Below are 72089 nucleotides of genomic sequence, written 5' to 3' on the forward strand. Positions count from 1 at the left end.
TAGAATAAGATTTACTAAATTTCTATTCACAAGGCACTGGACCAACTACTAGAGAGACAACTAGAGTGTATCTATGTTTCGTAAAATATTGGAAAGGTAGATTTTGCCCACAGGCCTCAAGACTCAAAGGCAAATATCTTTATAAAAGAAATGTTAAACATTTACTAAAAGATTTTAATAAAAACGTACATCTAGTTATACATAACCAAACTGACGAACATTCACCTCCTCTCAAGGTTTAAGGACCAAATCCTTATCACAGACTTTGTAAATGCCTGCTGATCTCATCAGAAAAGACTTCAAGTACTGAGAAGCTGTCCAACTTCTGGTAGTGGATATATGTTTCCTAAACTTCTATTTCTTGCTTGAAAGCTCAAAAATTATCATTGGCAACAATAATTGTCCTTGTTTTCCTGAAAGTGACAGATGCATGTTATTTCTTTTTGAATAAATGTCTATCAAATATGTCTGAATAACCATAGTTTGTCCATCTTTCTTTCAAGTAAAAATAGTGTTCTATGAAAATAAAAATAAAAATATACTAGTTCAGCTTGCAACTCAAGCACAGAAGTGTTTTCCTGGAGACAAATATATGGTACTCTCATATTCAGCACATGTGCTTTGAACATACTTCTTTCTTATTTTTTTCACACAGAATTTAAAAAGTGAACTAGAGCTGGACTCCAATAAAATCAATAGTTTTTACTGCTTTATAGAGAACACTCTTAAGTGGCACTGGCTTTTTACAGTGTGGTACCGCCACCTTGATTCATCCCAAGACACCTGCACTTTTTAAAAAAAAATTTTTAATGTTTTATTTCTTTCTGGGGGGGGGGGGGGGGGAGGGTCAGAGAGAGAGGGAGATACAGAATCTGAAACAGGCTCCAGGCTCTGAGCTGGCTGTCAGCACAGGGCCCGACGCGGGGCTCGAACCCACTAACCATAAGATCATGACCTGAGCTGAGGTCGGAAGCTTAACCGACTGAGTCACCCAGGCGCCCCCAAGACACCTGCACTTTTACCCGCCATGGTTTTTTGCACCACTGGTGCAAAGGTCAACACAGTGAAAGAGGCAAATAAATCTTAGCATTGTCATGAAAATTGCTTTGGCCTGGCCGACTACTGAAAGGGTCTCAGGAACTCCCAGGCGGTTTGAGAAACTGTAGGTGTTAGCGCCTACGGAAATCACAGTCCCCTTTCTCCTCAGTTATTAATACTTGAGGTTTGAGACTTATTTATTATTATAGATTTGATCACTGAGCGCCAAAGAAAATACATGCCAAGACGTCGAACACATCCAGGAGATACACCCTATTGCGTCTGCAGCTCCAAGACTCACAGAAGAAAACAGCTCTTGGGGAGGGGGTACAGGATTCAGACCTTCAGCCCGGCTTGCCGTTGCCAGTGGCAACGATCGTCGCCGGCGGGAGTGCGGCCATCGATTAGTAATGTCTTGCGTCCGTCACAGAAGGTGGGGGTGGGGGCATGGCTGGAGAAGGAAGGTCTCCCTGGACTTGCGGTCGCCGCGTGTTTTCGGTTGCGAGGCGGTTCGCTCGTTCTGCGATCTATTGAGAGTGGCTTCCGACAGCTCCGGGTTGATGTCGGGGAGGGAGGGAAGATGGCAGCCGTGGCGGCGGGCGGCCTGGTGGGAAAGGGGCTCGACATCAGCCTGGCGGCCCTGCAGCGCCACGACCCCTATATCAACCGCATCGTGGACGTGGCCAGCCAGGTGGCTCTGTACACTTTCGGCCATCGGGCCAACGAGTGGGTGCGTGCGGACGCGACGGGGCCGTGCAGGCAGGGCTAGGGTGGGACGGGGTGGGCAGACTCGGGGCTCCAGAACCCGGTGAGGGGCACCAGACGCTGACGCCCTGGAGGTGGATGGAGGTGGATGGTGGTGGATCGCGGCCTGAGGCCGAAGCTGTGGCAATTGGACCCCTGGGCCGGGGGCTTGGGGGGAGAGGGAGGCCGCTCTGAGAAGCTACCTGAAGTTGGGGGAAAGACTTAAATATCTACGATACCCCACGTGGGGAGACCAGACCGATCAGGGACGGGACCCTGAGAGCTGAAGGAAGGAGGGGGCCCTAACGCCTCGAGACCGGAAGACGGATGTACTACGAGAAAGTAAAGCAAGATTTTGTAACAGTAAAACGTGGCTGTAGGGGAGGCAGGGATAGGGGACGGATGGAAAAGACTAGTTCTGGTTCTGGAACATGTCTTAGAGGGGACGAAGAGAAGTGAAACCTTGGTAGAAGTTATGAACTAAGGGAATACACCAAGAAAAGAGCAAGCCACGGGAGATCAAGGACAAAATGGGGCTGGGTCTAACACTTCGAAGGAGGCTGACGCTTTTGGAAAGATCAATACACGACAGCCTACCCAGACCAAAATGAGTTTCAAATTTGAGTCCATTGGGGGCCAACTTATTTAGTGCACCTTTCAAAGCAAAACCCCAGTAAATAGTAGTGGGGTGAAACTTAATTTTCCTCACAATTAGAATGGGGTAGGAGCATTAGACACTTGAGTCCTATTGCAGGAATTACTGCGTGTGATTCTGTAATCCACCCGCTTGAATATAGAGACATGTGATTTTTCTCTTTTCCTCATAATGATTTTTGTCCCAAGTAATCCATCCATTATATAACCATCCATAATATTTAAGTAAGTTAGAAAACAGTATAAGGAACTGGGCCTGGATGAATGGATTTCAGGTGATTTTTAGAAATGTATTCTCCAAGATATTAAAATTCAAGAAAGGAAAACGTGCATATTGAACAAATTCACATATTTTTTAACATTTGCATTCATTTACATAGCCTACTTATCTCTAGTGTGGATCTTAAGCAGGCTGTAATAAAAATTCACCTGAAAATCATTAACAAAAGTAAAAAGATTAAAAAGGAGATCCTAAAATGGGAGAGAAGAGAATCTTTGCCCAAAGTTATTAACTCAGGGAATTTACTGGAATGGAGCAAGGAATTTAGGTCTGTGCTCCTAGTAGTCGAGCAAAAAAGGAAAATGGGAGAACTCGTTAGTATTCATTGTTCTGTAATAGAAAGTATGCCACTTGGTCAGGAGAGAGGTTATTTCTCCCTAATTTTCAGGGGAATTTGTCACCTGGGTCTTTAGATACATACTGGACAACATACTGGACAATTTCATCAGTGACAATTTAGAAAAAATACAAAGCTATTCTACACCTGTATTGCTATTAACTGCTCTATAAAAAAAAATGCCAAAGACATACTGTTAATTCTGTCAAAGTAATTTTGTAGTAGATAAGGATCAGGGATGTATAGTCCTGTGAGCTGACTGGACAGTGGGATTAGAGTCTACAGAATCTTGAGAAATTGTTAACATGTAGAGGAGAGCATTTATCTTGGAAAACAGTTGTCCCCTATAGGCTTCTGACAGGATCTATGTGATAGATACCTGTTAAAATACAGAGGTTTATTAGATAGCCAGTGAAGTCCTTCTAAAGCCTCATCAAAAGGCAGAAGTGTCACAATGCATTATTTATAGGAGTTATGTTTTCCTGCTTCCTGGACTTGTTGCCTTCAGACAGGGCATAATTCATTCAGTAAAAGGTCATTCTTTCAAAGTACTGATCTTCAAGGCTGTGGTAGCCAGAAAAAAGAGACCTAGTTCAGATGCGGACAGTTGCAGAGGGTAAAGAGTTTGTCACCACTGTCTGGGTATATCATCACTTGGCCTCAGGGTGGGAGCCTTTTGAATGTAAACCTAACGAAAGTTTAAAGAACAGTCTTGAGTTTGGAGGTAAAAGTATATGCAAGAAAGCAGATGGGATGTAATGGAGGGGAATTCTTACTACACTGAAATAGATGAAGAATGACTTCAGGCATTCAGAGCAGGAGGTATTGGGGATGAAGGGTAGACAGGAAATGAGGTGCTTGAAGGAAGGATTAAGAAGGGTATGTCATGACTGGGATGGGAATTTTAGAGCTGCTACTACCTCCCATTATTTGGAAAGACTGCTCCCCCAAAATACCTATGTGTCAGTTGGAGAGTATAACCTTATTTATTTTCACGTCAGTCCTCAGAGCAGTGGTTCGTGGGTAGTTTTGACTTTGTTTCTAAGGAACATGTTGCTGGTGTCCGAAGGATGGAGGTGGGGCCTGCTGCTAAATATTCTGCGCACAGGACAAGTCCCTGTGACAAAGATTTATCTGGCCCCAGATGTCGAAAGTGCTGAGCTTGAGAAATTGCTTCAGAGTGACTACTGTCCTCTCATTTCTAGCTAGTGGTTTTCTAAGTTTTCTGTGTATCAAAATCACCTGGAATTTTAAGAAGTGTAACCTGCCAGATCAACATCTCTAGGTTTGAAGTCCAGGCGTTTGCTGTCTGTTAAAAGCTTCACTGGTCCCGTAGGTGCTGCGTGCATGACAGAGACCAGTTTATGAGGATAAACGGAGACCTGCTTTTTCATTATACTGGCATAGATAATCAGTAATACAGAGATTGTTTCAACAATGCCAAATACTGTGCTGAGTCCCAATAATTTGCTAGCTAGCGCTATTTTCCATTTCATTATTTTAAATTTTGAATTGCTTAATTTTTTAATACATGTTAGATTTTATAATGAAGTATAATATTAAATCATTAAATTGTGCTTTTAAAATTTTAGTTAAAATTCCCCAGGACTATAAACTAATGATTTAACATAGAAGTCCTCCTTGTCTGGAGGACCTAAAGAGTATCTAATAAAATCTTGTTCTAGCTATACCCCAGAACCTCAACCCTGGGCTTTGCCCAGAAAAAAAAAAAATCTGGTTACCTTTGGATAACTCTGGAGGGAACAGGAGATGAGCTTTTCAGCCATGATAGATCAGCATTTTCATCAACAAAGTCCCTTTTATCCAGGTGTAACAGAGTATTTAAAATATGTTTTTTTCAAAAAAATATGTTTTTTTAAATCAAGTTCTGAGTGGTATAGATTGGTTATTTGAAACTGAGACATAGAATAATAAACAGTGCCGATGACAATGCTCATGGTGGGTAATGGACACAGTGGATTTTGTTTGGTGCAGACTTGCCTAGTCACAGGTCTGGATCCCAAGGAAAACTCTCCAAAAGCTGTTGCCTGATAATTCACTGAATAGGGAGACCAGAACTGTGGTATTGGGCTGTGGAAGTATGGCCCCTAGCCATTCACAGAGAATTTCTAACTTTTTAATGATCTTTTGCAATTGAAGATGGCCACAAATTCTTTAACACTCAGTCAAGAGGTGAGGTCCATACCCTGAGGGTCCAATGCTAAGTGAAATCAAAGAAAGACATAACCAGTACTATATGATTTCACGTATATGTGGAATAAAAAAAATTGCTCATTATCAGTTGGAGAATAATTTCAGAAGAAACATTCCTTTTATATTTCTGATTCTGGATTTTTCAAAACTAAAATTGGGCGTTAAAGCCTTTTTTAATTTTATAAGCAAAGGTAATTTCTATTACTACTTCATGAAGGAATAAAGGACACAAGTCAAAACCTATTAGCTTTATGTGTGCTGGTCCATAGAAATGTCCTAGTTTGGATCACTAAGGTGAAACAGTCCAAGGTCAAACACTGAAAGACAGGAAAGTGTGTTGACCTTGTAGCAAGAGCCCCTGGCAATACATACAGGCTCTTAGTCTAGTTTCTTCACCAGTACATATCTCAGTTTCAGTTTCTTACAAATGTAATAAATAATACCAAAATTTAATCTTTACAAATTCTTCTCTTTTTTTAAATGTTTGTTTATTTTTAAGAGAAAGAGACAAGAGTGTGAGTGGGGGAGGGACAGAGAGAGAGGGATACAGAATCTGAAGCAGGCTCCATGACCCGAACCAAAGTCGGATGCTTAACTGACTGAGCCATCCAGGTGTCCCAGTCTTTACAAATTATTCTTAAAGGCTCTGTGGACTAGTAAATACTTGCCAACTAAATCAGTTGAACTTTAGGAATGCCCACAAATTTTTAGACTGTTTGGGTAGTATTCATTGTTCTATAGTGGCCATTTTCTCAATGGTTGATATTGTGGCAGGTTAAGTCTTAGCATTTAAAGTGCCCCCAGGATATAGATTTCTCAATAGATAGGAATTGACCATGTTTGTTTACACAAGTAAGGGTAAATAGTAATGTTTCTGCATCTTTTTTTTTTTTTAATTTTGACTCAGTATTTTTCAAAGCACAGTGGCAAAGGACCACATTTGAGAAATAAGGATATTTTTCACAGTACACTGGAGTGATGTATATGTACTTGATAATAAATCCAGTTTAAGGATGAACTCTAATTTTCTTAACAATGTTTATGTATTAGAGAAAAGACTGACTAAAATTATTTTCACTGTTACAAGTTATTTCTAATTGCATATTCTATAATAAGGATTAAAATTCTTGTTAAGTAATTTACTCTTAATATCCATTTGCTCTTAAAAAACAATGTTTGGTGATGTTTGATATAATTTGGGGCATAGTGGCTTTTGTTTTCATGACGCTGGATATAGTTGTGTGCACAGAGAATATGTTACTGAACTAAGGCAGCGGTTTTCACAAAGCCTGCATCAGAGTCACTTGACAGCTTAATAAAAAAGAGAGTGCTAGGCAGCACCCCAGCATCTGATTCAATAGGTCTGGAGTAGGGCCTACTAATTTGCATTTCTAACAAGTTCTCTGGCGATGCTGATACTGCTGGTGTGGGGACCATACTTTAAGACCAACTGAACTAAGGTGACCAAGAAAATTGCTGAAATAGCTCGAGCTTGTAAGAGGAGCATGCTTCCAATGTTTTATGTGCCTTTAAAAAATTATTATTTAGGGCACCTGGCTGGCTCTGTCAGTAGAACATATGACTCTTGTTCTCAGGGTTGCAAGTTCGAGCCCCATGTTGGGTGTGAAGATTATTTAAAAATATATCTTAAACAGGTTATCACTTATTATTATACCCTTGTTCTTAAAGAGTGTATTTCCCCCCAAAACTATAGTGTACTTAAATTTCGAATGATTTTGATAATAGAGATTAATGATAAAATATTAGGTTAAATGGAATGCTGAAACTAAACCATATAAGTAATAGAAGTACCTTTGAAATTCTGAATTATAATCTGATAACTGTTAAAACATTTTTTTAGTATGCACTGTATTGATGAACATTTTCATTAGGGCCTGGGCTCCTGTCTTCAGAGAGATGGACGAGAGCCTTGCCAATGAACTGAAATGACACCTGGTCACTTTCACTTTACCACTTAACCAGTTTCTCTCAGATTTCTTGAGTCCTAGCTTGGCAATGTTTCTAACTTGATTTCAAAGATCCAAACTAGACTCTAAGTATTCCACACCACATTGGTGGTTAATTTGTCTGAAAATGACAGCATTGTTCCACTCTTCTGTGTTGTAGTCAAAGTAGAGTTGTTATTGACAGATCATTTGCTCTCCTAGGTGACAGGATATGGCAAGAGAAAATGAACCCAGAAAATAAAGAGAAGCGTAATGAAATGCAGACACCAGTGATTTCTACAACTTGCCCTATACTCCACTCACAGGGTAGAGGAGAAGGCAGCACATTCTTAATCTCCTCTTTCAAATGAAATCCATGGAGCGTATTTATTTTTGTATTGTTTTAGCCCGAGGTATGTTACCATCCCTGTCTTTGGTGAAAAGAGATAATGACGATTTATTTTGTAAATAACAAAAGGAGAATGGCTGCTTCCTGCTGCCTAAGCTGGGTAATCAGCAGAGCTACCGCCAGGCTGATGACCTGCTTTCCTCCTTATTCTAGGAATAACCCCTCATGTTACATAGATTGGCCTTACTTGAAACAAAATGTTCTCTAGCTTCTGTGAAGGTTACTATTAATGAGAAAATATAAGCATTTTGCTGTTTTTTTTTCTTTTTTTTTTAGGAAAAGACTGATGTGGAAGGAACTTTATTTGTTTACACAAGGTAAGAATATTCTAATTTTATAAAGAAACTGACACTTTGAAAGAATATTTTAACTTTGTTACTTCCCTCTTCCTCAAATGTAGTTTTATTTCAAAGAGAAGTAAAAAACCTGAACCTTAGTTTGAAGTTATGAGTGGATATAAGGAAGAGAATACTGAGTAATACTCAGTAAAGAAATACTGAGATAATACTAAGTAATGTCACTTAAACTCCAGGATAGACAAACTTAAATCTTTTTGTTCTATATAAAATATATGTGTGTGTGTGTGTGTGTGTGTGTGTGTGTGTGTATATATATTTAAGTTTTATTTACTTATGTTGAGAGAGACTGAGACAGCATGAGTGGGGAAGGGGTAGAGAGAGAGGGAGAGAGAGAATCCTGAGCACTGCCTGTGCAGAGCCCATGTAGGACTTGAACTCATGAAATCATGAGATTATAACCTGAGCTGAAATCAGGAGTCAGATACTTAATCGACTGAGCCATCCAGGTGCCCCTTTGTGTTCTTTTTAAAGTAGTATTGAAGTATTTATCCTTTAATTCAAATTAATGGTACAGAGTCCTTTAGTACAATGCATTGGCAAGGAGAGAAGTACACTATTAAGAATATTAGATTATTGAACCACTATTTGGAAAAAGGTTGTATTGGTCACATCACCGCCTACCCACCTTTGACTCTTTAAAGAAGCATGCACCAAAATTAAAGATGTCTTTGAGTCCTCCATTATATAGTTAATAGAATATGTTTCAGGATAGATTTAATAAACTCATGTTTTTTTTGTCATTTGTATCAGAAATTGTTAATATCATATATGCATGCAGAACCATATAGTATGTATATTGTCTTAATAGCTAAATGTCTTGTTCACATAAAATGTCATGGCTAACGCCCATCATTGTCAGTGGGAGAACAAAGATAAAATACAAAGGCCTAATACAAACCCTTTTAGAGCGAAGTGTTTTTTTTTTGTTTTTTTTTTAATATTTATGTCTTAAATATTTATTTTTGAGAGAGAGAGACCGCACGAGCTGGGGAGGGGCAGTGACAGGGGGAAAAGGGACCTAAAACAGGCTCATCACTTACAGCATAGAGCCTGACATGGGGCTCGAACTCACAAACTGTGAGATTATGACCTGAGCCAAAGTTGGACGCTTAACCAACTAAGCTACCCAGGTGCCCCTAGAGCGAACAGTTTCATTGGGGAGATAGAAAATGCACGTATACACAGACACGCACACATGTTTATATTTTTTACATATTCACATTTAAAGCTACCCCTCCAAATAAAAATAAATCCCCATACTGATAGCCTGTCCTCAGCGCCAGTTGATAGGTTATAAGCAATGAGTGGGCTGCTGTGATTCTGGAAGCCTTTATAGAATTAGTGAGTCTCAAATAGGCCTTAGGAATAAGGTAGCACTTGACTTGCATAGAGGAGAGGGAAGGGCTGTCTCAACAGGAAGAATGGCAGAAGCAGAGGCATAGAACTCAACGTGGTGAAGAAACAGTAGGGAAAATGACTTTCGGCTACAGAGTTTTTACTGGTTTATATTAGTTAGGAGACAGTGAGAATGAATAGATTTTGCTGGCTTAGAATGTCAGACTAAGGATTTTGACACTTATTTTCTTAGCAGTAGGGAGTCCGTGAAGGTTTATTACCAGGGAAGTAATAGAGTTCCATCAAAATGTATGGGGAAAGTCAGTGCATTAGCATTATGAAGATGCACTGAATCTAGAAGAAATTGGAGTTAGGACATTGGGCAGATTATTGCAGTAGAGTAACAAGATGATGAGGGAAAGGACTAGACTGGTAGAAGTGGATCTGGAGAAGATTTCTTGAAAGATTGCATGTAAAGAGGGAGTGATGAAAATTTTAAAATAACATGAAGGCTTTGAAAGGGAAGACTGAGAAAATGATGAAACCAGGAGCAAAATGGAAAGATAGGAGGTCGAGAATCTGGGCTGAAGATTATTTTATTTTGAAATAATGATTTTGGAATGATAGCAGAGCTTTCAGGTGGAGATACCTGGTCCCTTAGGATAGCTCAGGGATGGAGATACAGAGTTTGGAGTCATCTGCCTCAGTTTAGTTTGAAGCCATGAGAGAATGAGCGTTCTCTGGACAGGAAAGTGATGAGGGCTAATGGTCAGGTTTTAGGGCCCCAGAGAGACAGAGAAGAGTCAGCCATATAGATAGAAGCAGAATGAGATGCAGGCACAGTGCAGGGGCAGGTGGAGGTGGAGGCCACAGTAGGAGTGGGGGGAAAAAAAGGAATGGATGAGCAAGGCCATTTGAGTAGGTAAGGAGGAGGTTCAGTTTCTTCATAGTTTCAGAAAAGTGAGAGTGCCCAAGAGCCATTGGCTATTTCCGTTTACATTCCAGAGTACCAGAGCATATCACCACGTGAGTTTCTTCAGTAGAGTTTAGATTATTCTTGAAAATTCTGAAGTGTGAAAAGAAAACCAAAAGGTTGAACTCCAACATAGGCCAAGACACGTTCTCATTCATTTTTCACAAGTATTACTCTTTTGAGAAGTGAAAGAACAGATGTATTTATATACATTAATCATTTATTTTAGGGATTTTTAGTAGGGTCTCTTTCTCTCTCTCTCTTTTTTTTTTTTTTTTATTGCAGAAGATTAACATTATACAAGTGTTTTCTCTTTTGTACCCCCCCAGATATGTAGGTTTACATTCTCAAGTATTTCTTAATATACTGAGTCCCAAATGGAGCTGTCAGTTAAACCATTAAGTTGAGAAATAACTCTTTCCCTGTTCCTTAATCTCTTTCCCAAATCTGACTACTCAAGAACATGACCTTCTCCTATCTCTCTCCTCTCCCCCACCGAGGGGGTGCACCAACCGCCCCCTGTCCCCCACCCCCAGATAGCATGTTGAGGTCTTTCCTCAGTAGAGAATGACAGAAAGCTCATAGAAGTCAAAAGAGAGTTTTTAGTATAGGTAATGGAGCTGCTGGTGATAATATTTTGACTTCTGTTATGGATATTGCTTTAGAGCAACTGGCACATTTATCCCCTGAGCCTATTTTATAAATTATGAGATGGCATAGTAACCATACTATTAGAGAGGTGAGGTCCTATTGTGATAATGAAATACTTGAAGAATCAAATTCTGATTCTGTATAAAAACACCTAAAACACTTAAAAATTATTTTTTTATTTCCTCCCATGGCTTGCTTTCTGTAATAGAGAGTTCATAGAGACACTCACTGGTGATTTTTGAACTTGACACTTCCAGATGACCCTCTGCCAGAGATCTCTAGAACTCAGTTTTCATTCTTCCTGAAAATTTAAGTTGAAATGATTGTCATGATTATTTCTAGTATTGATTATACGCCCACCTCCACTTTCCCTCTTTGTAAAATAAGTTGGACGATTGCCTTCCATCAACTTTAAAATTGGAAGTCTCAGAAGAAAATTCTGTAAGTGGTACTGTAGCTTTATTTTACTTCTTTATTAGCATCAAATGGTTACAGTGAAATAAAATTAAAACATAAGCACCGTTTCTTCCTATTGCTCACAACATTTCTGTGGGCTTGTTACCCTGCTGCCCTAGTTTCAAGTAAGTAAATGAATTCTGCTGCTTCGTTCTCAGCGTAGAAGCATTTGGTGTTTCATTTGTCACCAGAAGTTGCACAGTTGGATTACTATATGGCTGTCACCCAAGAGTAGACAAATGTACATGTAGTTAGTAGAGTTCTACTTGGTGTAAAATTTGGGCTCTTTCTGCCTGACAGGGAGTAGGCACTGAAGGTTTATTCAGTGAAATGAAAACTAAAAATCACTAAATGCCACATTTTTATGGGGAAAAACTTTTTTTGGTAGTTTATTTATGAAGCTGTTTGCTTAATTCTATAATGTTTTACTTATACTGAATCTCATTACAACAAGTTCATTGACCAGAGTGAGTGGCATCATTTCTCTAAAGAAATGTTACAACTTCCAATTTCAAACAAATACTAACATTCCCTATGAAAAACTTCTTCATAATGATTATGATGTACACTCTCTGTTAGCTATCAAGATTCTTCATAAGTGTGTCAGTAATTTTAAGTGGTTAATATTTCTGCCATAAAGGAGATTACAACCTAGATAGGAAAATAAGATATCTTCACACATATAGCTTAATAAGTGGGACTTGATTTTGCCAAAGGAACAGCAATGGCAGCCATGCTCTATGTATTACATATGAAGTGGTGCATAAATGGGTACATTAGTACTGTTAGCCAATAGTAAAGAATCACTGCTTTAGGGGCACCTGGGTGACTCAGTCAGTTAAGTGTCCAGCTCGGGTCATGATCTCATAGTCATGGGATTGAATCCCACATTGGGCTCCATGCTGAGCATGGAACCTGCTTGGGATTCTCTCTCCCTCTCTCTCTCTGCTCTTCTCTGTTAGTTCTCTACCTCTCTCTCTGCCTCTCCCTCCTTCCCTCCCTCCTTCTCAAAATAAACAAACACTAAAAACAAACCTTTCTTTAAAAAAAAAAGAATCATTGCTTTATATGTGTACAGTCTGCTTGCACAAAGCTGTATATACGTGCAAAAAGGTTGAGAGAGACATTCAAATACTAGTTCTACTAAAAGTGTACTTTTGTTGAATAACTTGCCTTTTGATATCCTCTCCACCCCTTGTGATTTTTAGGTCTGCTTCTCCAAAGCATGGGTTCACTATTATGAATAGGTTGAACATGGAAAACAGGACAGAACCCATTACTAAAGACCTGGATTTCCAGCTCCAGGACCCTTTCCTTCTCTACAGAAATGCCAGATGTGAGTCTTTCTTAATGTGTTGTGTAGTTTTATTTCTGCAGTTTGGCCAAGTGTTTAAAATTGTGCAGTGGATGTGTTTGTGTTTGTGTTTAGTATTAGCATCATCAGTTAGCTTGGGAAATGCGTGTCCATTTGAGAGGGAATACCTTCTTCCTTGTGAAAGTTTAAATGAAAACAATGTGAATGTGATGATAGAAGTATTTGAACCCTTTCTTTTGCAGCTAGACCACTTTGTAGTGGAACCCATTGGAGATCTGAGGGCTGAGCAGGGCTAGGTGAGGCAGCTACAGTCAGGAGACTGCAGAGGGCCAGACACATAGGTGGTGTACAGATACAGAATTAGTGATTCAGCTAATGGCACTTTCTCCTTGTGTATCACTTCTGACTGAATATCCTGACAGGATGTTTGAGGGAGAGGGCCTGTAGTCTAGAATTGCCATCTTTTGAACACATAGTAAATGAAAAACTAAAGCCCAAAGAATTTTGGTCATTACAGATTTCATAACACTTTGTAATGTTGAACATTACATAACACTTTGTAATATTAGGTAACTAACTGGCCCCTGTCTAATTTGAAATGAGGTAGCGATGGCCTATCTGATAGTCTCTCTCCATTTTACTCTTATATCTTATCTGACCACTTGTGTGGAACTATTGGGCAGCCCAGAGAAAATGATGAAAAATATATGAACTGCAGGAATATCTCTATACACAGAAAATGAGAACATCCTTAAATATAAATTGTATGTGCATGTACGTGCTCTGTGCTTTTGTGTGTAACTTCCCAGAAAGACTTTGCAGTTAGGAAATGTTTTCCATACATTTGCCACCCTGCTTTTAAGGTCAAGGTTCAAGAAGTTGCAGACTGTATACTATTCAGTGTAATTTTAATAATGATTATAATACAAATATTTAATGTTTTAATTTCAGTGAATTGTTTTGAAATATAATATTTTAACTTATAATTATATTCACATATAATTAAGTTGTCACGATAGGTGGTCATCTGTTACTTAGAGGATACAGTTAAATTTTTATGAGAAAAAAAGCCATTAAAACTGTAACATGACTTACCAAAGGTAAGTCCCATGAAGTAAAAATTTAGTATTATAGGGAAAATTTTGTTCTATTTCTTTGGTGGGAGTATAGTTAAGTCAATTGTAGCTTATAGGTATTTGAATTATTTGTGTGCTTACAGTTATATCAGGTTTTATTTTTTTTAGATTATTAGATTCTATGCCAAAGTAATATACAATTCAAATCCTAATAAAATAACCACAAAAATAAACCTAAATGACTTTAGTGATTTATAATAATCCTTTTTGATTACTCTTATTTGGGATAAATACTTGGTCTAGTCAGTATAGATAGTATTTTATTTTAAATTCTTATCATAGTATTATGTATTATATATTATATTATATACTATATCAAAAACATAAAAATAAAAATTCTCTTTAATGTGGTTGATTTAAAAAATAGCTTTCCTAAGTCCCACAGGGTTTATCTGATAGGAAATACTGTTTGGATATAATAAACCTATTAAATCTCGCCGTGGCGAGGGTCGCCCCAAGCTTCAAGCAGCCATGGAGCCCTGGACATGTGGCCAGTCTGAACTGAGCTGTGCTATGAGTGTAAAATATACACTGATTTGCAAAGACTTACTATCATAAAAGACTGTAAAAAAAATCTCATTAATAATTCTATATTGATTTACCTGTTGAAATAATATTTTGAATTATTGGGTTAAATAAAATATACTATTAAAATTAGTTTCACCTGCTTCTTTTAATTTTTTATTTAAAATTACATATGTGGCTCACATTCGTGGTTCACCTTATATTTCCATTGAACAGCACTGTTCTGGCATTTTCATTTATTTTACCATATTTCATAATCACAATTTTGTAAGGTAGACATTTTCACCAGATGAGAAAAGTGAGGCTCAATGAGATGACAGACCTGATAGAAACCCATAAATTCTGCTTTTTAAAAAAATTTTTCTACATCACTTATACTGTTCTCTGTACTATTAAACATAAATGCAAATTGAAGGCAGCCTTTTGAGATGCATAACAAAATATTTCTAATATATTTCCATAAGAGAGAAATGAAATCAGTTGAACAACAAAGAATGGTAGGGAATGGATCTGTTTACCTTTCTGGGTTTATTTGCTTTTTATTTCTCCTTAATATCTGGTACTAACTGCCTTTGCAGCCATAGTCTTTGGTTTTAGTTCATTTGTAAAACCCTTTTCAGTCTCTGACATCAAAGGTTCATGGAAGGGTTTACCCAGGTGCTTTCAGAGTCTCAGATACTTCTCAAATGTTTCTAAATTCAAATACTCTATATAATGATTGCATATAGTTTACATATTCTCTACTATCATTTAGATTGTCCTTTGAACAATGAACCCAGCTTCAGTCAAGAACGGTTTTTAAGACACTGTATCTCCCAAGACCTGTGTAATCAAGAATCTTCTATGTATGTTCTTGGCATTTGTCTTAGCATTTCACTTTGATCTAGGTGTGTCATAGGCCATATTTGGACATTTTAGGAGGTAGAGTTGATTTAGGATTGTGGTGAGTTTTCTCCTTGAGTGTTTTAGATTCACTAAATTAAAAAAAAAAAAAAGTAGTAAATAGGGAGACAGCCCTGTCTTGAATTGGATGAATTTGGAAGAGCAAAATATATAGAAGTAAAAATCTTAAAATTTCTTCACTTAATTAAAAAAACAGATGTTTAATAAAGAAGCAGCTTTGAATTTTGACCAAACATGAAATATGTGATTTTATTACAGTACAGGATTTATAGTTTTTAAACTTGGTTATAATAGAGTTTGACCTATATAAGCTTTAAAAGTAAATAAGATAGCTGTTAATTAAGGACTGAAATTCATTTATTCAACAAACATTTACTGAGCATTTGCTGTCTGCCAGGCACCAAGTCAAGGCTTTAAATGGGTTATTTGACTCGTACAACTTTTTCTTGGAAATGCTGTTATTCCTGTTTAAAATGGAGGAGACTGAGATTAAAGAGATTTAAGTAATTTACCAGGATCCATGACAGTTTTGAGATGGAAATAGCATTTGAACTGAGAAAGCCTAACTTCAAAAGCCCAGGAACAAGCAGTGAAAGCACTAACATATAAATGATGCATTTGAGCAAAGCTTACATTTTAAGAAATACTTAATCTTTTTATTGTACACTTCAAAGTTTAAAAAGCAAGGCTTTTAAAGGCTTTTCAGCTTTTCAAGGCTGAAAGCATCACAATTCCTGACTTCAAGCTGTATTACAAAGCTATGATCATCAAGACAGTATGGTACTGGCACAAAAACAGACACATAGATCAATGGAACAGAATAGAGAATCCAGAAATGGACCCACAAGCATATGACCAACTAATCTTTGACAAAGTAGGAAAGAATATCCAATGGAATACAGATAGTCTCTTCAGCAATGGTGTTGGGAAAACCGGACAGCATCATGCAGAAGAATGAACCTGGACTAATTTCTTATACCATACACAAAAATAAACTCAAAATGGATAAAAGACCTAAATGCAAGACAGGAAGCCATCAAAATCCTGGGGGAGAAGGCAGGCAAAAACCTCTTTGACCTCAGCCTCAGCTGCTTCTTACTCGACAGATCTCTGGAGGCAAGGGAAACAAAAGCAAAAAGGAACAATTGGGACCTCATCAAGATAAAAAGCTTCTGTGCAGCAAAGGAAACAGTCAGCAAAACTAAAGGCAACCAACGGAATGGGAGAAGATATTTGCAAATAACATATCAGATAAAGGGTTAGTGTCCAAAATCTATAAAGAACTTACCAAAACACAACACTCAAAAACCAAATAATCCAGTGAAAAAATGGGTAAAAGACCTGACTTTTCCAAAGAAGACATCCTTATGGCTAACAGAGACATGAAAAAATGCTCAACATTACTCGTCATCAGGGAAATACAAATCAAAACCACAATGAAATACCACCTCACACCTGTCAGAATGGCTAAAATTAACAACTCAGGCAATGACAGATGTTAGTGAGGATGCAGAGAAAGAGGAACCCTTTTGCACTGCTGATGGGTATGCAAACTGATGCAGCCACCCTGTAAAACAGTATGGAGGTTCCTCAAAAAATTAAAAATAGAACTACCCTATGACCCAGCAATTATCCAAAGGTTTAGGTGTGCTGTTTCAAAAGGGGTACATGAACCCCAATGTCTGTATCATCACTATCGACAATAGCCAAAGTATGGAAAGAACCGAAATGTCCATTGACTGATGAATGAATAAAGATATGGTATATATATATATGTATATGCGCATATATATATATCTAGATATATATATATGCGCATATACATATATGCAATGGAATATTACTCGACAACCAAAAAGAATGAAATATTGCCATTTGCAACAATGTGGATGAAACTAGAGTATATTATGCTAAGCGAAGTTAGTCAGAGAAAGACAAATATGACTTCACTCCTATGTGAATTTAAGATACAAAACAGATGAACATAAGGGAAGGGAAGCAAAAATAAAACAGAGTGGGACAACATAAGAGATTCTTAAATACAGAGAACAAACAGAGTTACTGGAGGGGTTTGGGTGGAAGGATGGGCTAAATGCACAAGGGGCATTAAAGAGGACACTTGTTGGGATGAGGACTGGTGTTATATGTAGGGGATGAATCGCTGAGTTCTACTCCTGAGATCATTATTGCACTATACATTAACTAACTTGGACATAAATTGAAAAAAAAAAAAAAAAAAGCTGACAGAGCAGTGAGTGGTAAAATCTAGTCACTGACCTAAAGCCAATACAACAAATCAGATGACCTTCAATGCCTTTTCATTACCATTTCTGAATTGCTTTCTGCTGCTAGAGAAAGAAAAACTTCAGGAAAATAAAATCAGTATTACTATACAAATATGAAAAAAAATAAATGAAAACCAAGGGTTTTTTTTGTTGTTGTTTTCTATTTTGAGAATGAGCAAAAGTGAGTGGGGGAGGGGCAGAGAAAGAGGGAGAGAGAGAATCCCAAGCAGGCTCTGTGCTGAGCCAAAACCAGGAGTCTGATGCTTTAACTGACTGAGCCACCCAGGTGCCCTGAAAGTTTGTTTTTGTTTTTGTTTTAAGTTGAGATTCTCTTGTATCTAAGCTATTAGAGAGGAGAATATCAAATAAAAACTAATGCATCAAAAAGCTGTATTTGGCCATTTCTTTTACATTATAATCCTTTAGCAACCATTTACTGTGTTTTCCATTTTACACCTAAAAAATAATGTATTTTCCCAAATATATCATAGTATCTAAGGTACATTAGAGACAGCACTGGCAGTAGATTTCAGAGTTAGACCAACCTGTTGAATATGTCATTGTCTGTGGTTACAGGATTAGAACAAAATTCTTTTGATCTGCTTGATTTCATTGCAGACATAAGCCTGGAGCTTACAGGAAATGATAAAAGGCAAAATCAAGATATTTATGATCCACATTGTTTTAGAAACTCCTCAATTTTAAAGTGAATTTACCATATTGGGTAGTTTTGTATTCAGAAAGAAATACAGCTCAAATTCTTTATTGATATTTGTAGGATGTGAGAAAAACTGACATAAATAATGGAAAATGGTACACTAAATGAAAATGATAATACATGAACAGTACTCCTCTTTCAAATAGGCCATGTCCTCTCAGTGCTTTTAAACTAATTGGTTGGTAGACTTTGGTTAAACATGGCATGTTGAACACATTCCTATGGTACTCCTAAAACTGTTGAAATAACAATAAAGAAATAAAAAAGATATAAATCCACAAGGGCAGAGGATGCATTTCATGTAAAAGATGGGATAAATAAGAAAGAGGAAGACATGCTATGATAGCTTTATTATTCACAGTTATTAACTTTGCTTCCCTGCAAAAGATTATGGATCTCTGCTCTGTTGGTGTCAGACTTGACTACATGATTTGGTCTCCCCCCCCTATGACCCACCCTCCAGGAGGATATGTAATGACCCCATTGAACTCAAGTATGGCTATATGAATTGCTTGGGCCAGTAAAATCTGGGTAGAAGTGATTTGTGTCACGTCTGAGTAGGTACTTTAAGAACTAGTTCATGATTCACCATGTCTCTTTTCCTTCTGATGACCAGCAATCTTCTAGGCAGAGGCTGCTTTGTCAGCCTGGGTCCTGGAGTGAGGATAATATGTCACAATGGTAAAAGTGACCCATAATGGACATGTAATGTGTACATGAAATAAATCTTTATCATTGTAAGCCATTGAGATTTGGGGGTCATTTGTTACTGAAGCATAATTTGTCCTGCTGTGACTGATATGTAAGCCATCCAGGAAAAAGGGGATCCAAACACTGGATGGAGGTAAAGGAATTCTAAGAACAGTGGTAAAGAGGAATCCCATAAGGACCCCTGTGCAACTAAAGATCAGTCGGTCTAAATTAAAGTATAAGAATAAAGGGTTTCACGAAGGGTGTCCAGGAAAAACTTTACAACTAATACTTTAAATCTATTGATACATTTATAGTTTTATGTTAAGAAAGTTTGGTGATACTGTAGAAACATTGAAAACTGAGAGGGGGAGGAAAAAGTACAACAAAAAGAGGTAATTCTTAATTCCTGGGAAAATATCGTAAAAGAAAAGAAATGTAATTATAGTATACCATATGGCTTTGCAAGTTATAATAATTATAAGCACAGACTATAGAACGGTTTTATATTCATATTGGAAGGATGGGGGAAAATGTGGGTGTTTACATGTAAGAGTGTGTGTATTATAAGAAAACTAATTCGTCAATGAATTTTTAAAAATCAGGAAGTAGTGTATAGACAACATATAGAAAAAGAAATTGAAATGCCACAAGAAAACTTAGATGAGAAATAAACAGAGAGCAGTAATAGTTGTCATGGATATACTTAAGGTTGCTTTGGAGGTGCAGTAATAAGGAATATCATGGCTAAAGAAGAGTTCTGCTATTTGTTATTATAAACCTTATAGTATATGACTTTAAATTATGCACATGTATTATTTTGATAATGATTAATGTTTTTTAAAAAATGGGTATCAGGGGCTGCCTGGGTGGCTCAGTTGGTTAAGTATCCGACTCTTCATTTTGTCTCAGGTCATGATCTCATGGTTCGTGGTTTTGAGCCCTACATTGGGCTCCACACTGACAGCATGGAACATGCATGGGATTCTCTCTCTCCCTCTCTCTGCCCCCTCCTCTGCTCATGCGTGCTCTCTCTCACTCTATCTCAAAATAAATAAATAAAAACTTAAATAAGTTGGATATCAGAATACATTCATAAAAACAATATTTTAGTTGGTTAGATTTCTAAGTCAACTCGCAACTGTCTAGCCCATTGTACACATACTGAAGAATAGCACACTAACATAAATGCACAAATGAAACACAGCACTAGCGTGTATAGCATTATTTCTGTAGGAAAATTCACTCAAGAGCAAAACTTCTGTGTATCCCCACACATATAACTTCCTTAGCTACAGGGCAGAGGACTTCCAGTGTTCATTTGTATTAATGGATTATTTGTAAGGCTGTGTTCATATAAATTTTAGCATGTTTGATAATAGTAAAGTAAACTCAAACTTTCTCAGACTTGCTAAGCCCTAGTTCAGTAGTAGTTCTCTGCTTTCTCTTCCTTTCCCTCCCCACATCCATTCTGGTTCAGGCACTACCTGTTACGTGGGGTTATGTCATAACTCCTTGTAACCAAAGCTTCCAGCACCAGACAAAATATAGCAAGTTCACTATAAGACATCTCTCTCACTATTTAGAACTAAAAGTTCTAAACACAAAAAGCAACTAAGTGAAGATTCTGAAAGTACACAACAGACATATTGGGAAGGGAAATCAAAACTTGAAGAACAACCAGTATGGTGGTGAACTTCTGGATTTTATTCATTCTTTGTCTCCTGATGGTGACTCAAGAGTGGGCCAAATTGCAGAACTATGGACAAGAACAACAAAAACTAGGAGAAACTCCTTTTTAGTTTGAGAACTGGAGAAGTGGACTCCTGTAAGCTACAAAGTGTGAAAAGAATCTCCCTCATTCCCATTTTTTCTCTCTAGCCCTACGCTGAAGCCAGTTGCAGTGCAAAGGTGAACTGCCACTGTGGCAGTGGTGGTGGTGGCATGGTCACCCAAAGATCTCAAGAAACAGCCTGTCTCTGCCACAAGAACTGGAAATTAGGGCCCCTGTGCTCTAAAGACAGGGAGGAATTCCCACTATCTACTTTTATATTTCTTTTGCTTCGCCCTGTGAACATCCCAACCTATACAGACTACCTGTGATAAGCTGAAACTTTTGACAGACATCCTGACTTTATAGCCAGAGGACTGGGGAAAAGGGCCCCTGAGAGCAGGAGAATTGGGGAGATTGTAGAGGAGAAAGCTGAATAAGGAGGTCTCCTAATACTGATAATGAACTGACACACGTTTTGGTCTCACCTCTGTGGTTCAAGTACATGTAACAAAGACAAACATAGCAAAGGCTTTGAGAATTCACCTGCAATATAAACCGTCATCCAACTTTTAGACTAATATCTAAGGAGTACACAGCTTTGAAATGGAACTGACGTAAGAGCCATGGTCCACAAAAGGTAAGACAGAACTTCCTATCTCAACCTAAATGAATTGATCACGTTCTCAAACAAATAAACATTCTCTGAGGGATATTAAGAGTATTTAGAGTCTCACAACATAACCATAATGTTGGACATTTGGTACAATCCAAAATTGCTAATCATGCAAAGAAACAGGAAAATCTGATCAACGCTCAAGGGAAAAGCCAATCAATAGATGCCTACCCTTTGGAATTATAAGACAGTGATTTTAAGATAGTTATTACTATGCTCCATGAGGTAAAACTGAATACTCTTTTTTTTAATGTTTGTTTATTTAGAGAGTAAGCAAGAACATGGTGGTGTGTGGGGCAGGGAGACAGTAGAGAGATAAAATGGGGTAGAGAGACAGTAGAGAGAGAAAATCCCAACCGGGCTCTGCACTGACAGCACAGAGCCTGAAGCTGGGCTTGACCCTGTGAACCATGAGATCATGACCTGAACCAAAATCAAGAGTTGGACACTTAACCTACTGAGCCACCCAGGGGCCCCAAAACTGAATACTCTTAAAAATAATGTAAAGAGAAATTATCAGCAGAGGTAATAGATATAAAAAAGAACCAAATGGGAAATGTGGAACTGAATAATACAGTATTCACTGGATGGTCTTTATAGCAGAATAGAGATGACAGAGAAACAAAGAGTCAGTAACTTCAAAGATAGATCAGTAGAAATCAGCCAACCTGAAGAATATAGAGGAACAGATGGAAACAAAACTGGGCCTCAAACCTGTAGGACAATACCAGAAGGTCTGAACTTGTGTCATTGAAGTACCATGAAAGGAGAAAAAGGCTGCTCTAGAAAAGTTTTTGAAGAAATAATGGCTGAAAACTTTCCAAACTTGGTGAGACACAAATATATGGAGTCAAGAAACTCACTGAACCCCAAACAGGATAATCCCAAAAGAAACTGTGCCTCTTGAACATAACCAAACTGCTGGAAAGCAGACTTTAAAAAAACATGAAAGCAACCAAAGGAAAATGATACATATGGAGGGAATAATGTTTTGAATGACTACAGATTTCTCTTCTGAAATCACAGAGCCTGGAAGACAGTGGGACAACATTTCAAAGTGCTGAAATGAAAGAAATGTCAACTTAAAATTCCAGCCCCAGTGAAAATATCCCCCGAGAATTAATGTGAAATTAAAGACAATCTCAGATAAAGAAAAATTAAAAGAACTTTTTTGTCAGCTAACCTGCTGTAAAATAAATGCTAAAAGAAGTTCTTCAGACTGAAGGGAAATGATACCACAGGGAAAGTTGGAACTGTAAGGTGCCTTAAGCGCCTTAGGAAGAGCAATATATGGAGTAAATATATGGATAAATGAAAGTTACTTTACCTTCCTCAAGATCTTTAAAATGCACAGGATTATTGAAAGCAAAAGTTATAATGTCAGGAAGGGCGCTAATGTATGTGGATGTAATATGTTTGACAACTATAATATAAAGGGGGAGGACAAGGGGACCTATGTAGTTGCAAAGCCTTTCCATTTGCTTGAAGTGGTAAAATGAAAAATGTAGTAGATTGAAAAGTTAGGTGTGTGGATTGTGATTCATAGAGCAGCCACTAAAAAAATACGGTAGAAAGAGATATAGACACCAATAGATAAATTAAAATAGAATACTAAAAACATTTCAAATAATGCTTAAATAGGCAAGAATGGAGGTAACAGCAGAACCGAACAGGAAAGACAAACATGAAACAGAACAGTAATCTAAATCTAACTATATTAAACACATTAAATGTAAGTGACCTAAACATATCAATTAAAAGAGATTGTTCAATTAGACGAAAAATCATGACCCAGCACTATGCTGTTTATTAAAAAAACCCATTTTAAATGTAATAATATAGATAAGTTAAAGGTAAAAGGATAGAGAAAGATATACCAGGCAAATACTAATTAAAAGAAAGATAGAGTGACTGTTTTAATATCATACAAAGTAAACATCAGAACAAAGAAAATTACCAGGGTAAAGATGGACATGACATAATGATAAAACGGTCAGTTTATCCAAAACACATGATAATCGTTAATGTGCACCTAATAACAGAGCTTCCAAATATGTGAAGCAAAAGTAGTAGAAATAAAAGGAGAAATAAAACCTGCAAATAGGGGCACCTGGGTGGCTTAGTCAGTTAAGCGTCCGACTTTCGCTTAGGTCATGATCTCACGGTTCGTGGGTTCGAGCCCCGCGTCGGGCTCTGTGCTGACTGCCAGCTCAGAGCCTGGAGCCTGTTTCAGAGTTTGTGTCTCCCTCTCTCTCTGACCCTCCCCTGCTCACGCTGTCTCTCTCTCTCCTAGAAATAAATAAAACATTAAAAAAATTTTTTTAAAAACCGTGCAAATATACTTGGGAGACATCAGTACTCCACTTTCTATAATTGATAGAACAAATGGGTAGAAAACAGCAAGGATATAGAAACCTGAATAACACTATCAATCACTGTCAGAGAGACAGAGTGTGGGGGGCAGAGAGAGAGAGACACACACAGAATCTAAAGCAGGCTCTAGGCTCTGAGCTTTCAGCACAGAACCTGAAGTGGGGCTCAAACTCACAAATGGTGGGATCGTGATCTGAGCCAAGGTTGGACGCTTAACCCACTGAGCCACCCAGGTGCCCTGAAATTCCTTTTTTTTTAGTATAAGTTGCAGAATTTTAATTTTTCATTTTTTTTGATGTTTATTTATTTTGGAGAGACAGAGAGAGACAGAACAGGAGCAGGAGAGGGGTAGAGAGAGAGAGGTACACAGAATCCAAAGTAGGCTCTAGGCTCTGAGCTATCAGCACAGAGCCCGGCGCAGGGCTCAGACCCATGAAACATGAGATCATGACCTGAGCTGAAGTAGGACGCTTAACTGAGTACCTAGGTGTCCCTAAAAGGAATGAAATTCTGATACATGCTACAACATGGCTGAACCTTTCAGACTTTATTCTAAGTGAAATAAGCCATACACAAAAGGACAAATATTTTATGATTCCACTTGTATGGAGTATCTAAAATAGTTAAATTCATAGTGACAGAAGGTAGAATAGTGGTTACCAGGGGGCTGAAGAGAGGAGGGAATGGAGAGTTAGTGTTTAACAGGTACAGAGTTTTAGTTTGGATGATGAAAAAGTTCTGGAGGTAGATGGTACAGATGGTCGCACAACATCATGAATGTACATACTGCACTGAACTATGTACTTAAATATGGTTAAAATGGTAAGTTTCATGTTACTTATGTTTTACCACAATAAAAAAAATACTAACAAATTGAGCCCAGGAACATATAAAACGGATGATATAACATTAGCCTCATAATTTTCATCTGGCTTATTCCCTCCATGCAAAACCACTGTTAGTAGATTTATCTCCCTAAACCATAAGTCTGATCAAGTCATTTTCCTACTCAAAATCTTAAATGCCTACCAAGTAAACATTTTCACCAGGTGTTTAAACCTTACTGTAGTCAGGTCCCAGTTTACCTGTCTGGCCAAGTCTACCATTATTCTTCTACACTTGTTTTCTGTTCTAACTAAATACAACATATGTTTTCCCAGAAAATATTCTTTAATTTCTTATCTCCATGTTTTTAAACATGTTTCTTATTTTTTCTCCTTGAATTCTCTCCCTCACCCTGACCAATCTCTATCATATAAATTCTACTCATATTTCAAAACCCAAGTGAAACTTGACCTCTCCCTACTGTTTTTATAATTCCTGTGTCTATCTGTGATTTCTTGCTGCAACATATACTTTGATTTTTTTAAGTGCTTATTGAGCACTTGTCTATTGATACTGATTCTGTGCTGGGTTTCAAGAGTTCAATAATGAATAAGACACATCCCTTCCCTCTTAGAGTTTATTATCCTAGCACACAAGATGGACACCTAAATATAAATGTTCAAAATAATATCCTAAATGCTGAGCTGGAAATATGAGCAGGCACGTACTTACTAGTATTTATATTTTACCTTATAAATTTTTGTCTTAGTGTCTCCATTCGCAAGCTCCTACATGGCAAGGTATCTTTCCACTCCCATTAATTCCTGGCATTATGTGTGTACAGTTAAATATTTGCAATGAGTTTTCTTTATCCAAGGCAACCAATAAAGCTTAACCAACAATTTCACAACTATTTCTTCAATCTTTTTTCTTTTGGGGCATTATCCAACAGCCAATAAACAGAAGTTAAAGCTCTCTGTGGTTCCTGGATAGAAACTCAAGATACTAAATAATTTCAGCAGCTTACGTAGGAATTCCTCTGCTCGTCAAGGTTGATTTTATATAGATAGTAGTAACATTTACCTAAAAGTCCCTAGAAATTATTGCAAGTTGTGAGAATTCATGCATTCTCATCTTGAGAAATTTAACAGTTCCAGAAAGAGATATATGATGTGGGAAAATGTTAATTTAATCTTATGTGAGTGTTCTTTATGAAACTTTAACTTTTAAACTACATTTTATAGAATGTTTCCTTCAGGGGTGCCTGGTGGCTCAGTTGGTTGAGTATCCGACTTTGGCTCAGGTCATGATATCATGGTTCGTGAGTTTGAGCCCCGTGTCGGGCTCTGTGCTGACAGCTCAGAGCCTGGAGCCTGCTTCAGATTCTATGTCTCCTTCTCTCTGCCCCTCCCCTGCTCACACTCTGTTTCTCTCTTTCTCTTAAAAATAAATAATCATTATTTTAAAATTTAAAAAAAGTATTTCCTTTAAATTGTTTTATTGAGACATTCTGTTTTGATATTTAAGAAGTTTATTCATGGTAGCTTTTTCTGTCCATGGGTCCTATCCCTGTGCTTTAATAAAGCGCTTTTTTAAAATGTACCAAAAAAAAAGTTTATTCATTACACCAAAGTTATGATACATGAAAATAGGTCATGTTCCTATTTTCTAGTGGCCCTGTTAAATCACTATCACATGGTTTAAACAGTAATGCTTAATAGGGGAACATGTACCCCAATGTTCATAACAGCACTCTCAACAATAGCCAAAACATGGAAAGAGCCTAAGTGTCCGTCAACTAACAAATGGATCAAGAGGATGTGGTTTATCTATACAATGGAATACTACATAGCAATGAGAAAGAATGAAATCTGGCCATGTGTAGCAACATGGATGGACCTTGAGGGTGTTATGCTGAGCAAAATAAGTCAGGCAGAGAAGAACAGATACCATACGTTTGGACGTATAGGAGGATTAGGAGGAACTTAACGGAGGACCATGGGGGAGAAGAAGGGGAAGAACAGTTGGGAAGAGTGAGGGAGGCAAACCATGAGAGACTCTTGAATGCTGAGAACAAACTGAGGGCTGATGGGGGTGGGAGGGAGGGGAAGGGGGGTGATGGGCATGGAGGAGGGCACTTGTGGGGATGAGCACTGGCTGTTATATGGAAATCAACTTGACAATAAACTATTTAAGAAAAAAAATAAACAGTAATGCTTATGCTATAGACACTATCTGAGAATTAAATACGAAATCCTTTTTCCATGTTTGTAGAAGCAGTCAAATCTATAATACTTTATCAACAACAGGTAATATTACCAAACACTAGATTTAAATTGAATCTTGTAAGCATTTACCATAAAAGAAAAAATGATAAGTTGTAACCCATCAAAAAGAAAAATTTTATCAAATAAAAAACTTCTGGGTTTTTTGTTTTGTTTGTTTTGTAGAGAGAGAGCTCATGCACACAAGCAAGCAGGCAAGGGGCCATTGAGAGTAGGGGGCAGCACTACTGTAAGATCATGACCTTAACTGACTGAGCCACCTAGCTACCTTCCCCTTTAAAAACAAAAAACAAAAAACAACCTTCTGTTCTAAAGATACCTTTCTTTTTTTAATTTTTTTTTAATGTTTTATTTATTTCTAGGAGAGAGAGAGAGAGAGAGAGAGAGAGAGACAGCGTGAGCAGGGGGGCAGAGAGAGAGGGAGTCACAGACTCTGAAACAGGCTCCAGGCTCGGAGCTGGCAGTCAGCACAGAGCCCGACGCGGGGCTCGAACCCACGAACCGCGAGATCATGACCCAAGCGAAAGTCGGACGCTTAACCGACTAAGCCACCCAGGCGCCCCTAAAGATAACTTTTTTAAAAAAAGTTTTTCTTTATTTATTTTGAGAGACAGAGGGGGAAGAGAGAGAAAGAGAGAGAGAATGGGGGAGGGGCAGAGAGAGGGAGAGAGACAGAATCCCAAGCAGAGGCTAACAGCACAGTGCCCAATGCGGGGTTCAGTCCCACAAACCAGGAGATCATGACCTGAGCCGAAATCAAGAGTCAGACACTTAGCCAACTGATCCACCCAGGTGCTCCCTAAAGATACTTTTCAGAAAATGAAAAGGCCAGCCACAGACTGGGAAAAAATATTCTCACTGCATATATCTGACATAGTACTTATATCCAGAATATGTAAATAACTCTGAGAATTCAGTGATAGGAAGAAAAGAACCCGATTTAAAAATTGGTAAAATATTTAACAGATATTTTGCCAAAGGAGTTCTATAAGTAGCCAATAAAGAGATGCTCAACAGTAATCATCAGAAACTTCTAAGTAATTATCTTGTAGCAATAGCTAATTGCTTTTTATTGCTGCATAGTATTCCATAGCATCAGAATATTGCAGTCTATTAATTCTTCTGTTGATGGGTATCTAAATTATTTCTAGTTTTAAACTGTTGTGAATAAAGTTGCCATGAACATTCTGGACCATGGTTTTCAAGCACTTAATTGTTTTGAGTTTTTACCAACCACTTACATACAGTATAGAGGTTTGTTTAGCTTTAATAGACACTGCTGAACAGTTTTCTAAAGTTGCATGCCTATTTATTCTCTTTCCAATAATGTATAAGAGTTCCAATTGCTTCATATCCTTGTCAGCACTTGATATTGTTCCTTTTAACTTGAGCTATTCTGGGAGTTCTGGAGTGATATCATTGTGGTTTTAATCTGCATTTTGCCATAACTAACTGTGTTGAGTACTTTTTCATATGTTTATCGCATTTTGGATGGATATACAAATTGAAACTAGCATGAGAATACCACATAACTTAGTAGAATGGCTAAAATTCTAAAACTGATATTACCCAAGTGTTAATAAGAATGTGGAACAGTCAGGGGTGCTTGGGTGGTCCCTTCGGTTAAGAGTCTGATGTCAGCTCAGGTCATGATCTTGCAGTTTGTGAGTTAGAGCCCTGTGGCAGGCTCTGTGCTGACAGCTCAGAGCCTGGAGCCTCCTTCAGATTCTATCTCCCTCTCTCTCTCTCTGTCCCTCTCCTACTTGTGCTCTATCTCTCAAAACTAAATAAGCATTTAAAAAAATTTTTTTTAAAAAGAATGTGGGAACATCGGAAGCTGTCATACATTGCTGGTGGGAGGGTAATATTGTCAACCATTGTGGAGAATGATTTGGCAATTTCTTATAAACTTAAACATAATTGTCATATGATCCAATAAGTTCCATTCATAAGTATTTACTTAAAAGAAACGAAAACATATTGTTCACACAAAAACTTTTACACAAATGTTCATAGCAATTTTATTTATAATAGCCAAAAAAATAAATCTAGAAATAACCCAAATTTCCATTCATCAGTAAATAAGTGGACAAGTCAATTTGGTATATCCATATAAGGGAATTTACTTATCAATAAAAAGGAATGAACTACCGATTGGTTCAGTAACACAGATGAATTTCAAAAGCATCCTGAGGAAAAGAAGCCATCTACAAAATACAAAAGAGTATATTATATGCTGTATGATCCTATTCATATGAAGTCTAAGAACAGGCAAAACTTATCTATTGTGATAGAAGTTAGAAAATGATTTCATCTGCTGGGGTTGGTGGTAGAAATGCTATAGGTTTTGACTAAAAAGAATGATCACAGTGTTTTATATCTTGTTTGGGGTGGCTGATTACCTGAGAGTGTATTATTGCCAAAACTCATCAAACAAAACACTTTAAGTTCTATGCCTTTTATCATATATAATGTAGGGGCACCTGGGTGGCTCAGTTGGTTAAATGTCTGACGTTGGCTCAAGTCATGATCTCACACAGTTCATAGGTTCAAGCACTCCCATCGGGCTCTGTGCTGACAGCTTGGAGGCTAGAGCCTGCTTTGGATTCTGTGTCTCCTTTTCTAGAGAGAAAAGGAAGCAGCCCCTTCCCTGCTCTCTCTCCCTCAAAAATAAATAAACATTTTTTAAAAAGTAGAAACAATTGAATCTTATAAAAGAAGCCTTTAAATAAATGAATACTTAAATATAATTGGTTACCTTTCTTTTTTATCCTGGCATTTATTAACCACCATTTCATCTAATCTTGATCTCTTCTTCTAAATTGATTAGAGTGCTAAACTAACTCTTCTCCAATTTGTATCTTGGCTTCATCAACCTGGTATAACTCTTTATTCTAAAACACATCTTCAGGATTTCAAAACAAAATGACACCAAAGCTTTCATGTTATTTGACCTCAACTGAAACTTTTAAGTAATTTGAGGTAATGGAAATAGTTTAATTTGCGTTTGTAGTTTCTAGGTTGTTAGGAAGGCTATGCCCCCTTTCCTCTGGCTTGTTCCATCTACTTCCTCCACAGGGCCAAAGAAGAAAGGTTTCTTTTTGCTGAATATATGAAAACCTGCACAACTTGATCTTTTTTCCTGAGTGGAAGGAATTAGCTTTCCATTTCCCTTTTCAGTGTCAGTTTTTTAAAGTCAGTTTTCTGGCCAAGAGAAGCTATAGCATCTGTTTTGCAGTCCTTTTCCTAGAAAAAACATATGTAGTAAAAATATATACATATATAGTAAATAATTCGTGTATAGTAAGCAATTAATACAGTTTTTCTTGATGGCCATTAGAAAACATATTATGAAATATAAGCTTTAATTTTTTCCAAAGCTCCAGTTGAAATATACCTGGGCATAGTCATAATAAGTAAGAGGAGTAAGAAAACAAAGATAGACCAGATTCATTTTGTGAAATGCTTTCTCTTCCACTATTCTGCCATTAATTGGTTGATTATTGATTATCTAAGCCATTGAGAAGACAGTGGTATGAGTAATAGATTACTGAGGACAGAGACTTCATCTTAATATTTTGTGTTCTGTGGTACCAAATAAACACAGGAAATGAACAGATCTAGATAAGCAATAGACACGTACAAGGCACTTAAAGTAATTCCCAAATCATTTATATCATTTCTAGAATTGTTATATATGGATATATGTCTGATGTTTTTATCCGGCTTTGAAGACGTTCTGCTTGAGGTGATTCAGAAAGCGCCACAATGTTGCCCACTTTTCCTGAATTCCTCGCTGTTGGCCATTTCATGGTAGAGATTGAAAATCCCACCTCTCAAGCTAATGTAGAGCAGTAACAGAAGCTGAACTGTGTGATTCAGGATCCTTGCTGTGGCTGAGGATGCAGAGTCTGGTTTTTGAAGCCCTCTCTTAGACTTCAGGCCACATGGAGGAGGAAAAGTTCTTACAACTTAACAAATTTTAAGACCTTCAGACTTTATCATCTGTGTTCTTAACCTTAGGATCAGTTCAGGCAATTATTACAACACCAATATGAAAGGTTAAAAGTGAACTCTGTGTAAATTTATTACTAAGAAAATGAAAGTCACATTATCTGCCCCAGATAATGGAGAGTTATTTTTCCATTCTAAGGTATTTACTGGTATATTGGTCCTCAAATAGTAGTTCTTAACCTTCTATGAGTCACAAATCCCTTTGAGAATCTAATGAATTTTCTTCCTCCCTGCCCTCACAACATATTTTTAATTGTCTGCCATGTACCAGGCATTGTTCTGGGAGTCTATGGTTTGTACTTCCCTACCTCCAAAAATGTCTTTTTTGCATATAAACACATCATTTTGCATACAACATTAGGGATTTTATTGAACCCCTAAAGCCTTCTACAGTCAAGAAACATCTTTAAAGTAATTATATGGCTAAAAATACTTGACATTCTAGTTAGGTAGAATCTTAGTATTTGCAGGAGTAAGAAAAGAATGTACTATTAAGGATCTGTCCAGTGATACAAGATACTTAAAGTACACTCATTCAAATCATATGCAGTATGGAATGGGAGACAAGGAATTTGACATTTCGTATGCAATTAGAATAGGCAACTGATATAGTCTTGCTCTTTTACTGCACATGAGAAGGGTGGTTGGTTGCACTAGATAACCAAGAATTCCTCCTACCAGCTGGAAGTCTGGGCTTCTTAGTGAGAAAGAAAGAAGGCCACCAAAATGTAAAACTTACAATGTGGTCACTGATTCTTACTCTCTGTCTGTAAGCCTCCTTTACCATTCTAACTGAAAAATTGATTTATTTATTATGCACTGTTGCTCAGAAAGCTAATGTGTTTTAATATATGGTTAAGGGTTATACATCTACTGTGACTTGAGTGATGAAACTTGTCACTCTGACCTTAACCCAGAATCACTCTTGTTCTGTCAATGCTTAGTTCATGGTGAAAGGAAAAGATCTAAACTCTAGAGGAGACTATTAATCTAAAGAACTGGCATCCTATCAGTTAAAGGAGGATCTGAAAAGCCTCACATAAAGCAAAATTTCACCTTTGAGCCACGTAGTGTGTCTAGGTTTCATGTTTTTGTTTTTTACTGTGTTGAGTTGTGATACCTGGTGGCTCCTTGGAACACACACACAAGCTGGGGAAACAATACTTCTCTTCATCCTGACCACCCAATTTATGCAGCCTCCAGACTTCCATTATTATTACTTTATTTTCAGGAGACTCCCTGGATATAGGACAGTCACATGAATTTAATGGGAATCTATATGCATATCTAAAATCTGACTTAACAATCTGGCACACTTAGAGGAGGAATCCATGTGGCAAAGGTGATACACATATACTATGTGAGAATGAAATTAAAGTGAAGTCATTTTTATTTTACCCTGAACCAAAAACACTTTTAAGATTCTCAACTTTACCAACGAAACATCTGCATAGTGATGCTATTTGGATTCATGCACTACACTTGTGGCTTGGAGAGAGACTGTATTTTATATTTTGTTTTTGAGAGCCCAGTTTGGCATGAGAGAAGTCTAAATCTTGGCAGAAAAAAAACTGGATTCCAAAACATTTTCTGAAATGCTTAATGTGTGAAGCATCTTTTATTTTCCCTATCCTAACACAGTGCTTTGCATGTAGTAGTGTTCATTATGGCTACACTGAGTGTTCATATCTATTCTTTTTTAGTCTATTTTTTCTGTTACTGACTTTTGTCCAAAAATCACTTAGAAAACAGTTTCAAATAATCAATTTGAAGCTATTAGATTAATTTACTTCTTAACCCACAGAAGGAAAAGTTAGATATTTTCATGTTCTTAGGGGTTTTGGAGAAAGAAAACAATTTTAGCTAAGAATTATCCTATATACAGCCTTAGAGATCTAATTTAATTTAAGTAGCACCAAAACATGATTCAATGTTTATAACATAAAGGGCTTTGGGAAAAGTGGTATCTCCTATATCCATAATCATAGATTGAGGTCAAATTGGAAAAAGAACAGAAACCTTGGCTCACTTTCCTTCAGTCAAGAAGTATTTGGGGGCACCTGGATAGCACAGTCGATTAAACGTCTGACTTCAGCTCAGATCCAGATCTCACTGTTCGTGGGTTCAAGCCCCGCATTGGGCTCTGTGTTGACAGCTCAGAGCCTGGAGCCTGCTTCAGATTCTGTCTCTCTCTCTCTCAAAAATAAACATTAAAAATTAAAAAAAAATTTTTTTAAAGAAGTAGCTTTTGGCTCCTTGCTAGGCCATCGCTATATAAAATCGTAGAAATTTTTTATTGATGATATATTTAATAGGGCATTTTCAGCAAAGTTATTCCTATAATTATCAAACACTTGGTTAAATAAGTCAAATGTGAGGAAGTCTGCTTTTCTTTGGAACAAGCTTTGACCTGTAGACCTACTCTTTTATGTTTAGGTTAAACATGTATTTTTCACAAACTACAATTGTATGAGATAAGACTTATTTTGCTATGTTGAGATTCACTTAAGAGAGTGCATTTTCTGGGGTGCCTGGGTGGCTCAGTCGGGTGAGCGTCCGACTTCGGCTCAGTTCATGATCTTACGGTTAGTGGGTTCGAGCCCTGCGTTGGGCTCTGTGCTGACAGCTAGCTCAGAGCCTGGAGCCTGCTTCAGATTCTGTGTCTCCCTCTCTCTCTGACCCTCCCCTGCTCACACTGTCTCTCTCTCTCAGAAACAAATAAAAACATTAAAAAATTAAAAAAAAATAAAAGACAGAGTGCATTTTCAGTGTGTCGCTGGAATAACTGACATTGCATATAAATTTTAAGTTTTTAAGATAATTTAGATACTTGTATATATAAGCTTCAGATTACTATTGTCAGACATGACTGGAATTTGAATTCTTTTTTCTGCTAGATCGAAGTACTATTAGCTGTACTCTGAAGATAAATGTATGTGATTTTGCAGATTAATTGTATTCTTTGAGCTCCTAGTTGCCAGGGCCTGACACGTATTCAGTCAGGAAGACTGGTATATGGTAGAATTGTTGTAATAATAAATACACATGAAATGAATACATTAGTGCCTACAAAGTGCTGGGTCAATAGAAATATACAATCTGAGGGAGCTCATCCCCTAATGACAAAATCCCATCAAGATTGCTAATGTCAAAGATTACCAAATGTGTGAAACTAAATAAAGTGTAGTTAGAAGAAGTAAAGGGGAAATCTTAGGAGAATTTCCATGCTCTGTAATCCCTGGTAGAAGTTGTGGTCATTGAATACAGAGGATCTAGTACATCTAGCCTTGATGTTAATTAGCCCAGAATAGCGATATCTATTGGTAGTATAAGACCTTGAAGTCTGATGTCAGTTCAACTCAGCAAATATTTGTTGACTGTCTACCACATGCTAGTCTTATGCTGGGTGTATTAACAATGTCCTACCCTTCAGGAGTTCATAGTTTAGTGGAGGAAACAGTTGTATAAATAATTATGACATGTGCTCTATTTTTTCTTTTTTTGGTACAAGGGTGTACAAAAAAACTATGGGAGCAACAGAAAAGTTGAGATTATTTATCTCCAAAGGAATGAGAAAAACTCATAGTTCTGAAGACAACTATAAGATCAGAGAGGGGGAAAGACACTTTAGGGAACCCATGTTTGTTATATGTGGTCTAGGAGATTTTGAAATTAATCAGCAGGATTATGAACAAAAAGAAAATATAGGGATGCCTGGGTGGTTCAGTTGGTTAAGTGTCCAACTCTTGATTTCAGCTCAGTTCATGATTTCGTAGTTGGTGAAATCGAATTCCATGTCAGCTGTGTGCTGTCAGTGTGGAGCCTGCTTAGGTTTTTCTCTCTCCCTCTCTCTCTGTCCCTCCCCTGCTTATGTGTGCACAAATGAGCTCTTTCTCTCTCAAAATAAATAAAATTTAATATATATATAAATAATATATGTATAAATTTAAATGCCAAAAACCCCCAGAATAAGTAATTCCTATTTATATTTATTATTACCATTGACTTTTCCTGCTTCCTAATTTTTTAATGTTTATTTACTTTGTTAAATCTCTTAGATTGAAGGAACTTTACCCTGAAATAAATAAAATTAGGAAATTAGTATATCATGAAAAAGATTCCATCTGGTCTTTCATGAACTTGAGGCTAGTAGCAGACCTCAAGATTTTTATTTGGGGAGGATAATGACCTCTGTGGAGATTAGGGAGGCCTAATAATATAATATGCATTTGTTATAAATAAAAACTTTTTAAAAGATAAATCCATCCTTTTCTTTTGAAATAATAAATGCTAGTTTATAGTTGGAGATACATATTAACTTAATCCAAATTAGTATAATGCTTCAGTTGAGAGATTGTTTTTGTGGTTGTTGTTTGTGGCATTAACTTTATAATGAGGTTAACGTATTTAGAAAAAAGAAGGTTGTTTTTACTTCACAATATTTATGTTTTCTACTGTTTCTCCCAAAATGTTCATGAGTATTAGTCACCCATAAAATAGAAACTGCTTCTCATCTACTGTGAACCTTCCAGTATTTTGAGATCATGGGATCACTGATTTGTGAGGTGTAGTAAAACTATGTCATATGAAAAGAACCAGACCAGGGGCCAAAGATAACACTGCTATGTAGACTCTCTGTGGCCAGTGAAGATTCTGTTTTACAAGATTGTGTCCGTGTTTGGTCAGCAGAGCTGAGAGAGAAGGTGAATGAAAGAACACTACTTTAAAGGCATTGGAGAACATGATGAAGGAAAACATTTTTAGTACAGAGCATTCCAAATGGGGTAGAAGTACAGAGTCAGCGTAGAGCAGCCAAATGTAGCTTGCGTTTCCCATCTGTGGCTGCTAGTACACGGGCAGTATGATTGCTGCCCTAGCATTCATTGCCATAAAAATATGGGCAATACTAGAAATCTCAGATTCCTCTTTATTTTCTCCCTCACCCTTCCTTTCTTCCTTCCTTCCACACTCATTTCCTCCCTCCCTTCCATTTTCCTTTTTTCCTTTTTGAGAGTCCATATCAAACTTGGTTAAAAAAAAGTCTAATTCTCATCTCTTAAAACCAAGCCTACACCTCAGTCAAACATAAAAATTGTTTCAATCTTTATTTACTTCATTTGTAAGGTGGGGGAGGAGCATATTTTAGAGAAAACAGATTGAACCGGTAAAAATGACTTTGGCCAAGTCATTTTGCCTTGTTAGACCACATATTTCTCATTAGTGAAATAGATTGTTGAACTGCATACTTGTTAGCTGTCTTCCAGCTCTAAAACTTCATGATTCTAACTTTCTAATTTTTCACTACTTTGTGATCTTTCAAGGGGTAGGAGCTATGTGTGCATGCTTAGCACCAAATACCAATAACAAGTCATTATTAATGTGGCCAATCTTACAGAAAGATTAAATAGGTACCATAAATCAGGAAATATGATATTTGAGCAAAGTCTCAAACACAAGCGTTTACATTAAATGTATGATTAGATGTTGGTCCTTACATTGGGTTATTATTCCACTCATTTGGGAAAGACTTGGTAAAAGGAATAGGGTTTGAAGGAATTTTAAATTTTGGTTTATCCTTAACTGCACAGAAGAGATTTATGTAATTTACACTGCCACATTTCCATAGCTTTCCTAGTCAAAAAAGAGAATTTAAATGCCTTCTTTGCTGCATTCTAAGAGGTATATATCCCTATGCTTTTGAATGAAATTATTATTAAAGAGAGAGAGAAAGTGGGGCTCCTGGTGACTCAGTCGGTTATGCGTCCAACTTCAGCTTAAGTTATGATCTCACAATTTGTGGGTTTGAGCCCTGTATCGGGCTCTGTGCTGACAGGGAGCCTGGAGCCTGCTTCAGATTCTGTGTCTCCCTTTCTCTCTCATGCTCGTGCTCTGCCTCTCTGTCTCTCTCTGTCTCTCTCTCTCTCTCAAAAATAAATATTTAAAAAAAATTTAAAGAGAAAGAGAAGAGAGCATTACCAGATCAGCTATCCTTCTCATGCCTATTTAAACTTTACCTATGTAATTATAAATTATCTACTTCCTGACTGTATGGGAATATACCTTATTTTTGAAGTTGCACAAATATTAGCATGAATCCTTGTTAAAAGATTGCACACTACCATTCATGATTCAGAGTTGAAAAACTCTGTTTTAGGGTAAAATATGCAACAAATAATAAATGGCTTAAAAGAACAGACTGTATAGAAATATTTATTAGGAACATAAAGCAGACGAGGTAAATCTCCAAAGAACATCCAGAATGAACTCATGCTCCATGCTAATATGAATCCCTGAGTTCTAAATGAATGTGCATTTAAGGACCTTTGATATTGCCTCTAATGACCTCTTAACTAGTCTCTTAAATTTTTATCAGCTTTCGATTTTTCTGCTCAAGAAATTTAAAAAGAAGAAAATACCATTATCAGATACAATCAGCTTGCTCTCTCTGTCATCTGTGTGTACCTACATATTCAGACATGAAATCTAACGGGGGAATTTTTGCTTTCCTTAATCTTGCATGTGGAATTAAAAGGAAAGCGGAAGATAGTTGCTTAGATAGATAAGTGAAGGCAATATTACATTGCCTGTTTCTTCAAACACTGTTTGTTTGTTTTTTCAATTGAGAATTTCCAAAGCATGAGATAGACCAGGACAGTACAGTTTTGGGCAAAATTTCACAACTGTGCTATTGAAAGTCCTGTATTAAATATGAGGAAGATTGCCAAAAAGATGAGTCCTTACGTCACACATTCTAGATGTCATTAGAATATTTTAGAGCAAATTTCAACATGTTCTTTCTATCCTTTACTCCACTTGTGGGTTTCTTACCTCCAGGAGGGATGTAGAAACAGTTGAGTTGAGCTTCATGCACCAAAGTGCCCTTAAACTTCACCTCTGACTCGGCAGAAGGGTGCTTGGGAAGCGGCTGGTATGCAGGCGCAGCGGGCTGAACAAAGGCTCGAAACATGGTGGACGTCCAGATGTGGACTCATAGGTCAATTTTTTAAAACAAATTTCCTCCTCGTGAGTTTTTCTCCTTGGAATTTCTTAAATCCCAGAAGTCATTCCCACGGTGACATTTCAGTGTTCTACAAGTTTACATGGCTATCACCTCGCTGCAAATTTAGGTTCCGGTGATGACTTTATAAGTTTTAGAATTTGAGAAATCACAGCTTCTTTTTTGGTTCTTTTCAACCTAGTGTTTTCTTTCTTGCCTGTTGTACTCACTGCCTACATCAGGATGTAGGCCTCTCCCCCAGTGGCTCTACAGGAAAACTGGGATTGAAATGTGAAGTTAATGGTTTCTGTCAGCCTGTCAGCTCATCACCTCCCCGAGGCATGATGATCTCTGGTTTTTATATATCAGCACGAGCTGCTTTGATATACCCTCTTGTGTGGAAGAACGATAGTTTTGTCCAGGGGCTGGGAGACCTTGGGCCTAAGAGGCAGAAAACTTCGGTTGGAATGTGCGCATTCATGTAACCGCTGGCCCTTCCTGGCGGAATGCAACTCAAGTTGCAAAGCTATTTTAAGGAGAAAAAACTTAGGCCCAGTTCTACATTTTATCTCGTACTGCCCTTCAGTAGCCAGGACTGTCGGTCAATCTGGCTTTTTCTCCACCGATGAGTTAAATTTTACGTTCAAAGTAAGTATTAACTGGGATGAAGAGTGATATTTCAAATATGATTGATCCCATTTCAATTTTGAAGTACCATTGTTTTAGAGATAAACGGTCAGGTGAAGAAACCTTCACCATGTCTTAAATAGTCATTACAGACCTGGGCTTGCCTTCATTCTGCTTTGGCATCTGAAAGATGTTTTCATAGCATTTTTCCTCCCTAAATCTACATTTCAGTTACCTCATGGTAATGACATTGTCAGACTGCTTTTCTGATTGTATCAACAGTTTCCTTGGCATCTCACTCTTATGAAAACCTAATTCCTTATGTCAAATGCCACAAATGCCATCAAACAAAAAAAAATGACACTCAAAACATTTCTACTAATACATTCTACAGATGAGACACAAATGGCTGGTTTTTCTCTGCCACTGGTCCCGGAGCTTCTTAGTTGTGCTGTGTTTTTTTTCTCCCCTGCTAACACCTTTCTCTTTTGATAGTTTTGGAAAACCCAGTCTCCAAGAAAAGGAAGGTTTCACTGTAATCAAAAAATAGAGCAGGCTCCTAGTTTTATAACTATGATTAAAACTGCCACAATACACAAATGTATCCAGATTTATTGTCATTGAATGTCAGGGACCCAATGCACTTTTGCTTACAAGGACACAAGGTTCGATGAGTGAGTGTGTAGGAATCTGTGTAGGCGATCAGAATAGGCCATTAGTGTGGATGGACCTGCAAAGAATTTTGAGTGAAAGCTTTAAGATACACACACATTTAATGATCTTGAGATGAAAGAATTTCTTTTCAATATTAAGGCTCTCTCAGCACATAGGCTTCAGAATTCAGCTGTTCTTTTTTCAAAAGATTATCAATGTATTCAAGAGAAATATGTGTATATATTTCTAAGAGGATAAAATGGTCGTGTTCAGGAAAATGCTGGAGGGTTTTTTCCATTTTTTTTTTCCCTCTTCACATGTAGGTAAGATAAAGATTCCTGGCACACTAATCATATAAAGAATTTAAAACCCCATTGCCACCTTTTGGCGAGTCAGTAATTCAGATTTATAGGGTCCCTTTTTAAAATACCTGCTTAAAATAGCACTGAAGAGACATTTCCTGAAGCTTTGTTATCTGAATCATTACTGACAAGAAGCAGGAATCCCACACTTAGGCATTGGTCAGGCGAGTGGAGAAAAGAAGTTGTTAAAATATCAACTGTTTAAATGACCAAATAATATTCATATAATTAAATGTTTTGAATTTTAAATTTTAAAGGTTTTCTTTAAAAAATATATTTTGTTATTTTTCATTGCTGCTATTTTCAATGAAGTTTATTTAAATGTATCTGTATTTAATGCATCATTTATATGATTAATACCACCAGATCTTCAACTAGATCTTTATAAATGTACTTTGGAACTGTTTAGCCTTTGCTATAAAAATGATGTAAATAGACACATACTAAAGTATACAGTTTATTTAAAAATTGTTAGCACCTACGTTTTACTACATTTTTCTTTCATTACTAAATGATTAAGTCGTACTCACATCTCATGTTTTAACAGTTGTTAAGTTTTCTCTACATACTGAAGTCAGAGATTCATTATTGAATTTTATTTTTTCCTGCACTCTTTCCTAACTTACAGCTTACAAAGCCAGTTTTTCGGTTAACATATTCCTAAGAGAAGGCATGAGAGAGGTTTCTAGGCCTAATTTGTGCATCAGGTTTCTGAATACTTAAAACTAAAGATGGAATACATATATAAATGTGCAGATGGAGACTAGAGACAATGACGTTTCAAAGCCAGGAGTTTAGAAATTTTTACTTCATCTTCAGTCTGTATTCATTCATTTAAGAAGCATTTGCCAAATGCCCATTATGGTCAGATGCTATATTGCTAAGGACAACATACTTTAGGTGGGGGTATATGTATATGTGTCTCTGTACGCATAGGACCACTACAGATTTCTCCATGGGCTTAGAAAATTCTAATAATAGGTTTTCAAGCTTAAACTCCAGTGATTGGTTTCATTTATTCCTAAGTATGTATTTTCTTCAAGATGAAAAGGGAATTTCTTTCCCTTTTGTAGTTTTGAAAATGCTCATAATATGTTTGTGTTTTTTGCAGTGTCCATTTATGGGATTTGGTTTTATGATAAGGAAGAATGCCAAAGAATTGCAGAGCTTATGAAAAAGTAGGTGCTGAAAGGCTGAGTATTTTTCAGTACTTGATGCTTTTGTTTGTGTTTCCCAGTGTGACTGCACTGTACTCTTAACAGAATATCTCTCTCACAGCAATCCTTTCCGCACGTTAGGAAAACATTTACTATTACTTAGGTGAAAAATAGACATGTTTTTACATTTTCACTAGGTAAGATTCCTCATGTAGAACAGTTCACCTCATTTTTTTTTGCGTGTGTGAAATGTAGATAATATGAATGTTCCAGATGATAGTTTTCTTCAGTATTTTCCTCATTTGTAAATTAGCAGGTTTTTTCTTTGAAAAGTTATCAGTATAGCTGTCAGTAAAAAGGAACATTCAGAGCCATTTTAAAGGCCACCACACGTTCTCTAAGACCTTCCACTTCCTTCCCACCCTAAAAGCTTTCCTTTAACTGTATACCCACAGTTATAGAAGCTCAGAATTTCCTCACATCTCAAATGCTGTGAGTACGTAGACTTTATTTTCAATCCTGTTGGAAATACCTAGGTAAATATTAGTTTAGTGATCAGTAGGCAGTCTCTCTTTCGTTGTTGCTAGTCTCTTTCTCTTTTAATCTCTTGATACATTGTGGTTTGTCCCGGCTGCATTTTGGGAAACTTAAATTACTATCTTGACTTTCCCACTCCTGGCTCTCCTGACTACACTGAAAGGCAGGCCCAGGTAAGCACGCTGTCTGCTCTGTGATTGGTCACTGTGAGGCAGTTCTTGCCCTGCTTTATGGGGATGGTTTAGAGCCTCCTAATGAACTAAGCTTCCCACACATGCCAGACCGCAGCCAGTGACCGGACTCCGCCGAGCACACAGTATGGCTGCTGCCCGTGTGGATCTGACAAAGCATCTCCATCTGTAAAAGAACCATTTTCCAATTTTAAACCTTGAGGCAAGGAAACGACTAAAAAGTGACCCCCAGAAATGAAATGTGGGGGACACTTTTTTATAAATAGATTTCTGAAACTCTAGCTTGTGATAGCTAATTGTAGGTAACCAGCTCAAGTTGCAGATGGTGATTAAGTGTGCTCAAACTGGTATTTACCACCATAACAACTAGTTCCTAACACATTCTTGTTATTGTAAACTGTGCAGTGGATAATAATAGCAGGATTTTATATAGATTAAAAAATACCCTGTGGCTCAGCCAAGAGACCATGTTAAAATTGTTAGCATTCTGCAGTAATTACTTAACAGCTGGGGCAGGAAATTGATTGTTGACTAGCAATAAGCAGCTGATATGTGTGGCTTCCGAGCCCTTCCTCAGTTAGAATTAAATCTCCCAGTAAATTCTCAGATCTCTTTCACCATAAACGACAGGGCAATTATAAAAATTTGAGCTGAAAGTCAAAGCACACTAAAGGAAAAAGTATTTTTCTCAATGTCACCTAGCACCACATAGGAGCAATCTGGCCTCCCTTCTATATTGTTTTCAGGAAAACAGAAGACACTCTTCATTGCTTTGTTTATTTGTTTGTTTGTTTGTTTGTTTTAATACCCCCTCTTCCAGAATGGAATCTTCACAGTTTATAAACTGCCAGAGGACTACAGGATTTGAGTTGCTGGAATCAATCAATTTTGCTTTGACTTCAAGGCATATTGAAACAAGGGGGAAAAAAATCTCGATTTGCCATCCATTTGCTCAGTGTTTGAGAACTCCGAATTGGGTTTCCTCAGCAATTAATGAGTCCTTTCAGATGCTCTAAATGAGGAGTTGGCAAACTTTTTCTGGAAAAAAAAACAGTATTTTTGGCTTTGCAAGGCCATTGTTCTCTGTCACATCTACTCAACTCTGCACTTATCATGTAAAAGCAGCCGTAAATAAACAAGTGAGTGTGTCCATTTGTAACTTTCTTTATAAAAGCAGGTGATGGGCCGGATTTGGCCTGCAGGACATAGTTTGCCCACCCGTACTCTGGATTCATTTATATACTCAGTGTACTCAGGACCTCCATTCTTATTTTTCTTCTTTCAATTCCTAAGCAGTCTTACTTCTCCTATGATTACAAGACAAAAACAACGGGGTGAGAATTGGATGGTTTTAAAAGCCATTTGTGTTGAATTTGTTTTTCGTGTGTGGATTCTCCCCTCTTATTTTTCTAGCCTAACTCAGTATGAGCAGTTGAAAGCCCATCAGGGAGCTGGAGCAGGAAACTCCCCAATGATCCTCAATTCAGGAGAGGGCAAGGAAGTAGATATCTTACGAATGCTCACCAAGGCCAAAGATGAATACACCAAGGTGAGTTTTTGTCTTCCCTTGTGAAACATACGTAAATCCTATAGTGGTGATATGCTTGTTGAGAAAGGCTTAGTGCTATTCCTTCCACCAAACAAAACTGTATGATAAGTTAAGTCTTTATTTGCTTTCAGCAGGCTAAAGAAGACTGTTTGTTTTAATTGGATTAAAAGGTAGCCTAAGAAATCAGCAGGCTTCATATATACAAATAGTACCCAATCAGAAGGTTTACTAGAAGGCTCCATTCACAGTAGCAACTATTAATATAACATTCTTGGGAATAAAGGTAACAAGGAATGGGAAAAACATGTAGGAAGCAAACTTTTAAACATTCCTAAAAGGCATAAAGATAGACTTGAAAAAATGGAAATACATGTCCTGGTCTTGGATCAGAAGATAAAATTTAAAGCTCTCACCTCTGTTTAATCTATGAATTTAAGATGAGTCCTAAACAAAAAGTCCAGTTTATTTTCTCCTTTTCTGAAGCCAGACATGTTGATTGTAAAGTTCATGGGGAGGAATATACAGGAAGAAGAGCAGGGAAAACCCTGACAAAGAGGAGCACTGTTGGGAGAGAAGGGGCAGCAAGCTCTACTGTCTGATACCAAGGCATTAATGCCTAAGCACATAAAACACTGTGGCCTTGATGGTGACAACGCGTAAACAGCCAGAGAGACCAATGGGACAGGTGAGAAAGTCCAAAATGACACCCCATTAGAATGTCATTTAAGATGAAGATAAAGATTAAAATCTCAAATAAACTGTTTGAGTGGATATTTAAATAAATGATATGGGAACAAATGGTAGCCATTTGGAAAAATACAAAATTGGATTTGTCCCTTATACCAGGATAAATTCCAAATTATTAGAAATTTAAATAAAACCATTCAAGTACTAGAAGAAAATTTGTATAGGTTTCTTTGTAATCTGGAAAGAGGAAATCTACCTAACTACATCTTAAAACCCAAAAGCAATTAATTCAACTATATAAAAATCAAAAAATATATGTTTTGTCTGGTTTAAAAAACGCAAAGTGAGAAGATATATAAAACTGAGAAATATTTATATTTAAGCAGGAGGAAGAGGGTTAATTTCCCTACTTTATTAACCACTACTATAAAAATTGAGAAGTAAAAGATTGACACTCTCTAGAAACAGGAAAAAAGAAAATTAAGGAAAAAAGACAATTAAAACCTAGGATTTGGAAACTTGCTGAAATAAATGTACATAACATTATCATATTATGATATAACTTTTGAAAAGAAATTAGAGTGACTTCAGAGACCCATATTTGGACCCTTACTGCATTATATTTGAAGGACATAAGGACGCTTAGTGCATTATATTTGAAGGACAAAAAGAATTGCAAAGAAATTATAAACTTCATTCATTGGTTTTATTGTTAATAATAATATTGGCATTGTAATTTTTTAGCTGTGCTGGATATAATAAATGAGTATGTTTATGTGGTCAGAACAAAACCTTTAGTGTAAGAGAAAAATATTAAGTTAAGCCATATAATGTTAAATTTTAAGTAGAAGTGTGAGAATTAGTTCATATTTAGTTTCTTAAATATGTAGTTACTAACTTTTTCCCTGAAGAGACCTCAAGATAAGTAACAACCCAGTAGCAATAAGCACCCCTGGTCCCCAGATTATTGTTTTCTAAATACTGTTTCTAAATACTGGCTCTTTAAGAAATTCCCAATTCCAATATCCCAGGTCTGGGATAGGAAAATCAAACAAATAGGGTCATGTGAAAGGGGCACAGAAGTCGGACCACTGACCAAAACATCAAATTCTAACATCAACAAGAATGACTACAATGGATTGAAACACATTGTATATATATAATCTGTGTGTTTGTGGCGATGAGTGAGCAAGCAGACCAAAAATATAAAACAAAACAAAAAATAGTTATTGGCTCTTCTTGGAGGTACTAGTACACCAACTCCTTCCTCTGATAATTGGTAGTTTATGGGAAGGAATTAAGTATTTACCCTGCCTGCCCAACAGGGACCAATTTTCAGAGTAACTACACAATCCTGGTTTATGAGGGAAAGTTCTTCTTAACCAAGAATCAACTATTAAATGTAGATGAAGTGATAGAACTTAAAATCACCATAGTAAAATAAGTGATTCAACAATTGTCATTAGTAATGTTAATATTATGAAAAAGGTTGATGGAAACTTGACCATGGAAAGATCAATGTGCCACCATCTGAATCCACTGGATCAGCACTGTTAAAAGTCAGATAACCAGACATCACGTGCCTCCTTATGTGATACAAGGTGAAACACATAGCACCACCTCGAAATGTTCTTACATTTCATTAGATCATGAATCTAAGTCTTGAGCTTTCTTAAACTTTCTAGTTTACAGAAAATGAAAGGGAAGAGAGGGGGAGGGCAGGTAGAAAACAAATGACACTACAAGGAAACTCAGAAAAATCCTGAAGGAGGGGGAATAGTAAAGGACAATGGACTGAGTTTCTTCAGCATGACTTTGACTTGATGGTTGACCTAACCTTGATTGTTAGACTGTGAGCTACTTGAGTACAAAGAACATCCTTCATTTATCTTCATAACCACACTCTCTTCAGAGCTCCCAGCTCATAGATGCTAAATAAATGATTATTGAAGGAATGAATGCATAGGAATATGAATCTGAATTAACCATGGTTTCTTTATACTTTTCTTTATCCTTTGATTGGAGGGCCTGGACAGAGGATCCTTTAAAATGCCAGATTCAGTCAGTAAAAACTATTTCTGTATTAGTTTTGTGTTTTGCTTAATTCTTTAACAGCCATTAAAAGATATCCTAATGACTTGGCATCTGTCAATTCATTATACTTTACAAATTGCACTATGTTAGGCACAGCAAAGATTAGTCTTAAAGGGTGACATTTTTGCCCTCTGGGAACTTAGGTTCTGTGAGGACAGCTTAACAATGGCCAATAAATAATAAATGCAAATATTGAACAAAAATTATTTTCTTTCTTCTCCCTCCCTCCTCTCAACACACACACATACCCATACACACACACACACACACACACACACACACACACATTCACATACACAAACACATATATTGTGTTATTTTTCTTTAATGATGTTTTGACATCTTAAGTCTTCTGGTTGGGGACACAGTCCTCCTTCCTGGGCTAGCCAATCCTTAGAACTAGCAAAGGGCCCAGCCAGAGGATGCCTTTGACATGAACACGAAACCAGTCCAGAGCCACCCCTCCTGGATCTGGCCCCAGCACCCCAGGAGGCAATATTCCTCTGCCTTAATCATCTCAGGGCCAGGTCAGGCTAGTAGGGACCACCCCTGTAGTTTAGAACGTAGAGCAGTTATCCTAACCAGCCGGTCTTGAAGTGCAGAAACCCCAGCAGAGGCTCTAGTCCTGCCCCTTTGCTACTGCTTTCTGCTCCCTGCCCACCCTAAGCTGCCCCGCGGGGCCCTGCAAGGTGTCCTGTGCTTCCTGTTTCTAGGACCTTTGAGTGTAATTTTGTTTCCTGAGCCTCTCCAGCATCTCGTCTTGTAGCTGCACCAGACTGTCTCATAAAAGAATACAGAACACATCCAGAAACCCTCATACATGTTTTTGGAGATGTCATGTAGGCCATCTCTTTATACCACACCTTCAACCTGCAGTGTCTCCCCCTTTGCCCTTCAGAATTGACATATCCTTCAAGGCCCAGTTAAAATTTCACTTTTACGTGGAATTTTCCCAGATCTCCCAGATTAATTATTCTTTCCACTGAACTCAGCAGTCTGTTACTCTTTAGAACCTATTTTGTTCTTTCTTGTTACCTTTAAGTCCACTTCTTCCACTATAAACTTGTTGAGGTCAGGGGCACCTGGATGGCTCAGTCTGACTTCAGCTCAGGTCATGATCTCACAGACTGTGAGTTTGAATGCTACATCGGGCTCTGTGCTTGATAGCTCAAAGCCTGGAGCCTGCTTCAGATTCTTTGTCCCTCACTTGCTCTTCTCTCCTGCTCATGCTCTCTCTCTCAAGAATTTTTAAAACATTAAAAAAAATAATAATAAGTAAATAAATAATATACTTGTTGAGGTCAAAACAGTGTGCTGTTCATCAATATGCCCCCCAGATTGGTTGTTATAATGTTGACATGAGGTGCAGATGTTTAATCAGCGTACAAACTTGCTTTTCTCTAAACTCAAATACATGTTATATGCATAATGTTCATTGCTCCAACTGTGTGATAAACAGAAGAAATTATTCCTTCTGCCATTAACAGCCAATGATGTAACCCAGGAGCACCTACACTATCACATTACTTCTCTGGTCTAAATTCTTCCTGGTTTCTTGGTGCCTAGTATATGAACCTTTGGGCTCTTCAGAGATTACATAACATAGCCCCAGTTTGTTCTTTTAACCTCACTACCTTCTCCTTCCAGTGCCCCTCACGAATATTTGAAACTCTTACCAAACAGAGTAACGGTGTCGCTTCCTGCAAGTGTCTTCATGCCTTCTTCCCATGCTGTCCCCTCTCCTTCTTTACCTGTCATCACATGATGAGCTCTTCACGGCCCATTTCAAATGATCTTTGTCTACCCTGTTATTTCTGATCTACATAACCAGATGTATATGCTGCTCTGTGAACTTCTGTTGCATTGTGTAAACCTGCTATGTATTTGCCTGTGTTTGTGTTACCTCCTGTCCCACACACAGACATTTCAGAACATGTGGAGATCATGAGTAAAATGGCTCTGAGGTACAGGAAAGGGGGAACACAGAAAGAGGCAAAAGAGAAAGAAAACAAGATTTCCCTCGGACTTCTTATGTGAGGAAGTGGCTCTCCCATCACCGGGAGTATTCAGGAAGAAACCGTGTGATTACATGCCAGGATACTGGAAAAGAATCTCACTTCTCTGGGTAGGGATTAAACTCAATGATTTCTGGGATGCTTCCCAACTTTAAAATTCTTCAGTTTATGAAAACCCCAAAAAGTAAGAGAAAGAAAACTTTTGAGCTAGAGGTACATGATGTTGGTAAAGTGAAGCCTACTGACATCAGATGCAACTGTTTACATGAAGTTAAAAAAATAATTTAAAAACCTTATTTTGGCCAACATTTTATGTTTTATCCCCCTAAGCAACAACCTTCTGTGAATCTGCTGTAAAGTAGCAAGATGTTAATTTGAGTTTCATCTCCTTTTACCTCCTAATAGACTTCTAGTTGATATGCAGATGAGCAATACAGTAAAACCACCAATGCTCCATAAGATAAAAAAACAGGGCCAGAAAGGATCCTTGTCTGGATAATTAAGTTCTGAGTGTGTAGAAATGGACTTTGTTGTGTTTTGTGGTTTAAGGCAAGAATTAATAGTTCTCTTTTAATATATTGTGACTTATTTATAAAATTAAAGAAATTACTAAGTGTCTTTTGATGTTCAATGAGGAAATTCAAAAAAGTAGAAAAGGGAAATAAAATATATCCATAATCCTATAACCCCAAGATGTCTACTTTTAACGTAGACATCAGTATATTTTCTTCCAGATTTCTCTCTTGGCATGGGTACATATGTTTGTGTGTTTGTGTGTGAGAAAATGAGATCATGTGACATCGTTTTTAAAGCTTTAAAGAAGTGCCTCAGGATCTCTATGGAGAATCCATTATGCACTTTTTCCAGCTCTGTGTTTTTTCAAAGTATCTTAGAGTTATTTGGGTCGAGAGAAGCATAGAAAATTAAACAGCTGGAAAATGAGCTACGAACTATTGAGGCAGATGATGTTTAATTCTGAGCAATTTGATAGAGAGCAATTTTTACATGAAGGCAAGGCTTCAGTGATAGATAGATAGTGACACAGAAGACAGCTTGTAGCAGTTTTAGTTAGAAAGGCTATCCAGGGCTTATGCATAGCAAGAAAGAGAGCAGCTTCTCGGCCAGTGCAGATATGTATATAGCAAAGGTGGGGGGGAAATCTGTTTTTCTTTCTTTGAAATTCAAGGTCCCTGAACAGAGAGAATGAAAAAGTACAGACAGTCATTCAGTGAAAGTAATCTGAGCATTCTCTTTCTTTTACATAGCAAGCAGAAGTTCTAGGCTTTCATGCTAACATTTTGTAAGTGACTCTATCTCAGGCTGTATTCTTGTCTTGTGTTGATTATTGCCTTGGAAAGCCAGGCCAGTTGGTCCATGCAGCCACCAGCATTCACCTAAGAATTAGAAATAACATTTTCTGACTCATAAAGGGATTTCACCTCCCAATTAATCTAGTGCCAAATATCCAAATTAGTGATAGGATTCTTGGAAGGAAATGATAAGTCCTTTGTACAATTAACTTTACAAATCCAAGTGAACATGGTGGTAATTGACCCCATACTTCTACATCCTTGAATTAGAAAATACAACCCAATAACTGTAAAACACCTAAAGTTCTTGAGGGATGAGATTGTGTTTATAGCTCGTTCCATGTCAGGGACAGTGTGAGATATTTTCTGGCCTGAGGCCTTGACAGTTGAAACTAGAAATGCTGTAGAGAGTATAGAATAGAAGGTAGTGGTTTTATATTCAGTTTTATTTGGTGTTTCAACAAGGTAGATACTGACATCATTGCTGTATTCTTGGTGTTATAAATCCTACTGTGTTAGCAATTGCATGGTTGGTTAGATTAATGTATGATAATGATTCAGTATTTGAAATGATGAGTCTTGTCTCTTGTCTCTTTCTGTGTGAAATTCTAATTTGTAGTGAGTGGCTCAGAACACTCAGATTTGAATTATTCTGTTTATGTAAAAAGTCATTTATTAAATAAAGATGATGTTAGTAATTTTTAAATCAATGGTTTGAATCAGCTTTGCTTTTTGGTTTGTAGACCAAAAAGGTTAGTTGCTTTGATGATGCAACTCTCCAGTTTTAAGTCAACTGCTAACGGGTGAATAAACAATACAGTTATCCAGACATGGCATTTAAAGAATTGTTTCTGGGGCACCTGGGTGGCTCAGTTAAGCATCCAACTTCAGCTCAAGTCATGATCTCACGGTTCATGGGTTTGAGCCCCGCATTGAGCTCTGTGCTGACAGCTCAGAGCCTGGAGCCTGCTTCGGATTCTGTGTCTCCCTTTCTCTCTGCCCCTCTCTGGCTCACACTCTGTCTCTCTCTCTCTCTCAAAAATAAACATTAAAAATTTAAAAAATAATAGTAAAGAATTGTTTCTCTCACTTTATTATTGAAAAGCATTAGACTTTCTCTCCATTTCTTTTGACAGAGAGTGAGTAAGAGTGTGCATGCATGCACATAAATGGGGGAGGAACAGAGGGAGAGAGAAAGAGAGAGAAAATCTTAAGCAGGCTCCATGTTCAGTGCAGAACCTGACTTAGGGCTCAATCTCATAATGACCTGGGCTGAAATCAAGAGTCAAACGCTCAACCAACTGGGCCACCTAGGCTCTCCTAGACTCTGTATCTTTAAACTATTGCTTCTTAAGCATATCCATAGCCTTTCAAATATCCAGTTATCTCAGAGTCTCCAGGTCTTGTGGGCTGATGCTGTTGGTAATATTTTTAGGGCATTGAAATTGTACAATGAAGAAAAATTAAATTGGAATTTGATTTATACTCAAAAATAGCTTATATCAGAGGAGATAAAGTAATTTTCCTTTCTGCATTAAAATTTATCAAAAAATAGTCAGCCACCAATTAGATAAAATAAAGAGCAAGACGTTATGTTCTTTTAAAAAGATTAAAGCTTCTTTTACACCAAAAATAAGGTTCTTTTTTCCATTTCAGTGTAAAACCTGTTCTGAGCCAAAACAGATAACCAGTTCATCTGCTATCTATGACAACCCCAATCTCATCAAACCAATTCCAGTGAAGCCCAGTGAAAACCAGCAGCAGCGCATACCTCGGCCCAGCCAGGTACAAAGTCCTGTGCTTTTCGTTTGCCATGTCTCTCTAGAATTCTTTTTTTTTAATGTTATTTTTTTAATTTTTTTTATTTCTGAGAGAGAGAGGGATAGTGTGAGCAAGGGAGGGTCAGAGAGAGAGGGAGACACAGAATCGGAAGCAGGCTCCAGGCTCTGAGCTAGCTGTCAGCACAGAGCCCAACGCGGGGCTCAAACCCATGAACCGTGAGATCATGACCTGAGCCGAAGTCAGACACTTAACCAACTGAGCCACCCCGGCGCCCCAATGTCTCCCTAGAATTCTTAAAGAACTTTGACCCAGAGTATAGTCAAGGGAGAGCCCGGTACTGTTCAAAGGTGCTTGAAGGTAAACCCAAGAAAGAGAGAATTCAAATTCAAGATTTTTAAAAAATTATTATTAATGTATTCTTCCTAGAAGCAGGTTGAAATTTTTAATTTTGGCATTTACCATACTCTGTGCTCGTCTCTATGGACTTGAACTCCTTAGATAATGTGTTTTTAAAAAAACAGCAAACTCATAATGTCAGAGCTGACAGGAATGCTACCTGGCAGGCCCTTGTTCTCCTGAGGTAGGTGCTTGGCTTCCCAGAGCTACGGAGGGAAGGACACTAAGGCAGCAAGTCAGTCAGACATTTCTGAGCGCTTCCACCATACTGGGTGTGGCGTGGCGCACTGAGCATGGAGCTGGATTCCTGTTATGAGGAAGGGTGTACAGTCCTCTGTAGACCTGATGACTTCTCATGGCATCTGCATCTAAATATATAAAGACGATAGCATATTTTGTACATGTATTTTTCAGAATAGTGCCGCATTAACAAAACTGCTAATCTGGAAGTCCCATTATTGATTATAAATGTAATGTGGCTATTTCTGTTTCCTCTGGAGATTCCTCATTAAAGGTTTGATTGGTTTTTTTTTTTTAAGGAATTCTTTTAAGTCAATTTTGAAAATGAAGATAGAGCCAAAAGACATAAAGACTGGCTAAATGAAAGGCTCATGTTGATTTTTTTTTAAATAATTATCTTTTAGCTTTCTTTTATTTTTGTTTGCCTTCCATGGAAAAAAATTTTAATAGAGAAACTGGAATATGTTGACTTTAGAATGAAGCTCATGTTTCCTTAGCCCAACAACACAGAAAACAGCAGAAGGAGCAGGAGGTGATACAGAGCAGGAAGGAGGTAGCTTTGTGACTGATCGGGCCAGGGCACGTCGTATGCATGCACATGATGATTGTTTTAAAAGCTACTGGTATATGGTTGAAAGGGTCAAGTTAGATTAGATGACTTACGTTTCTTTCCATTCCTAAATTTCTAATTCTACAAAAATCCTCACATTTCTGTGCGTTCCTCAGCATCTTCTTGTACTCTGCAGGGTTAGGCGGACTTCCTGTTGAAGAGATTATTTCCCCTTTAGTATATATAACTTTGTACCATAGTGGTCCCCAGTCTGTGAACCCCAGACCCATCAAGGGCCTATTTTATCAACAGATGCTAGAATATAACCACTATCTCAGGTGTGGTAGAGAAGAATACTGTGAAAAATTTTGACCTTAAAAGGAAGTCTTAGATTTCTAAAATTAACTATAATTATAGTTTTTTCATCCTTTCTAATTGATCCTATGTAAATAGAAGAAATCATCAGTGAGGTTAGTTATGTTTCATAGCCCCTCTATATAACCAAATTGTCTCTGGACCCATTTTCAGACTTTTTTTTTTTTTTTTTTAAAGATCTTAGACCCCGAACCACAACACTTGTCCTTGACAGCTCTCTTTGGGAAGCAGGACAAATCTACATGTCAGGAAACTGTGGGGTCCCCACAGACCATCCATCAGCAGCAGCAGCAGCAGCAGGAGAAACTTCCGGTCAGGCAGGGGGTTGTACGCTCACTCTCCTATGAGGAACCCAGAAGACACTCACCCCCCTTCGAGAAGCAGCTCTGTCCGGCCATTCAGAAACTCATGGTGAGGAGCGCAGACCTCCACCCACTGTCAGAACTGCCTGAGAGCCGGCCCTGCAAAAATGGCAACACCTGTTCTGCCGGTGAGGGTTTTCTGGGGCCTGTCCAGCCGGTGTCTCCCCACAGCACCGGGACTTCCTGTCGTGTACAAAGTGCTTCCAGAACTCAGAACCTGTTGGAGAAGCTTCAGAGCGCCCCAAGGCCAGTGAACAAGTATGAGCCTGGTACATCAGCACCTGCGGGCTCAGCTACCCCAAACCTCAGCACCGCTCTCCCTGCTGCCGGTGCTGGAGCTCCAGTAAGGGGGCTGGTGCAGCCACAGGTAGGGTACTTCAATGGCGCCCTTCCACATCAGACACCAGGACATCCGGCTCATGGAAAAGAGCAGTCCACACACCCAAGACCAATGCTCCCCCTCTCTGGCAATCAGGCGAGTGGCTCTGGAGTAATCTCCCCTCAGGAGTTACTGAAAAAGCTTCAGATTGTACAGCAAGAGCAGCAGCTGCACGCGTCCGGCCGGCCGGCCTTGGCAGCGAAGTTCCCCGTGGTGACCCAGAGCTCTAGGACAGGGAAGGCCTTGGAGTCCTGGATGGACAAGACCCCCAGCACGGAAAAGCAGACCCCTCTCTTTCAGGTGCGTGTCTCGGGGGTGGGGGCGTGCGGGCGGTACTGCTGCACTGCGGTGAAACCTGGCATCAGCCTCTGTGCTCTCGGGGACATTTCTGTGCAGAGCAGGGCGCCGAGCACCACATCTGTGCACCTTATTATCACCATAACTTGCCGCCTGGAGAGAACATTCTTTCTTCACTTGGCCATCTGGGGGCTTCCCGCCTGTTAGAGACACTTTCTTTGTACAGTTAAATCTTCACAGCATCATAGGCCCAACACAAGCACGTGAACACAGGAAACAGCACGGACGTGTAGAGAACCCCCTAATCTTTGACCATGGGCTCTTACTGCCTGCTCTGAAATCCTGTGAGATGCCAGACATTCGACCTTTTCTGATTATTTTAACATCATTACTGTTTATGTGTGTATTCAGTAAATACCTCTGAGCACTTACTGCACGCCAGGCACCGTGCTCCCTGTGGGGACGTACCTGCGGGCGTGTGACAAGTGACAAGGTGCACAGACTCACTGCCTCAGGGGTGCAGGCTGGTTTTATTTCTTTCGCCAGTATAGCTTAAAGAAGACCAAGAGAGGAGTGAGTGTGCCATCTAACCCCCCCACCACACATACACACACACAAAGTGCCAGACGGGGGGTGCGAGGGGGGAGGGGACACTTTAAGAAATACTCTGTCCTTCAAGGAAGGCAGTTCTCTAAGTTGATCAGTAACTTGGAGTGGTGAGAAAACCACAGCTGTTTCATCGCCTGTGAGTAACATCTGGAGACCTCTGATTTTTTTTTTCCCGTTTGGATTGGCACAAATTAACTGAGAAGACATGGGGTTTAAAAGTTAGGACATTCTCCCTGTTCATTACAGATGTCAGCGCTGGTCTATTTGTCCTGCTTTGGCAAGTAGCTGACACGATTCCTCAAAGGTCCTTCACGTTTTTGAAAACAAAGATCATAGCACCTAAGTCTTTGTATATGTGAGAGCCTGAGCCAAAGTGTTGGTGATTATTTATGACAGTCTCACAGAAGCGATTGTTACCCACTGCCCGCCTCATTTCAGTGCCATAGTGTCCTGTCTCTTTCATACCTGCTTTTTTCTTTTGGTGGTTTAGATGGGACGCCAGAAAAGTTGGTGCTAATAGTGGGACATCAGCTTCGGTGGGCACAGTTCTCAGTTCTCTTCAGCGCCCGCATGTGTGGAGAGCTGATCACGACAGTGTGCGTCTGTCAGCCCACACTGCATTCTCCCTGAGGGCGCCGGGACCACACTGCGGGTGGTTTCTGTTCCAGCTCCTCGCCTCGCCATGGCAGATAGGGACAGTTAAAGGAAAACAACCTGCCTTCCGCCAAGCTTCTTTCTGCCCAAAAAGATACTGAGGGAGTGATTATAAAAAATCACAGCAGCTTCTAGACTGCTGGCCTTAATGCCCCCTTCTCATGAAGGCTGACAGTAGCATTCTTTTTTCTCACCTGCCTTAGAAATGAATGAGAGACAGCTGTAGGAGTCAGTCGGACAAGGAACCAAATGTCACTTGCATAACTGGAGAAGCTGTTGGAAAACTTGGTTTTAGGTGTTCAGCCAAGTGAGATCTACCTACTCACTTGGACAGACAAGCCCCCAGCTGTGCGGAGCACCACGAGCCCCCCCCCCCCCCGAACTGAGCTGGATGCTCTCCGCAAGTGGGCAGATCCGATCAGAGAGGGACCTAGGAGGGCTGAACCTAATGACCATGTCTCCTTCCTAGTGAGAAGTCAGCGAGCAGTGTCGAGAGAGGCCGGGAAGGTTCCTCCACGTGGAGAAATCAGGAGCAGAAATGTGTGTGTGCCCCTAGCAAGTGTAACAATTCACGTGGGTTACTGGACCTTTAGGTCAGAGTGGTGGTCAGTTAGCCCCGAGGAAGAGGCCTGCAGTCCTCAAGGCAGGCTGCCACGTGATGGTGGTAAACTGCAAAAAATATTACGCGGAGGATGAGCTTCGTATGCAGTGGGAACAGCAGTCACAGCGGCAGACTGCCAGCGCTGCCTAGTAATGACAAAGTAAAATACGTGGCAAGCTGAGCAGGAATCAGTCTCCTGCGGGCTCCTCCACCTAGTGGACTTGTGAGCAATTAATACTGAAACTCATGTATACCCACTCTTGCAAGCAAGGGGGCCTCCTTATCTGTCTACCTTCCTTTTCAACGGGTTGCTGCTTACTACTGCCCCCTCTGTGTATTTGCCATGAGCAGGCCATCTCACCTCCGCGCGTCCCTACTACAGTGGCTCCTTCTCTGCTCATGTCCCCCATGGTGTTCACACAACCCACCTGTGCCCCGCCAAAGGAGAGGGATGGTGGGCTCCTGCCCCTGGGAAGCCAAGAACCAGCTGCCACCTCCACCAGCCTCTTCCTGCCTCTGCAGACCCCGGAGCCCCCCGCCATCACCAGCAGCCCACTCACCAAGCTCCAGCTTCAGGAAGCACTGCTGTACCTCATTCAGGTAGGAGAGCCATGTCGTCTCTCTTCTTCCCTTTCCCAACACTGCCGACCTGTTGGTTATTGCTTTGAGATAAAGACTCAGCTAATGCCTACTTAGTACTCCTCAAGAAAAAAAGGACCATGTAACAATTCAACCTAAAGACCCCAGTGGCCTCTGTGCTCGGTTAGCTGGATGAGGTTCCGAATACTGGCTGTGGCTTTGGGTGTCTCAGGCCATCAAGGATTTTGTAATATTGACTGAGTCCTCCAAGCTGTCACCTGCCAGAAAAGAAAGAAACGTATACCGTGTAATTAAGCAGCCACTGGGAGGATCATAGGTGCTGGCCAGTGCCCAGACTGCTCACCGTGGGGAAATGGAGGTGAGAGCCATCTTGAGCAAGTTACAACATTTAGAGGAAGGTTCATGCAGACTGTTGAAGAAGGAGGAAACATGTAGGGAAGCAAGAAGTGGCTGTGACTACTAAGGGCATATTTTACAAATAATTCTGAAACCTGCTGAAGGGTCAGGATGGAAGGGGAGGGGACTTCTTGGTCAGCCATGTGTCTTACTTGGCTTGTGAGATAACAACAACATAACAGCTGCCATGTGTAGAGAGCTCTGCGTTGGGCACTGTCTTAAATGCTTCACTTATATTAATTCATTTAATCCTTCTGCAACAACCCTATTTTAGAGACAAGGAAACTGAGGCTAAGTGACAGGGCTGCGGCCACAGCTGGGAAATCACGGAGCTAGGATTCAACCCCAGTCTGGCTGCAGAGTGCTCCTTCCCGCTGCGCTGGGCTGGGGCTGTGGTACTAACAGGACTGCAAGGGCTGGGCGTCCGGAGGCCATTCAGCAGTCTGCCTGGTGAAGCACACCAAAAATACATGCCAGGCCTTGAAAAGTGGAACACTTACCACACAGACTTCAGACACCTCAGTTATCGTAGTTAGGTGTCTTTTAGATAGTCTTTAAGAAAACTTGTGTGGTACTTTGCCTAAGCTTTGGCAGACTTTCAGAGAGCCAGCCAGCACTCTGCAGTTGTCCCATCCTAGTTAAGAAGACTGTGGTCTCTATTATTAAAAATATTGTTGAAAAGTCACATATTTTGGAGGGAAGGGAAGGAGTGAGGGCTAGCAATCTGCGTCCCGAGTGTGAAAGCAGGAGAGCAGCCCACTAAAGATCAGCAACAAATGAGTGGGCCCCACTAATCTGTAAACAAGTATCAGGGTAAAAGTATTTCCCACCTTTTCAAGCCACTCATGATAAGTTCGTGAGGACTTAGGACATCTATAAACTTCTTTTTTTATGAGCAATGAAGAAAAAACATTTAAATTGAAAAGTTTCACATTTTTTTCGGGTTCATTCCACTTAGAAAACACTGTTCCAAAGATCTTTGAACAGGAGCCAAGACTCCAAAAGTCTAGAGCAGGCCCGGTATGTTGCTAGGTAGAAAATTATGTTCCGTCCACTCTCTGCATACACTTTACCTTTCCCCATATTGTAGACATATCTTCCTGATGGACTCTTGGAAGTCACTCACGCAGACTGTTTTTAGTCTTCGCTCGTTGGTAGGGACTTCGTGGCTACTTTGTAGGAAAAACAGGGAGAACATCGCTCTTTCACTGCATGAGAATAACACTAACTCTGTGCGTGGGGTGCCAAGAGGGAATGAAGGGGGAATGTGAAATGTGGGTGAATTGCTAAAGCTTTAAAGGATTTGAGTGGGAGGGAGAAGTCTCTAGAATTAAAAACAAAGAGCACCACTGATTAGACCCATGATTTTCCTCCCTCAGCCCTTAGCCAGGCAGAGGAGCCCAGAGACTGCCAGTCTAACTGCTGCCCACTCGCCCAGACCAAAACTTTCCATAACTAATGGGAGAATTATGCTAGTTTTGATGCTATAAATGAAACATGTTGCAAGTAAATCTTCCCTGATGCCGAAACAGAGTGTATACCTCGTGGGAGACTTGGAGAACCTTTAAGAAGCCCCAGAACTCTCCTTAACCAAACCTTGAGAACCACTGACCTGGATTATTGCCTCCCACTCCAGCCTTCTGTTAGGACCTGTATCTTTTCCCACAACAGGCCCAGGCTTTTCTTAGTGACCCTCATCCCATACCGCCATGTGGCTGGGCTGCCCATCTGTGCTGTGGGCAGTGAGACTTGCTACTTCTCAGACCGACTGTTGGACACCAGCAACTGACTCTGTCAGGCCTTGCCTCCGGTCCCACTTAACCCTCACATGTATGGTGAAAAACCATCAGCCGTTGGAGCAGACAGGCAGAGAGGAGCGTCTTAGTGTCAGAATGCCAGTTCAACTCCGAGACAGAGAGAGGAAGCCTTTGGTTCCTGCCAGCCAAATCATATTCCCTTGGGTCTTTTGATTTTGTTTTCCAGAACGATGATAACTTCTTGAATATAATCTACGAAGCTTATCTCTTCAGCATGACACAAGCAGCCATGAAAAAGACGATGTGAAAGCAAAACATTCTCAGACTGATTTTCAAGGTCCTGTGGCTCAAGATTCTTTCACATCAATGGTGTTACCCTAAATGTTTCCGCCTTTTTTTAAAGTATGTACGATATGAAGTAAAACGTTTCAGAATTTTTTTCAGTCAAGCTCTTTTTTTAATCACATCCTTCAGTACACCTGGTACTAAGAATTGAGTGGATAGAAGTCTTTTGCTCATATCACACAGTAAATTCCAAGCTTAAATTATTTTTTCCTTGCAGGTATGGGGCCACTTCTACAAGAATCAGTCTCTCAGTAGGAAGGGCTGTTCTGGAAACTTGGTTTCTTTGTTATTAATAGCTCTGGTTCTTTGATCGCAGGGGAGTGCTGAGCTCCTTGTGCCGGAGCGCATGCCAGCCACCAGGTGGCAGTGTCACCCCACAGACTAGCCTATGCGGACCAACCCTAGCCTTTGGAGGTAATGGTTTTCTTTTACCAGACAAAATAAACCTTTCATTTGTAAAAATCCAGTTGGCATGTTTTCCCTGGGGCTTTTGAAGGGAAATTATTTCTAAGGGTATTTATAGCTATTTTCTTGAGCAGAGTTGTTCTAGGAGTCCACACATGGCCCAGATTTCCAGTAACACTTCGTTTATCCCAGCTCCTGTTTGTTATTTCTTTTGGACCCAATCAGCAGAATTATGCCTGCCTATGCTTCCAACTGAACATTTTGTCATTTTTAGCAAAACATTCTGAGAGGAAGGCCACAGAAGATTTTAAAGCTTTTTCTTGGCCTCTAAAGAGAGGTGGTAGGTTGTTTAGGGACATTATGATAGGGATTCTTCAAGCTACATAGCAGATTGATTTTTATGTTCACAGAGATGAGGAGCTTAATCTTGGAAGGAGCCTGAAGAGCACTTGCCAAGTTGTTAAGGCCCAAAAGTGTCAGTATGGGAATTAGTCTCTGCTGGGTATTAGTAATAAATAAAGCTTTGCATTCCTATAGCCCTTTTTATTCTTAGATCATAAAAAAATCTCTAGAATACTGTGTGGAAGACAGAGTTTATTCTCATTTTATAGGTCATATAGGAGGCACGGGAAAAAATAGGTTTCCTGAGAGCTTCTGGTGCCAAGACTTGGGCTTTAAGCTGGGGACCTTCACGCAGGCACACCACCAGTGGTGTTCTTGGGAATGCCACCTCCCTGCGCCTGCAGGAGGGAGCTTTTTCTTCTGAGGAGAAAAGGTGGGCAGGAAAGGAACTGACTCTTCTTACCCCTTGTGATGTGCCATTCACTGGGCTGAGGAGTCTGCTGTTACCCTCCTATGTTTAGGAAGGGATAATTTCTTTCGTTTTTTTTTTTAACATCTCCTACAATATCTAACACGGATGTAAACCCATGTGGTGTTCTAACAAAATACTTGAAGTTAACAATTGCGTGCATAATACCTCCATATTCTTATAAGGAGAATGGGGCAAGGGGAGAGACACACATGATCTATTATCCCCAAATCGGCGATTGTGCTCACTTCTGCAACACACATACTAAAATTGGAACAAAATCAATGATACACTTGCCAAGCTTTTCTTGAAAAGTCTCTTCAATTTAATTACATGTTTCGAGTTGTTTCTCTAACTAGAGAGAAATGAATTCCGTCTTAAATGTTTTAATATATCTGGGGGTAGAAAATGGATAATTTCTGAAATATTTATTTTTTTAACCTCAGCATTGAATAAATAGAATAGAAATATCCATTGCAGCACCTAATGTGAAAAGACGCACACTTCTATGTGCCAGAAGAAAGGACCTGAGCCCAGCAGGGTCAGACCTGCGCTGTAGGCTTCACTTGGGACTTTTTAGGTCAACGCCACAGTGATCTGTTTTGAAAAGTAATAAATTCTCCATCCTTTACTGGAATGAATCACTTTAAAAGTGACAGGCCCAATTCATTTAGACCAAAGACTAAGTCACCCTTTTAAAGGACAGTTGGTGATTGAGTGCTTATTTCTTCTATATGGCAAAACAGAGGAGACCTTCTTTGTACAGGGAGCTTTCTCTAGAGAGCCCAAGAAATAGCTAAAAAACGTTATCTAAGGTACCCCAGATTAGATTTCATATATAAATTAATGTTTCTTTTTCCCGCTCTCACCCTAAATCCAGAGACCATCACCAGTGTCACTCCTAGGTGCCGCTGGCCCCCGGGCAGAGTTTTCAGCTAGTTGAATTCCAGATGTAGCCCTGAGATAATTATTCCTAAAGCCAGTGTTCTCCAACGCAACGGATTTCAAGCTTGCAGAAGTTTCGGAAGTCAGTTCTGCGTGGTGCAGACTTCATCAGGCATTGCTTTCAGTGTCTGCACAAGTGAGCTTCTCAGAGATGCTGTCTTTGCTTGTAAGATGAACCCACCACACAGAGTGAACCACCACACAGAGTGGGATGTAAAACCCACCACACAGAGTTCTTAGATGGGGGCAGTTTGTGGAACATGTTTCCTCTGTGCTGTGCACTCTATGAGTTCCTTCCTACCCCCTCTGTACTGTTTGTTGTGTCCCAGTCTTCTGGCCACTGGATGAGACCTGCAGCTGCTGGAGTGAACCTCACTTGCCATCATTTGTCATCCACTGTAACCTGAGTGTTAAGACTCAGGTTACACTTACTAACCACTGTAAGTCTTATACTGACGCATTTCTGTGGTCACTTTACTATGCCCTCTTCTCCCCTTCATCTTTTTGTCAATAAAATGAAAAAGGTAACACTTACCCCTTCCTTCCAAAGGAGATCACATGAGCTCTTTAAGACAAAGAGACCACACACACAAAGTGTGACCCGAGATCGTATTGTTACTGTCCCTGCATTTATGGGTAAAGCACCATTTCACTTGTAAAGCCAGAAAAGACAGTGCTGTTAATACAATTTATAGTTCCTGAACTTCTTCTGAAAAGACACATTGCTTAGTCTCCCCATTTAGAAGCCCAGGCATGGAGGTAATTGCAGAATGAGAGAAACATTTGTCAGCATCTTTAAGAATTTTCTAGTATTCATACCCAGTTCTGCTGATACCGACAACTGGCTTCTTCCAGCCCTTTCCAGAGGAAAGTCCCAGGGCAAAAACTTCCCAGGCACTTTCCTGAAGGCACACATTGTTTGCATCTAGTAAGTTCATTCTTCTCTCAAACACTGTCAGGCAGCATACATTACTCACGTCCTGGCAGACAGGACTCATTGCTTCCTGTTGAACAAAGAGAGTGCAAATGAGAGAAGAAAGTGCCTGTCCTCCTGAAGACACCCCAGAGATTGGATAGCATTAGCCATCTTCCATTCTCTTGGGTGTTAAAGAGGAAAGCAAGAGTTGACACATGTTAGAGCCCATCTCTCTGGGTCCGTAACACTAAAAGTGGGAGGTGTCCCATCAAAGACCAAGACTCTAAATACCAGGCTTCACCTGGATTCAACCATATGTAAGTACAAAGGCAGGGATGGAGAGGAACTCAATTGAACCGTGAAGACAGTTCTTTGTTCTGCTGGGCAGGACAGGATGGGGCTGGGCTGGGGTGGAGGTAGATGGTGCGGTGTTAAGAGTGATGTCTTCGGAATCGATGGACAAATTGGCAGCTCCCTCCTTCTAGCCATAGAGAAGCCTTCCTCCCCTTGTCCCCCGCCCCAGCTCCTGCTCTATTCAGACATGTGGCTCCTTCTCCCTTTTCAAAGCAGTCTGCTTGCTTCCTAAGCTTTGGAACATTGAGCCATCTTTAAGGCTAAATTTATCGTTTGCAGCCAGCAGGTTGTAGCAACACTTCAACATGTAAAGTTGCCTGGCTGCACAGATTGGTGGGTCTCCCCCAGAATTTTGCTGAATACTTGATTTCAGGTTTCAAGTGCTTGGCATCCCCCTCCCTCTTATAATTAGGATAGTGAGAGAGGCAGTTACAAATACTTGGTATATTTAACTCAACCTCGAGTATCTAGATAGATATTCACCAAATCGAGTTATGAGTAATGCCTTCCAGCAACTTCAAGCCTTGAGAAAAGTACACAAATAAAAACTGCGTGTGTCGACTGTGGTCTTAAAACACCAGCGGGGAGGTGGGAAGCATAGAGCCACAGTGCCTCTGAGCCAGCTAGCACAGCCCAAACCATGCAGCCAGGTTTCTTGGACGGGTTAACAAAGGGCACAACAGGAAGGAAGTAAAGACAGTGCTAAATAGGCAAGACAAAGGGTGGGAGACCCAACGGTTCTAGGCCAAAACCTAAGACTTTCCCTACAAGTCTAAAGACCAAGACAAAAAGGACAAACTACTTAGGTGAAAATCCAGGTAGGACATCCTGCCGCGGCTGGCAGGAGCTGAAACAGACACTCAAGAGAGGTGGTGGGTGTTCCCAGCATCACTAACAGCAACCATAAGGCCACTGGCCTGGAAGACTGCATATTGTCAGTGGCCCCATGACAGGTCCCATCCAGCTGTGTCCACACAGGATTCTGTGGAAGACTTAAGCAGTGAAAGAAGCTCCAGTTGCTCCAAGAGATTTGTTCTCGCTTCCTACCACCAGGCTGATGGGTAATGCCAACTATGTCCTTTCTCAGCACAGCTAGAGCCGACACAATCAACTTAAGGGCTCAAAAGACCAAGATGGCAGTCCCAACATGTAGGCTGCCATGAGCATCTTATTCCACATGCCAAAGTGCAAAGAACATATACTTAGAGCCAAACAGTTCTGGATTCGAATCCCACCACCTCCTGTCTCTTCTCCAACCAAGACAGTAACAGGGGGGGAAATTATTTTCTGTGTGTTTATCATGGGAACATAGAAGTTGTCACTTTGGGTCAGAGCCATGTATGCTCCACAGTGGCGTTTCGTTTTTGACAGCAGCCCCAGGGAATGCAGCAAGGGAGGACCTTGCTCTTCAGTCCCATCAGCCTCAAAGGTTAGGTGTGTCCCAGCTTGTCTTTGTTGCCATTTATGGCTCCGTCATAGATCTGTCCAGAATTCTTTTTGATGCTTTCATATTTCCTGCCTATAGCACTTCCCCAGGGTTACGATTCCTTAAGTTCTATTCCCTGCTGTGTGCATAGTAGCTCACCCAGCGTGCCCAGAGGCTGAGAAACTGTGGCTTGACAGAAAATCCATAAATATCAGACCCTGATGGGATGAGGGGCTCTGTTCTGCAGTGAAATGCCCAGCCTGTGTGTGAATGTCCATAACCCGCCAGATGCTTCTCTCATCCCCAGGCCAAACACAATAACGTCGGCTAAAAAGACAGCTACTCCTAATTTTGGATTCCTGAAAAATGCTCATCCTCCCCAGTGCTTTCCCTTTCCTCTTAGAGGAATATGCCTCGTTCCGGTTCATATATCCAAAAAGCATGTCTACCTTTTCCCACCCTTTGGAAATGAGCTGCCCTTCCTTAAACTCTCTTCCACATACCAAGTTTGGGCTACTTCATTCATGCATGCTTGCATTCATTCCCTCACTTGGTAAACATGTGCTGAGCTCTCTGTGTGGGGAGACATAAAGGCAAATAAGAACTAATCCTGCCCCAAGGATCTCACAGTCCAGGTTGGAGGGAGACTAACTGTAAGACGTGGTAAGGGCAGTAATTGACAGGCGTGGGATATTACAGCACACCTAAAACAGACAAGAGGTGGAGAGAAGGCTTCCAGGAAGAGGACGCCTGAGCCGATTCACAAAGGACAGGTACGGGTGGACAAAATGGGGGGAGGCGGGTGTTCAAGGCAAACAAAGACGGTGTAAGATAGAAAGGCAAGAAGCAACAATGGTGTGTGTAGCTGGATGGGAAGGAGGGCTCTAGAACACAAGCCACGTGGTGTTAATGAATTTAAATGAAGAGCTAGAGGGAAGCAGGAGATGTGGCTGGAGAATGGCCAGACCAGACTCTGCGGATCACAGGGAACCTGGGAGATTCAGGCAAGAAGGGCCATGGTCAGATCCCTGGCAGCTGAGGAGAGGGCGAATGCAGGGAAGATGAGCAACAGGGACACTGTGGGGAGGAGTAGAGGCCCACGTGGAGGAGGATGACCTGGTCCGAGGCAGGGGCAGCTGAGGCTGTTTGAAAAAGAAGGGACAGTGACAAGAAATTTAGGAAGCAAAATCGGTTAAGCCTTAGTAGTAACTAAGAAGATTCATCCCTCATCTGTGGATAGTAGAGAAGAAATCAGGTTTGTGGCTTGGTTGACTAGATTGATAATAATGAGATTAGATGAGGAAATGCTGGCTAGAGATAATGATAATAATAATAACAGATCACACCTATTAAGTTTTTCATATGTACCAGTCACTTTTCTCAGTAATTAGTACAGTATTTCATTTGTCCCTCACCGAAATCCTGCAAAGCGTCCCCCAAAATATGGCCGAGGAAACTAAAATTCAAAGTTCACTTCTTAATTGGACCATTTTACTAAATCATTCAGAGGCAGAGCCGTCCTTCCACACGGGCCCAAGCTCAACGGGATGGGGAGCAGGAGGTGGGATGGCCATGTTGGCGGGCTAGCCGAGGCTTGGGGAAAGGAGAACACACAGCAAGTACGTCCCCAAACCCAGACTCCCCCCTGCGGCTGATGACAGTGGGGCAGGGCCAGTCACAGGAATGAGGGAGTCTGGGCCCCATGGGCCCAGACTGATGACCTCCCAGGGTCTGACCCCGAATTCTGTGAGTGTGCGGCTCTGTTGTGTCCCAGTGTGTCAGCAAAGGACCCCTCAGCCTCCTTACCGTCTGTGGCTCTCAGCAAAGTCTGTCCTCACAGCCTCCCACCTCTCGTCAGTGTTTCCCAGGTGGCCCCTCAGGATCCCTGGGAGGCTCTCCACCCACTCCGGCTGTCGCCCCCTGGGGAGAACCTGAGAGAAGCAGCAGTGACTTTGAACTGGAACCCACAAATATCCACCTGGTTTAGTGTATTGAAGAGGGATGGTGAGGGGACCATTCCCCTCTTCTCCCCCCCACCCAGGCCCAGCTGCCCCATGGGAACGCCAACAGCCAGGGCAACAGAGGAAAGAATGAGGCCCAGGAAACCTGGGTTCTAGTTCATGCTTTGCTGTTAACCTGCTACATGACTTTTCCCCTCTCTGCATGTCACTTTCTCTTCCTTATAAAATGAGATGATTCGACTTGATAGAAAATGATGCCTCACATGTTAGGAGCTCTCCGCAGTTCCAGACTCAGCAACCCTGTGAAGTAGATATTGGGACAATGCTAAGTAAGCGGGGACTGCCTCCCATCTGTGCACTTTGAGGGAACTTTCTCTGACTCAGGTGCTGTGGTACTCTCTTTGTTCCATCACACTCCACTCCAGTAGGAGGAAAGGAAAGAATGGTGTCTCCATAACAGCACCACTTCTGCTGAAGCCGACAGAACCCCAAGGAGGGATTTTGTGGTGAACAGAGGGCCTTTCAGGCCTAAAGGGCAAGAATTCTACAGCTTCAAGTTCTCTCTCTTCTTTTTCTTTTTTAATATTTTATTTTATTTTTGAGATAGAGAGTGGGAACAAGCTCCCAGACATGAGTGGGGAAGGGGCAGAGAGAGAGGGAGACAGGATCCGAAGTGAGCTCTGCACTCACAGCAGAGAATCTCATGTGGGGCTCAAACTCACGAACCAACTGTGAAATCATGACCTGAGCTGAAGTGGGATGTTCCCTGGCTCCCCGCCTCTTTCTAGTGTTACCCAGCTGTCAGCAATAAGGTCAAACTGTGTCATCCAAACTAGGATATTTCTGGGCATGAACTATTAATAATTACATCAAACTATGAGCATAAACTTGCACCATTCTGAGCAAATGGTCTCCACACATCCTCTCCCAGATATTGCCTGGTTCAGCCATCCAGTTAGCATGAGCCTTAGACCAAGCCTAAAAGAAGTCAGAGTGCACACAGCAGTCCTAAAGTCAGGAAGCCATGTTCCGGGCCTGGCTCTGTCACTAATCTGCCACGTGTAACTAAAGCCAGGTTATGTCAATGCTCCAAGCCCCAGCTTCCTCTGACAAATGAAGGGTTTGAACTAAACGTGGTTGCCTCCAGCCTCAGCATCCTTTTTGGTTAAGATGAAAGTTCAGAGGAGGTCACTGGTCCTGAGTATAAAGTGGGTCCCACTTTCCCTGCCTCCACTACCACCTGGAGACAGGTCCCCTCCATGCCCAGGATTAGGAGGCTCTGGGGTATGGAGGGATGGCTTTACAGTCCCATTTCAGCTCTGCCATTGATCAGATCTGAAGCATTGGGCAAATTATGTATCTTTTCTAAGCATCCCTTCAAGAACCCCGTGGCAGGTCCTGCTTGCTTCTCTCAAATGTACTCTGTGACCTTGACAAAAGGCACTCACTGATTATAAAATGTGAGCATGAGAAAGGCTCTTGTGATCATAATCCGACCCTTTCATTTTACTGATGAAGACAGGGCCCAGAGACAAGTTTTGACCTACCCAAGGATGTACGGCCAGTTAATGGCCAAGCCAGGACCAAACCCTTGGCTTCTCCTCGGCAGCTGCCTCCTTTGCCTCTTCCCCAGCACAGCACAGCTCTCTCCTCCCCCCTAAGGGACTCCGGCATTCGTCAACCTTTAGAAGTCTGTGTTTATTTATAAAGCTGCTGCTTTCCTTCCAGCATCTGAGAGCATTTTACAGGCATTAATTAAGGAAGGTTCACAGCAAGCCCAGGAGGGAAGGAAGGGTTGGGGGTGGGGGGGATTCTTTAAAGGACCAGTTTCTCCTGCTGGGCGCCTCTCCCTATTTTTCTTTAACTTCTCACTCTCCTCAGTACACACACGCACACACACACGTGTGTGTGCACCCATACATATGCATATACACGTGTGTGCACCCATGCATACATACACATGTATGTACACAGTCATGTATAAACACAAGCAGGCATATATATGCATGCACACATGTGCACGCACACACATGCGCGTGCGCGCACACACAGACCAGCCATTCCCAGCAGCCTCCTAGCATCCCCCATAGCAAACCTCTGCCGACTCCATCCTGACTGCATCTCTGATGACTCTCTGAGCCTCTTCCCTTGTGACTTCACCCTACCAGCAGTGCTTGGAGGATGCTCTACAGTCAGAGTCACTTCACCCCACACGACATTCACCCCTCACCCCTCTTCTTCCCCAAATCCACTCCTAAATGTTGCGCACACTTCAGCTCATCTCCCACGTTGTGCAGAAATAGTCCTTTCCCCCCTCCCATTATGGTGGGAGGGGTTCATAGGGGAAGGCCAAGACTCTTTGGTGTTGGTGGTAGGGCCGCTGCACTTGGTTCCAAAGTATCACCGACTGCGGAGCTCCTACAGCAGAAGGGTGTTGTTTACGGTCTAGATGACAGAAGTCAGACCAAGGGTGTCAACCCAGCTGATTCCTTACAACCTGAGGGCCATGAGAGGAAATCTGTTCCATGCCTTCAGCTTATCTCCTGGGGGGTTGCTAGCGAGCGTTGGCATTCCTTGGCATATAGAAGCATCACCCTGAGCTCTGCCTTCATCTGTGGTGTTCTCTCTGTGTGCATGTCTGCCTCTGAGTTTTCACTTTCCATAAGGACATCAGTCACATTGAATTAGAGGCCCACCCTCATCCAGTATGACCCTGTCTTAACCAATCACATCTGCAATGACCCTATTTACAAATAAGGTCACATTCTGAGGTACCAGGGGTTACGGCTTGAACATAGGAATTTGAGGAACACACAGTTCAACTCAAAACAACGACATCACTGAAAACACAGGTCCTCCTAGGCTAATCAGTGTCTGTCACTGGTGGCCTGAGTGATTCACATGAGAAATGTTCCTATTCAGACACCAAGATTATAACCTACTGGCCAGTGGCTGAGCCTCCTTACCTGGAGGACGCAAACATTGCTCTACAAGAGTTTCTTCAAACTCGCCTTGGTGAATATGTACTAATTGCTCAACACCCAGTTCAGGTTTAGTCTGATTTAACTGCCACAGAGGACACTAAATGTGAGAAGCTTTAACCCTGAGTGACCAGAGTAGGGGACTCTGCCTTGCTTGCACTTGTCACTGTCTTGGGTTCCATTCTGGATGTTGATCAGACCAGGTGGCCTGCTCTTGGCAATGAGCCTGGAGAGAGATGGTGACTGCAGACTCCCACTGCCTGCTGACTGCAGAGACTCTTGGGGTCCATTTAAGTTCAAGTTGCTAAAGTCTATGCTTTCTGCCTCCATTCTGCCTCCACTACACTGCTGTTCTTGCCCTTTGGTTTTCAATATTTCTGTCAAACTCTGTCTCTTTCTACCTTGGGCACAGAAAAAAAAAAACTATATTAATCATCCTCCTTGGTTTCTATAAACCTTCATTATTGGTTTGGACAAGAACCTTTTTTAAAAAAAAATTGTAGTCATTTCTTTCTTTCTATGTCCAAACCACACTCCATTCCCTTCCTTCCTAATAGCCTCCCCACAACCATTCTATTGAGTCCATATATACTCAACACCCTAAATTATTGGGGAAATGAAGACTGAAGCCACAATGTGGCACCACACACAGCCACCAAAGTGGCTAAAAATAAAAGGCTGACAGTATCTTGTGTTGGTAAGGTTAGGTATCCATTAGAACTCCCATATGCTGCTGGAGGAAGTGTCAAATGACACAGCCTGTCAGAGAGGGGACAATGCCTACTATCCTATGACTTTTTTGTTTGTACGTGTTCTTACAAAATGTGTATTGTTTTGTACAATAAAGAATGGATTTATTTTGTATTGAAGTATAACAGATACACATAAGTAATGCAAACATTAAGAGTACAACTTGACAAATTTTATAAATAACTGTGTGTGTCTGAGTACACCCCAGATGAAGATATGAAAATATCTGCATGGGGGAAACATCTGAGTTTCTTTCTTTCAGGTGTACACCCATGAGTAGCACTGTGGGTCATAGGGTAGCAGGCTTTGTCCCCTGTCTGACAGGCTACGTGCCATTTGGCACTTCCTCCAGCAGCATGTGTGAGTTCTAATGGATACCCACCCTTGTCAACCCAAGATACTGTCAGCCTTTCACTTTTAGTCAGTTTGGTGGGTGTGTGTGGTGTCACATTGTGGCTTCAGTCTGAATTTCTCAATAATTAATGGCGTTGGGTACATATGCTGTACATGTAGTTATTGGCTAGTCATTTATGAGCTGCAAAGTGCCTGATCAAGTTTCTTGCCCATTATTTAAGTGGCCTATTTGCTTTTTTATATTGATTTGCCTTCATTCTTCAGATCTTTTCACATAAGCTATTTATGTTCACATCTGCACACTTTGTTCACATGACCCCCCCCCCCATCACTTTGTGCACTTGCTTCTGTGTCATATGGTCACAGTGCTGAGGCAGGAAGGCACTCAATCCTGGACACTTTTGTCCTTAAACTTGATAACATGCAAATTGTCGTACAGAAGCTCCATCTCGCCACACTTCACTGACTGTAGGATATGTTAACCTTCTACTCCTTTGTACTTAAGTATTATGGTCCCAAAGCTGAACTCTTGTATCAATGAAGGTAAACCCAGAAGAATGGCTCCCAAACTCCAGACAGTGCACTGGGTTCCCCTAAGAAGACTTGGGCCTCACACCTCAGTAGGTCTGGGACAAACCCTAGGAGCCTGCATTTCCCACAGATTCTCTAGGTTGTTTGATATACAACCAAGTTTCATCTACTCAAGAAGTATTTATTGAGCATTTACTAATGCCAGGTACCAGGCACCAGGGATAGAGCAATGAACAAACAAATATTTCTCCCTTGAGGAGAAGATGGATAACAAGCAAGAGAGACAAGTAAAATATATAGATATTAGAGAGAAATACCAAGGAGGGAAATTAAGCAGAAAAAGAGTATGGCAGATTCAGAATGAGGATTGCACTCTTTGACAGGGTCATAGACAGTCTCACTGAGAAGGAAGCATTCAATAAGGGGCATCAGGAGTGAGCCCCAGGGGACTCCGGGGGAGAGCAACTGAGCAAGGACACACTGCTGCTCCTTCTTCACTCTTTGCTGTTTCTCCACCTGTTGGCTACACCTGGGGAGCCACTTGCAGGGCCAAATATTCCTGAAACCTGTGAAGAGGCCATCTGCCAGCTGGAGGCAGGCCCCACTGCCCACCCTCCAGCACCCACACCTCACTGGCTGATCACACAATAGCTGTCCACCACTCCCTTCCTTCATCCTATCGGACCTCAGTGTTTTGAATATCCTTTGTGTGGCCACATCCTTCTGGGGAGGTGGGCCCAGCCCCAACCAGGAAGGGAATTACCACCATTTCAAGCTAATTGTGGCTGTCCTTACCCCCTTGCACATTACTCCTTTAAGCATGAGCCTAGAATACAATCTGACTGTTGAAAACTAAAAGTCTGCTGGATTATTTCTGCAGCAAATGTTCCTCACAGATAAGAGATGCCAGGTAAAACCAGTCCTTCATCTCCTTCAAGATATTATGTCTAAGCATAATGCCTAGAACAATGGCAGCCATCTTGTGACCATGAAGGGAGCTAGGCTGAGGACAATCCAAAATACTGAGGATGACAGGGAAGAAAGATGGGAAGAACTTGACCTTTGGTTTATCATTGAGTTGCTGCATTAACCAACTCTCAGACTGTCTAGAGTTCTTATGTAAGATATTAAATTTTCATCATTTAAGCCAGGTGAATAGGGGTTTTCTGTTATTTTCAGACAAAAGCACTAACTGATATCCACTCCATTTCCATACTTTGAGTATATTTAGGACATCTGTCTGATAGTTGCCCGAAGATAGGAGCTAGGCAGAGTCTACTGTCTACTTTTAGGACCTAGTGGACCATCAGGTGTTTGGGATAGACTTGGGTTTACTTTTAGTCTTCATCTGCCATCACAACAACATAAAGGAAGTTGCATGGAACAAAGGGTAAAGATCCAGTGAGAATTAGCTGCTCCAGCTCTGGGTCCCCACACTCCCCTATTGGCTTGGGATTTTTTTGTGTGTCTCCCTCCTCAGCAGCCTGTGAGCTTCCTCCAGAGCAAGAAATTACCATCACCCTACTGGTCCTGAGTCCTCAGGGTCTTGCACACAGCCAGGTGCATACTAGGTGCTCAGCAAAATTCGCTGAGTGTTGGCAAGACATGAAGAACAATTGAGAAACAGGAAAAGAGGAGAAAAAAGAATGGGGAGGCAGAGAGGAGAAAGGTAAGAGGGTTAGGAGAGTAGAAGAAAGTGAGGAGAAAATAGGAGACAACTATTTGTAGAGAAAAATATGCGTAGCATGTCTTCTTCATGGGGACCATGAAGGAAGAAAGCAAAACTGAAACAGAAGGCTGGACACCCAAGGGACCCAGAGGCCAGCGGTCATGGACAAATGAGCCTGAGCACACACCTAATTATCAGCAAGCCCATCTGGTCCCCTTCCTCCCTCCCTCCCAGTACGCCTCCTCTCACTTCCCTGTTCTCTCTCTCTCCTCTCTCTCTCTCTCTCAGAAATGAGGACATGGCTTACACTTATAGGGATGAACCTCTAGCCGTGAGTAGCTCTAGCTATGGTTCCCAAAAATGCTTTGGGGATTCATCAGAACCAATAACTGCCTTTTGTCTCCTCACCTCCACCACTCATTCTGCTGCTCCAGAATAGTTGCTGAAGCAGAAGAAAGGCTGCACAGATGTCACCCACCCCCACCTCCAGGGATGTGCTGCAGTCTTCCCATAAGACCGCCTACCTGCATTGTGGGTGACTGATCCATGGA

At 40.1% G+C, this 72089-nt stretch overlaps 1 protein-coding gene across 2 annotated transcripts; it reads left to right on the forward strand.

The window, feature by feature from the left end:
* The first annotated feature begins 1536 nt into the window (after positions 1–1536).
* DCP1B (decapping mRNA 1B) lies at positions 1537–58533 on the forward strand. 2 transcript variants are annotated; one of them, XM_039236356.1, is made up of 9 exons: positions 1537–1768; positions 7899–7939; positions 12605–12732; positions 40664–40730; positions 42851–42986; positions 50749–50877; positions 52613–53476; positions 55689–55937; positions 58317–58533. In XM_039236356.1, the coding sequence occupies exons 1-9, from the start codon at positions 1619–1621 to the stop codon at positions 58395–58397; spliced, it is 1845 nt and encodes a 614-aa protein (XP_039092287.1). In that variant the 5' UTR covers positions 1537–1618; the 3' UTR covers positions 58398–58533. The 2 variants fall into 2 exon arrangements, with proteins under 2 accessions (XP_039092287.1, XP_039092288.1); XM_039236357.1 differs by lacking the exon at positions 1537–1768 and adding an exon at positions 7608–7626.
* Positions 58534–72089: the final 13556 nt, after the last annotated feature.

The sequence above is a fragment of the Hyaena hyaena genome, unplaced genomic scaffold (genome assembly GCF_003009895.1).
Source record: "Hyaena hyaena isolate Hyena2069 unplaced genomic scaffold, ASM300989v1 scaffold_108, whole genome shotgun sequence".
In the NCBI taxonomy this organism is placed as follows: Eukaryota; Metazoa; Chordata; class Mammalia; order Carnivora; family Hyaenidae; genus Hyaena; species Hyaena hyaena.

Excerpts from the sequence above, each read along its gene's own strand:
- DCP1B (XM_039236356.1), top strand. The coding sequence starts at position 1,619 with ATGGCAGCCGTGGCGGCGGGCGGCCTGGTGGGAAAGGGGCTCGACATC. Across the intron at positions 1,769-7,898 it reads GCCATCGGGCCAACGAGTGG|GAAAAGACTGATGTGGAAGG; the intron begins GTGCGTGCGGAC and ends TTTTTTTTTTAG. Across the intron at positions 42,987-50,748 it reads CCAAAGATGAATACACCAAG|TGTAAAACCTGTTCTGAGCC; the intron begins GTGAGTTTTTGT and ends TTTCCATTTCAG.